Source organism: Ovis aries, chromosome 2 (assembly GCF_016772045.2).
Source record: "Ovis aries strain OAR_USU_Benz2616 breed Rambouillet chromosome 2, ARS-UI_Ramb_v3.0, whole genome shotgun sequence".
Taxonomy (NCBI): domain Eukaryota; kingdom Metazoa; phylum Chordata; class Mammalia; order Artiodactyla; family Bovidae; genus Ovis; species Ovis aries.
The window spans coordinates 243,887,818-243,955,928 of NC_056055.1; the positions used below are offsets into that span (position 1 = coordinate 243,887,818).

Sequence of the window (68,111 nt, forward strand, 5' to 3'; positions counted from 1 at the left end):
AGGAAACCTGTGCCTATGGGGAGGGCTGCCCAGAGAGATGTGAACTCAGGAACCAGAGCCTGAAGCCCGCCCCGTGGGGCAGCCCACACGCCTGCTGCAAACCCAGGCTGGGGGCAGGTACAGAAGTTTGTCCTAAGATGGGCTCAGGACTCGTCTGTGTGCAAAGCTTGTCTGCTTCTTGCAGCTTCTCCGAACCCCACAACAGCCAATAATCTCATTTTTCAGATGAGGATGCTCATAGTTGTTGTGGGTCTACTGTGTATCAGGTGTGGCAAGCGGTTCTTGATAAAAACCACTCTTTTTAAAAAAGATTTTTTTTTTCTTGTGTGGCAGAAGTCTTATTACAGTGAAAAGGGGCAGAGAAAGCTTCTGACAAAAATATCAGAAGGGGGATGGAGAGTGCCTCCCTCTTTTTTCAAAAGATTTTTTTATGTTGACTCTTTTTAAAGGCTTTATTGAATTTGTTACAAGATTGCCTCTGTTTTATGTTTTGGCTTTTTGGCCAGGAGGTGTGTGGGATCTTCCCGACCGGGGAATGAACCAGCACCCCTTGCTGCGTTGGAAGATGGAGTTTTAACCACTGGACTGCCAAGGAATTTCCCCCAAGTCACTCTTGATGGTGTGCGTACCACACACCAGGTGGGCATTTTACAGGCACTAGCTCATCTAGCATTCACACCAATACTAGCTGATACAGCTCCATCTTGCCGCCGAGGAAACAAAAGCTCAGGGTCGAGCTGACTTCCTCGCCCCAAGGTCACCCAGCCAGAATGTGGCAAAGCTGGACCGGGACAAAGTGGGGCTCTTGTGAGAAGCCAATGAGGGAAGGCTCGTAAAGCATCGGGCACGGTGCCTGATGCCCGGTAGGCGCTCTCTAAACTGTGCCTCTCCTGCCCTCTTTCACCGTCAGCTTGTCTGCATTCTCCCTGCTCCCCCAGATGCTGTGAGAGCTTGTAGGGACAAATACATGGCAAGATGGCACAGGTGAGGAGAATCTGCAAAAAACATTGGGAAAGTGGGGTGGGGAGGCAAGAAGATCTGGAATGGAAGCGAGGACAGAGGCTCCCAAGAAAACATGTTCCATCGGATGTGCCCACTCGCTGCCGGGAGCCACTAGGGGCTCAGCTCTCTTTGCGTCATTGAGGAATAAGCCCCAGTCTCATTACCTCTGAGTGAGGGTGATAAGCCCACATTGGGGCTGGCGAGGGGGGTAGCTCATTAAATGGGCCAGTGTCTGTGTGACATTCATGATCTCAGCTAAGTTTCTCCCACCTTCCTGTCTGTTTCCCTTGGACATGCCAGGTCTTCCCAAGGAAACAGTCCCATGGGCTTAGGAAACATGATCGCATTGCCTTTCATTCTCGGCAGGACCTGATTCTGACATTGTTCCTACCTTGCCTTTCTCCCTTCCCTTCAACAGCTATTTACTGGCCTAGTATTATTGGCATCTGTCTCAAACCCTGTACTCTCTGGAGTAAGAAAGATTTACTGATTAATTTGTTAACAAACACACATTTGGTTTCATTCATTCATCTGATAAGCATGAGTCTTCCAGGCTCTCTGACCTGTGACATGTCTGTTTCTAGCCTCCTTTGTTCACTTAGGGCCCTGGCTACTGTCTGTACAGGTGAGGATACTGGATAAGTGAGGTGTGATGGGGGATTTGCGCACTTGCGTTCTTCCTGATCAGTGACCTGGTAATAAATTTTCTTTCTTTCCCTATGGGGAGCACAAGCCCTCCTAGGTTCCTGATCAGTACACTTGGGGAGGGCCTGAGAATCTCTGTCGCAAGGCAAGGCTAATGTGGCTGATCTATTGCAAATCTTTCCTTCTGTGGGGAAGTCTGAGGCTCAGAGAGGTGTAGTGCTTTGTCTGAGGTCAAACAGTGAGTCGGATTCTGAGGCCGGCATGGAGCTAGGAGCTCTTGACTTCTCATCCAGGGTGCTTTCTGCTCGGCCAGGTCCCCTCGCTGTGGGTGTCCCTGCTTGGGTGGGCCCTGCTGGATTTCTTGAACAAACACCCTTTTCTCTTGCATCTGGCCAACAGGATTGTCTATGAGAATCCCTCCTGGCTACATGCAAAAATAAACGCAGCTCTCAGCCTGCTCTGAGAGGAGGGCGTGTATTTGTGTGTGTGTGTTGGGTCGTGAGGGCGGGGGGTAAAGGAAGGGCACCTGGTGCCCGTTGTCAGCAGGAAACCAGAAAGGCGGGCATGTAGAGGAGAGATGGGAGCTGGGCCCGCAGTGCTCAGACCCAAGGGGTGCTCGGCGTCGGGGAGATGGACCCTCCGCCCTTTGCCCTTGCCTGTGTCTGCCCGTGAACTCGCTCAGCATCACTGTCAGAACATCATCACATCACCATGACGGCAACAATAACAACAAGAGATTCGTCACCGAGCGCTTGCCAGCTCCCAGCTCCTGTACTAACTGCCACCAGTGGTCAAGAGAATTCCAGTTGACAGCGGATCAACAGGCTGAACCAGGGCCCCTAACCCTGCCACTTAAAGGGTGGTCCCTAGTCCAGCAGCATCAGCTTCCCAGGGATCTTGTTAGAAAAACAGACTCTCAGGTGCCACCCCAGGCCTGCTGCGCTTGAAGACACATTTTATCAAGACTTTGGATGGGTTTTGAGCGCGTGAGAGTTTGAGCGGTCTTGCAGTATCACAGTACCCCAGTTCCAATGACAACTCACCAGCAGTAACTATAGCCAATACCTGTGGAGAACTCTCTGTGTCGGGGGCTCTGCCCATAGAATCCCATTTAGCCCTCATTAGCTTTCGAGGGTGTCTACGATCATCACCCTCAGGGTACAGATTGAGGAAACAGGAACAGGTACAGACAGAGAAGCGGTAACAGTAGCAGTAAATGAAGTGATCAGCCTGTGCGTGGCGAGGTGGGATCTGAATGCAGCTGCTCGGTCCTTCCGATTGCTGAGCCCCCAGCCTTTCCTCCCTCACTGTGTTTCTCATCTTGTGTAGGTCCCAGCAGACAAGAAGCTTGTCTTCCCTTCTTCCCTCAACCCCATCGGGCTCATGGATCCTCATGGGAGGAGGCTGGGCTACTACTGGTCACGGCTTTCGTGTCCACCAGCTCAGCCTTCTCACTGGAGGCAGAGGGCACCCTGCATGGGAATCACCTGGGGTGTTTAGGAAAGTGTGGATTCCTGGGCCTCCAGGTCCTACAGAATCAGAAGTCCTAGGAGAGGGAGCTAGATACCAGCAGATTTCCGGGGGATTTCATCACCCATGGCAGTTAGAGACCCGGTGCCTTTGGTCACTCAGGGTAGGAACCGCAATGTCCATTTTACAGTCCAAGACAATGAGGCCCAGAGAGTTTTCCTGTCAACGTCCCCAGGTTGGAACCTAGCAGGAACCTAACCTAATGGAATGTGGACTGGCTTGGGAATCAGGCAGTTCTGCATCCAAGTTCCTGCTCTTCTCTTTCCAGGCCTAGAACCACAGTTGGGTCTAAAGCAGAATGGCAAGTCCAGCCCAGAGATGGTGTGGCTTGCTAGCTAAGAATGGTTTTATATTTCTAAATGGCTGAAAACAACAATCAGGAGAAAAATATTTTGTGACATGAATATTAGGTAAAATTCTAATCCCAGCGTCCTTAATGACTGATTGGAACAGAGTCACGCTCACTTGTTTTTATCTTGTCTGTGGGCTGTTTTCACGCTACAGAGCAGAGTTGAGAAGTATAGCAGAGATTGTATAGCCCCCAAGCCTAAAGTAATTCCTATTGGGTTCTTTACAGAAAAGGTTTGGCAGCCCCTAGTACATAGAAGTGGTTCTCAGACTTCAGCCACATCGTAATCACCTGGAAGGCTTGTTTGAAAACACAGAATGCAGGGCCCTATCCCCAGACTTCCTGATTCACTCAGTCTGGGATGGGGACTGAGAATCTGTATTTCTAACAAGCTCCCAGCTGATGCTGATGCTGGAACCGCGCTTTAAGGACCCTGGTTTAGAGGAACTTGGGTCTTCAAAGCTGACCCTCAGCCCCCCTCCAGAAGCTCACAGCCTTCCCAGGGAGCAGGATGCACTTGGGGAGAAGGGAGGGAGGAGGCAGGAGCTTCAGGTCCCATCTCAGCCGCCTGCCAGCTCCTCTTCTAAGCCGTCCTTCTCCTGGTATCTGCTCCCCCCTGGTGGCAGCAAGCCTAGAGCTGGCCTGGCTTGTTCAGCCTCGACAGCCCATCCTTCCATTTGGAAACACATCTCAGAGATTTCAAAGTTTACATATCCTTTCCCCAGGGAGTCCACCTCTAGGAATTTAATTCAAGAGAAGAATCACGGCTGCATAACAGCATGCAAATTGCATCATTTGTCTGTAAGGGGATGACACAGGAGAACAGGGAAGTCACTTGACATGCTCGCATAGTTGGTACAAGTGTTCAGGCAGGATTTGATCTGAAGTCTGTCTGACTCAAGAACCAGTGGCCCCAGCTGCCACCCCACACAGCCCCACCAGGGTCTCTTGCCTGCTCCGGGGAGCAGTGACTCTGCAGCCAAACTGCCCTGTGTTGAATCCTTGTTGTGTCACTTACTAGTGTGTTATGTCAGGCAAGCCATGCCAGTGCTCCGCGCCGCCGAGACCCCCTCTGTAAAAGGGGGACACGATTGTAAAATTCACCAAGTGTCAGGCACTCTGAGAGCTGTTATTATTACTTATCAAGCCCTTGCCTTCCTTCTTTGCTTTTACCCTCCTTTCCCTTCCTTAAGTGGCTCAAAGCTTTTTGGTCCTTGGGAGGGACTGGGCTGGACGCGGAGAAGCAAGGATAGGGTACCAAGGTGCCTGCCAGGTGGCAGACCTGATAGGGCTGCCCACGCCACGCTGGGAACTGCCCTGCCCACCCTGCAGTCTAGGCAGGAGGGCACAGAGTGTAACACATGGTTCCCTGGGTTCCATGGAACACGTGGTTCCCTGGATCCACGTCCTAAATTTTCTGTGTGGCATGGGCAAGTAACACCCCCCCGTGAGCCTCAACATTCTTATCTACAGAATGGGAACAATTAAATTAGGAGAGTGGTTCTTTAAGTGTGGTCCTCAGGCAGTAGCAGCAGCAGCATGTGAGAACTCTCAGGAAATGCCAGTTCTAAGAAGCCCTCCTGGTGATTGTGATGCCTGCTGACGTTTGAGAACCACAGAATTAGAAGATTTGCTCCTTAGGCTTGTTGTAACTAGTGCAGGGGAGAATATTTGCTGGGCATTTAGGTCAATAATCATGAACTATTATTATTTCTGAAAAATATTTACTTGCCTGTGCCAGCTCTTAGTTGAGACATGTAGGACCTAATGTCCTGACCAGGGATTGAACCCGGGCCCCCTGAATTGGGAACGTGGAGTCTTAGCCATTGGACGCCCAGGGATGTCCCCTGAACCGCTATTATAGGCCTGCTCCTTCTTGGCCTCAGCTGATTGGGCAAGGAGTGTCCTTGTTCCAAGCTGGGTCAATCAGATTATCCCCTCTCCTGGAACTGGGGATTGGGGGTGTTAGTCTCTGTATTACTTCCTCCAGGGGTACGGGCTGACTTGGCAGTCAAGGCTGTCATTGGGGGCATGCATTTCTCTCCATTTGCCTAACAGTTAAGAGGACCAGTCTGCAGAGTGAGGCTCAGATCCAAGAGCTCTCAGAGGAAACCCCAGTCAGGCTCGCATGTCACCGAGACTGGGCTGTCCCACCTGCTCCTGGCTCCTGTAGGCGAACTCTGGTCTCTCCTGATAAGCCTGTTGTTTCGTACTTTATGTTTCTAGGAGGTTTCTCGGAAGCCTGGAAACTAAAAGGACTCTGGCATGTTGAGGGTTATGAGTCAGGGTCAAAGTGGCTACATGAAGGTCAAGGCGCACAGGTCCAAGGAGATCACTCCCCTTCCTTCCCCTGTCCAACCGTTAGCCCATCCAGGAGATCTGAGTTTCAACCCCATCCCCTCTGAGAAGGGGCGCAGGGGAAAAGGCAGGTCCGGACAGTGAGGGAATAGGCGAAGTCCCGAGACCCATCTAGGGTCACCTCTAGAATTCCCCATTATTCTTGGTTTTGGTTCCTGTTTGATGAAACCTCAGCTGTTCCCCTGGAGAGCTGAAGAAGTGAACCCTCCCCAGGGGGTGGGAGAGAGCAATAACAAAGGTGAGGGGTTTAGATATATCCATGCTCGTGTAAAGCAAGGTATGTTTGACTGCAGTGGGCATGACTGAACACACAGTGAGAGTCCCGGGTTTCTGGCGGATCTGGAATCTGAGTGGGGAGGCCCAGAGGGGCACTGTTCAGAGTGCTGTTGTTGGGGGGATGCTGGTGGAGGATATGCGGCAGGGTCAGGGTTTATGGGTCAGAAGTCAGAGGAGTGCGGGTCTTGCAGGAGAGGCAGCCGGCCTGAGGCAGCACCAGAGACAAGCTCTGCTGTTACCTTGGCCGTGGCTGACTTTGCCTGGATCCTTGTGGCCGGTTGGGAGGCCCTAAACATGTGTGACCGGCAGCCAGATCGGCCCTTGGGGTGAAGGGTGGCCACGTGCAGACAGACCCAATGGTAGAAGCTCGAGAACATGGACCCTGGGGTCCGATGTGCTCAGATGAGAGGCTGGGAGACTGCAGAAGGGAATTCCAACAGGAGAGGGTATCGAGACCTTCTAGAACTAACAACACCCAAGAAAGATGTCCCTTTCCCTTCTTCCCTCAACCCCATCGGGCTCATGGATCCTTGCGGGAGGAGGCTGGGCTACTACTGGTCACGGCTTTCATGTCCACCAGCTCAGCCTTCTCACTGGAGGCAGAGGGCACCCTGCATGGGAATCACCTGGGGTGCTTGAGGAAAGTGTGGATTCCTGGGCCTCCAGGTCATACGGAATCAGAGCCCTAGGAGGGGGAAGCTAGACACAGGCACATTTCCAGGGGATTTCGTCACCCATGGCAGTTAGAGACCCGGTGCCTTTGGTCACTCAGGGTAGGAACCGCAATGTCCATTTTACAGCCCAAGACAATGAGGCCCAGAGAGTTTTCCTGTCAACGTCCCCAGGTTGGAACCTAGCAGGAACCTAACCTAATGGAATGTGGACTGGCTTGGGAATCAGGCAATTCTGCATCCAAGTTCCTGCTCTTCTCTTTCCAGGCCTAGAACCACAGTTGGGTCTAAAGCAGAATGGCAAGTCCAGCCCAGAGATGGTGTGGCTTGCTAGCTAAGAATGGTTTTATATTTCTAAATGGCTGAAAACAACAATCAGGAGAAAAATATTTTGTGACATGAATATTAGGTAAAATTCTAATCCCAGCGTCCTTAATGACTGATTGGAACAGAGTCACGCTCACTTGTTTTTATCTTGTCTGTAGGCTGTTTTCACACTACAGGGCAGAGTTGAGAAGTACAGTAGAGATTGTATAGCCCTCAAACCTAAAGTAATTCCTATTGGGTTCTTTACAGAAAAGGAATGCAGAAGAATGAAGCCAAGAAACACCTGGAATAACAGGCAAATTTGGCCTGGGAGTACAGAATGAAGCAGAGCAAAGGCTAATAGAGTTTTACCAAGAGAATGCACTGGTCATACCAAACACCCTTTTCCAACAACACAAGAGAAGACTCTACACATGGACATCACCAGATGATCAACACCGAAATCAGACTGATTATATCCTTTGCTGCCAAAGATGGGGAAGCTCCATACAGTCAGCAAAAATAAGACTGGGAGCTGACTGTGGCTCAGATCATGAACTCCTTTTTGCCAAATTCATACTTAAATTGAAGAAAGTAGGGAAAACCACTAGACCATTCAGCTATGACCTAAATCAAATCCCTTACAATTATACAGTGGAAGTGACAGATAAATTCAAGGGATTAGATCTGATAGACATAGTGCCTGATGAGCTATGGACAGAGGTTCATGACATTGTATGGGAGACAGGGATCAAGACCATCCCCAAGAAAAAGAAATGCAAAAAAGCAAAATGGCTATCTGAGGAGGCCTTATAAATAGCTCTGAAAAGAAGAGAAGCAAAAAGCAAAGGAGAAAAGAAAAGATATACCCATCTGAATGCAGAGTTCCAAAGAGTAGCATGGAGAGATAAGAAAGCCTTCTGCAGTGATCAGTGCAAAGAAATAGAGGAAAACCATAGAATGGGAAAGACTAGATATCTCTTCAAGAAAATTAGAGATACCAAGGGAACATTTCATGTAAAGATGGGCTCAATAAAGGACAGAAATGGTATGGATCTAACAGAAGCAGAAGCTATTAAGAAGCAGCAAGAATACACAGAAAAACTGTACAAAAAACTTCACGACCCAGATAATCATAATGGTATGATTACTAACATAGAGCCAGACATTCTGGAATGTGAAGTCAAGTGGGCCTTAGGAAGCATCTCTACAAATGAAACTAGTGGAGGTGATGGAATTCCAGTTGAGCTATTTCAAATCCTAAAAGATGATGCTGTGAAAGTGCTGCACTCAATATGCCAGCAAATTTGTAAAAGTCAGCAGTGGTCACAGGACTGGAAGTGGTCAGTTTTCATTCCAATCCCAAAGGCAATGCCAAAGAATGCTCAAACTACCGCACAATTGCATTCATCTCACACGCTACTAAAGTAATGCTTAAAATTCTCCATGCCAGGCTTCAACAGTATGTGAACTGTGAACCTCCAGGTGTTCAAGCTGGCTTTAGAAAAGGCAGAGGAACCAGAGATCAAATTGCCAACATCTGTTGGATTATCAAAAAAGCAAGAGAGTTCCAGAAAATCATCTATTTCTGCTTTATTGACTATGCCAACGCCTTTGACTGTGTGGATCACAATAAACTGTGGAAAATTCTTCAAGAGATGGGAATACCAGACCACTTGACCTGCCTCTTGAGAAATCTGTATGCAGGTCAGGAAGCAACAATTAGAACTGGACATGGAACAACAGACTGGTTCCAAATAGGAAAAGGAGTCCGTCAAGGCTGTATATTGTCACCCTGCTTATTTAACTTATACACAGAGTACATCATGAGAAACGCTGGGCTGGAGGAAGCACAAGCTGGAATCAAGATTGCCGGGAGAAATATCAATAACCTCAGATATGCAGATGACACTACCTTTATGGCAGAAAGTGAAGAAGAACTAAAGAGCCTCTTGATGAAAGTGAAAGAGGAGAATGAAAACGTTGGCTTAAAGCTCAACGTTCAGAAAACTAAGATCATGACATCCAGTTTCATCACTTCATGGGAAATAGATGGGGAAACAGTGGAAACAGTGACAGACTTTATTTTTGGGGGCTCCAAAATCACTGCAGATGGTGACTGCAGCCATGAAATTAAAAGACAGTTGCTCTTTGGAAGAAAAGCTCTGACCAACCTAGACAGCATATTCAAAAGCAGAGACATTACTTTGCCAACAAAGGTCCGTCTAGTCAAAGCTATGGTTTTTCCAGTAGTCATGTATGGATGTGAGAAAGTCATGTATGAAAGAAAGCTGAGCACTGAAGAATTGATGCTTTTGAACTGTGATGTTGGAGAAGACTCTTGAGAGTCCCTTGGACTGCAAGGAGATGCAACTAGTCCATCCTAAAGGAAATCAGTCCTGAATATTCATTGGAAGGACTGATGCTGAAGCTGAAACTCCAATACTTTGGCCACCTGATGCAAAGAGCTAACTCATTGGAAAAGACCCTGATGCTGGGAAAGATTGAGGGCGGGAGGAGAAGGGGACGACAGAGGATGAGATTGTTGGATGGCATCACCAACTCAATGGACACAAGTCTGAGCAAGCTCCGGGAGCTGGTGATGGACAGGGAGGCCTAGAGTGCTGCAGTCCATGGAGCTGTTAAGAGTCAGACAGGACTGAGTGACTGAACTGAACTGAACTGAACTGAACCTAACTGAGCTGAAGTGCCTTAAATCCCTCCTACCTCTGGACAGGATAGGTTGAGAGTCTTGGTGGGTGGGGCTAGTATGAGGGGTTGCAGAGAGCAGGCGCAGGGCTGGGAGGGGTTCAGCGATGAGCAGGGTAAGGGGCTCACAGCTTAGCCCAGGAGATGGGGTGAGCATGAGTAAAGGCTAGATGAAGGCAGTGTGTGCTCAGACCTGAAAAACTGAGGACTGGGATTAGAGAGGTCCGACGAGTAGGGGCTGTGAGAGCTGAAATGGTCCACTCTTAGGGAGAAGGTGTGACTTGAATGAGGTTTAAAAGGATGGTTAGATAGGTGGAGTGAAAGGGGAACGTAAGATCATTGAGGCAGGAGAGCTTGCATCTTGCCTAGAGGTTAGGAAGGGCCCAGCTGGTCTGGAGTGAAGATATTCTTTATCCAGGAGAGGCGAGATTGGGACTAGAGGGTCAATTCATAGAGAGGCTTGAATGCCAGGCCCATGGGCAGGCATTATGTCCAGTTGGCCGTGGGGAGCCATCGAATGTTACTGAGCAGAGGAGCCATTGAATGTTACGTGTTCTAACTGGATGGCTGAGCCTGAGTCAGGCTGGGAAGATAGTGGGAGGGAGAGCATGTGAGGAGAATCAGAAGGGGAAGGATTGTGACCCAAGGTCAGGTAAGACTACGGAACGGCTCTTTGGCTCTTTGGGTGGAGGCATGTAGCGTTACATGCAGAAAGCCCCTCTAGGGGCCTAGATGTCTTGTCTCGAAAGAGCTCTCAGGTCATCAGTGGACAGACCTGCCTCCCAGCTCATCTGTGGGATTGAGAGCAATCCCTTCACCCCTGCAAGTCCTCAGTTTTCTCCTCTGTGAATTGGGCATGATTTAGCCTGTTTTCAAGGATGAGTGTGGGGATTAATGAGAGAAGGAAGAAAGGGTCTAGTCCAGTGTTTGGAGCACATAGGTGCTCCGCAGATGGTGTTCCCTCCCCATCTCCCATTGTGTGGCTGGCACAGAGCTGGACACAAAGCCTGGCCCTCCAGTCACCACCAATTAGATAGAGCTTCTGCTCTCAGAAAGGGAAGTTCGGACTTCCCTGATAGCTCAGTTGGTAAAGAATCTGCCTGCAATGCCAAAGACCCTGGTTCGATCCCTGGGTCGGGAAGATCCGCTGGAGAAGGGAAAGGCTACCCACTCCAGTATTCTGGCCTAGAGAACTCCATGGACTGTATGGTCCATGGGGTCGCAAAGAGTTGGACACGACTGAGCAACTTCCACTCACTCTGCTTTCAGAGGCCATTTATTATTCAATCATTCAGAGTCATTTCAGAGGTCATTTATTGTTCCATCATTCAACCAGCATTCAAGCAACATTTCCAAGCACCTACTATGTACTACTTGTGGGGACACAGAGTTGAATTAGACCACTGTCCCTTGGGCTGGGAAACTTTATTAACTCATCCATTCAGCATGCCCGTGGAGCCCTCCTGTGTGCTTTGGCCGGGATATGGGGGGTGGTGTTGGGGAGAAAGAGAGCTTGGCTGGTGGAGGCGGGGGTGAATCGGCTCCACAGGTCACACCTCTGCATCAGGGAAGAGCAGGAACCCGGAGAAGATGCTGTTGGCGCCTTCAATGCCCACCAGGGCATTCTTTTCGGTGGCCTGCAGGAAAACGGTCTCCTCCTTCTCTAGCTTGAGCACAATGCTGCCCGTAGTGACCTGGAAGGTGTTCTGGACATAGTCGCAGAAGGTGACCACTTTCTGGGGCTCTGCCTGGCCCCGCATGAGGTCCACACACAGCTGCCCTCGGGAGCTGGCATGGTAGGTGAAGAAGTAGAGCCCGGGCACCTTGCACGTGAACTTGCCGCTCCGAGCCTGGTAGTTATCGTTGGTGTTGGTGATAATGTGGTCGAAGCGGATGGGCTGGCCAGGTCTCAGGTGGTGGTTGATGGTGCGTGAGGCCGAGAAGGCAATTTTCTGGGTGGCCCTGTAGTCTCCCGATTCACCCTTGGGGCCGCGGGCTCCGGGAGGCCCTGGGACACCCTTGGGCCCAATGGGGCCCTTGGGGCCGACTTTTCCTGGCATCCCAGGAAACCCTGGGTCCCCCTTCTCGCCATTCTCGTTGAGGTGGCTAACTCGCCCTGGAAGCCCTGGAAAAGCAGAGATGAGATAAATGAGGGGGGCAGAGATGAATGGGGACTGGAAGGAGCTGGGCTGGGAGGCAGGGAGCCTGACTGGGTAGCCTCAGACAGGCCCCTGCTTCCCTCTGGGCCTCTGCGTCCCGTCTGTGAACACGAGGATGGGCAGGCCTGCAAGCCTCCTTCCAGAAAGCCCCGCTTTCCACATTTGGGATGTGCTTGGTGATAATGGGGGCCAAGGGCCGTCGGGGTGGGGAGTGGTGTCTTGCTGAACCTAGAAGTGGGCATTCGAACCTTTCTCACTCCACCACTCCAAACCCCTCCTTGGTTTGGCACAAGATATAAAGCCTTCTCTTCCAGGAGAGCGGCAGAGTCTGGTTGCTGTGAATGCGGGCTCAGGGCCAGGCAGGCGAGTTTCCCACATCCCCTCTGCCATTCTCAGTCGTGTCCCCTTGACTGACTCACATTGCCCAAGGCTCAGCTTTATCATCTGGAAAATGGGGATGATGTATTTTGCGGGCTCTTGAGGATTTGCTGAAATTGTGTGATGAGAGCAGCTGGCTGTGGTTAAATGGATGTGTGAATTACATACATCTCACGGGGGGTTGGAGGGGCAGGCAGCTTCATTAAACCCACTGACAACTCTGCAAAGGAGCACCATCCTCATCTTACAGGTGAGGAAAGAGCAGTGCCGAGGGCTGAAGCCGCCTACCCTGGAGGCACCCAGGACTCTGTGGCCACCGTGGATTTAGTGGTAAGACAGCCAAGGTTTGGCCTCAGCCTCAACATTGACTGGGCCTCCCCAGTGGCTCAGACAGTGAAAAAAACCTGCCTGCAATGTGGGAGACCAGGGTTCAGTCCCTGGGTGGGGAAGATCCCCTGGAGAAGGAGATGGTAACCCACTCTGGTATTCTTGCCTGGAAAATTCCATGGACAGAGGAGCCTGGTGGGCTACAGTCCATAGGATCGCAGAGTCGGGACACGACTGAGACTAACGCTTCACTTTCAACATTTACTGGGCTCCCCTGGGCAAGTCAGTAGCCTTTCTGGACATCAGTTTTCCCACCTGTAAAGTGGGAATCAGAATCCCTTCCTTGCAAGGTTACTGTGAAGGGCTCAGCAAGCTGATGGCTTTGCAAGTGTTTTGTGCTCTCTAAGGAGGGCCATTGACTTGGGAGGTGGCTGATGGGGCCTTGGGGAGTGACTCTCGTGCATTCCCAGCGTCCACAGTACCTTTCTCTCCCTTCGTCCCTGGAGTCCCAGGCTTGCCATCGGGGCCTGGTTTCCCGGGAATGCCCGGGATGCCAGGGATGGACGGCCCGATGCAGTTGCTCTGGGCCCAAGAGACACGGAGCAGATTCAGGAGCAGCAGCACCAGCACGCTGCCCCGAGGGGTCTTCATCGCGGCCCTGTCTCAGCTGCTCCCTGTTGGGGGACAAGACGATGTGATTGGTCTTGGCCATTCATTCCTTCACTTGCTCCTGTTCCCTGAGTGTCTCATCCACCAGACCCTGTTCTGGGTGCTGGGGATGCCGTGATGAGCAAGACAGATATGGTCCCGGCCTTCATGGAGTTAGACACAGGTCAACACGCAAGTCAATGGAACTGGTCATACGCTGTGGGGAGCGCTCTGGCTGAAATGAAATGAAAGGGGGCCCCGAGGGCTGGTTTTGTGAGGGGCGTTCTCCTGCCAGAAACTTTTTCTAGACAAGGGAGGCATCTCTGAGAAGTGATGTTTAGGCTGAGACCCAAAGGATCAGACAGGGCTGGGGCAGGAATGTTCCAGGAGGAAAAGACAGAAGGCAAAGGCCCAGAGGCCGCACAGTGTCTGGAGTGTTGAGAACCGACAGGGAGGTCAGGGTCTTGATTGCTGTGGTTTGATATTTTGGTCCAAGGGTTCTCAGTCATTAGAGTTTCTGAATTCGGGCAGCCTGTGCTTCTTCCAGTTATATCCTCAGAGCACCCCTGCACGGAAGAACCAATGTTTCTACACTGAAGAGGAAACTGAGGTTCAGAGAGGTCAAGTCATTTGCTCAGGGTCACACAGGAAAGACTGCAGCCAGGACTGAACCCAGGCTTGTGTGGCGCTGAAGCCAGTGACCTTGCCAGCATAGCAGGCCACCTCTTCCGGCAGAATATTCTCAGGTCCCTCCAAAGGCTCTGGGCCCTGGTGAGAATCCTGGGGAATGAGACAGAAACCCCGGGGCATCTTGAGCTTGTCAGCGTGGCCAATGCCCATGGCATCACTTCTCAGGACAGAAGGGACCTTAAAACTCATCTCGTCCAACCTTTAGCTTCTTCCTTCTTAAAAATGGAGTTGATATTCTTGTAACAAAAATTTAACCTTTTAAAGTGAGCATTTCAGCACATCCACAGCATTGTATAACCCTCTCCTCTGTCTATTTCCAAAGTATTTCCATCAATTCAATAACCCTCAAATAACATTCTGTACTCGCTAGTCAGTTACCTCCAAATCCCCCTCCCCGCTTCAGTCCCTGGCAACCCACTCCTCTGCTTTCTGACTCTATGGATTTACCTGTTCTGGATATTTCATAGAAGTAGAATTGTATATGCTATGTAGCATTTTGTGTCTGACATTTCATTTAGCATAATGTTTCTGAGGTTCATCTACATTGTAGCACGGATCAGTATCTCATTCCTTCTTAATGGCTGAATAATATTCCACTGTATGGACATATTACATCTTGTTAATCCACTTATTATCGATGGGCATTTGGGAAGTTTCCACCTTTTGCTCATTGTGAATAGCACTGCCGTGAGCATTCACATACAAGAATTTGTCTGAATACTTATTTTTAATTCTTGGGTATATCCTTAGTGGAATTACTAGGTCTTATGGTAATCCTGTGTTTAACTTCTTGAGGAACCCTCAGCTTATTGTTAAGTCTCCTCAACAGCATCTCTGCCCAGGCCTTTTCCCATCCAGCGCTTGTACCATCTCAGTGATGGGAAGCTCATTACCTTCGGAGGCAGCCCATTCCACCTTTGCCCATATCCAATTTCTCCCCATCTTTCAAGGCTCCTGTCAAAGCCTTTCTCTTCCAGGAAGCCTTCCCTCATTACCCCTCAGCCCACAAAAGCTGGCCACTCTCCTGCTCTTAGACAGGCGAGCAGAGTGGTCCCAGCCCATCTCCCAGGATAACCATGAGGACCCAGGCAAGGCCATGGCTGGGAAAGAGTCACGGGGTTTGGGGGCTCTAGTTCAGACCCATAGCTGCTGTTGTCTGATCCTCACAGCACTCTGGAGAAGTGGGTTGTGATTATTTTCCCATCTTGCAGATGAGGACACTGAGATGTAAACATTAGGAAACAACCCTTTCTAAATTGCCCAGTGAGTTGGTTAATGGCAGGGCTGTGGTCAGGCTGTGGTCTTCTTTGCCTAACAGTGCCTGTGCCAACACAGAATTTGGCACTTGGAGGCCTTCCTGAGACCAGAAAAACCTGCTGATTTGGGCTTGTGTGCTCAGAAAATCAGCCCCAGCCCCCTTGGTCTGGTCCTGAGCAGTTCATGGCTCAGACTCCTGAGTGAGGCTGGAAGCTGTGCTGGGTACCAGGCAAAGAGGGACTGCAAAGATGGATGTGACCAGGGCCACGAGTGACCAGCTTGGGCTCTGTCATGCTCCCGAGAGAGGCTGACATTCTATTTATCTTGCCAGAGGTTTTACAAACGACATTTTGACAACCTTAATAATCAATGCACTGGGCACTTAGCAGGTGCCAGGCTCTGTGCCAAATGCTTTACAGGTCATTCTTTCATTTAATTTGCTCCTTACAGCAGCCCCCTGAGAAAGCACCCCTGCTTTTTGATTTCACAGATGAAGAAACTGGGCAGTGGAGAGACTGGGAACCTTGATCAAGGTCACACAGCCATACGTGGCTGGGATTCAAACCCGCTTCCACTGGGTTTAAACCCCATGGGGTGTTTCATTAAGAGGCCTTTCTGCACGCCCGCTCAGTTGCTTAGTCCTGTCTGACTCTTTGTGTCCCCGTGGACCGTAGCCCGCCAGGCTCCTCTGTCCATGGGATTCTCCAGGCAGGAATACTGGAGTGGGCTGCCATGCCCTCCTCCAGGGGATCCTCCCGACCAAGGGATCGAACCCGCATTTCTTGTGGCTCTTGCATTATAGGCAGATTCTTTGCTGCTCAGCCACTGAGAAAGCCCAGAGGCCTCTCTACCTGGGGGTTAAAACACAGGCTTTGGAGCCAAACGGCCTGAAACAAGGAGCTACAGCATGGCCTGTGCTCAGCGCAGTGCTGGAGGCGGGGCCAGTGTTCCATGATGGCTGTTATTATCATTATCATTATTGCTGCTGTTGTTGGGGGTGTCACCAAAGGTGAGAGGCCTGGAGGGTCACAAGGAGAGGAACACTGCTCCCAAGAGGGTCCAAACCAGGCTTCTGCTCCTTCTTAGCTATGGGCCTTAGGCAAGTGGCTTCTCTCTGGACCCAGTTTCTCCTTCTGTAAAATGGGGATAATCCTGACCTCTGCCTAATCTCTGCTGAGCTTTCTCATCAGACTGCAAGGAAATAAGAGAAGGCAGGCGTCAGAGAAATTGCTGGGTGGACGGAGGGGGTCCGGGGTCCTGATTTCACCTCTGCCTCTGACATGCCCTGAACCAGGCAGCATGCTAAGCAGTGACTGACGGGGTCGGTGGGAGGACAGATGAGTTAGGGCTCACAATAGCCTGGCGTATTGGAGATGCTTAATGAATATTAGCTATTTTAAAGTTATCAGCATCATCTGGGAATCCCCAAGTTTCAAGACACCATAGAAGATGCTTGGAAAACTAAAGAAAGAATTTGGTCCCTTTGGGAGGCTGGGCTCAGGGAGGGGGTCTGTCAGATGCAGGCGGCCCAGGAGTAGGGGGAGATCTGGTTGGCTGCTAGGGTGGTGGGGTAGGGGTAGCGGTTGATGATGAGACTCAGGTCTCTTGGGGAAGCTGGAGGTGGGATGGGGAAATGGGGCGATCTGGGTTCTGGCCTATTTCAGGGGCCACTGAATCTTAAACTTGGGCCAAGACTTAACCCTCAGCAGGTCTGACCACCCTCTGCCTTCAGCATCCATCACCACCATCAGCCTCACCCCTCACATCTTTCCTGGCATCATCCATCTTCCTCCAGCTCCAACAGCCCCTTTCCCCCTGACTTGGAGTCAGGCCAGTTGGACCTTGAACTCCCCTTCTGCTGCTACCTTGCCACATGACTTCAGGAAAGTACCTTAACCTCCCTGAGCCTTTGGCAAAGTTTATTTCCACCTGACAGGGCTGCCAGAGGATTACATGAGATGGAGCCTAGAAGGATCTCGGTCTCTAGCACGGTGCCTGACTGACCGCACACCCTCCTGCACAAGCAGAGTTGAGTTGTGTCAATGCTAACTAATAACTCATCGCAACTCCACCTGCCATCATCCCACCTCCTCCTTGAAAGAGGCTAGCGGAGCTCTCTCACCAGACTGCGAGGAAATAGGAGAAGGCAGGTATCAGAGAAAGGCTGGGTGGGCAGAGGGGATTCTGGGTTCTGGTTTCACCTCTGCCTCTGACATACCCTGAGCCAGGCAGTGTGCTAAGCAGAGGCTGAGCTGATCTCCTTTAGGGCTCACAGTACCCCTGAAGAGTTCTGTTATTCCCCGAGAGGATCCAGGGTGAGAGGGGTTATGTCACTTGGGCCAGATCACCAGCTCCTGAGACGCAGAAGCGGGGCTCAGCTCCAGTCTCGGTGACCCCAGAGCCTTTACTCTGATGCCTCCCCATTACCCGGGGCCCCAGATAGCAGCAGACTCTTGAGCTGACCTCCCAGAGGAATTGATTCCTGAGGTCTGGGATGGGGTGCAGGAACCCTCAGAGTCCAACCCTCCAAGTGGCTCAGAGACAGAGGATGTGGGGCCCTGTATGCAGGAAGCACCACCCTCTGGCATACTGGTCCTGCCAGCCTGTCCCCCTATTGCTAGGCCCCGTCCTCACCTGGGAGCCTGTGTCCTCTGAGGCTGCTGGGCTGGGCAGAGTGGGACCGGGTGCCGGGAGCCTCCTGCTCTCCGTCCAAAGCGGAAGTCCCATTCCTCAGAGATGAGAGGGGCCTCTCCCTGACGGCACTCTCCGCGGGCCCGGCAGGCCAGCCTCCTTCCTTGTTGACCCCACTCTCATGCTTTCTGCTGTCGTCAGGCAGTTTCAGGTCCCATTTCTGCAATCGGGAGGGGTTTACTGTAAATAGGATGGGTGGGTGGCCAGTTTGGTTTCGCCAGCTCAGCAGCTGTTGGGGGGACTAGGGTGTTCCAGGGGAATGTCCACAGTGGTTGGGGGGAGCACCTGCCACGGCCCCTGACCTCATGAACTCCTGCAGGAACTGTGGTGTTCCTCCAAGAAATGGAGATGTGGCCAGCCTGCTGCCCGAGGGCTGCGTTTGCAGTCAGAAACCCTGATTCAGATTCTGGCTCTGCCACTTAGCAGCTAAACATCTGTTGCTGTTTAGTTGCTTCAGTCCTGTCTGACTCTTTGCAACCCCATGGACTGTAGCCCACCAGGCTCCTCTGTTCATGCGATTCTCCAGGCAAGAATACTGGAGTGGGTTGCCATTTCCTTCTCCAGGAGATCTTCCCGACCCAGGGGTTGAACCCTCATCTCCTGCATTGCAGGAGGATTTTAGTGGCTGTATTTACAGAATTAGGATTCCAAAGAAAATGAGTTTTTTGTTGTTGTTGTTGTTGTTTAGTTGCTAAGTCGTGTCTGACTCTTTGTGACCCCATGGACTCTAGCCCACCAGGATCCTCTGTCCATGGAATTTCCCAGGCAAGGCCCAAGGATCCAACCTGCATCTCCTGCATTGGCAGGCAGGTTCTTTACCCCCGAGCCACCAGCGAACCCTAGGGAGCCCCAGTTTCCTCTGCTGTGCGATGGGACCACAATCGCACTTGCTTTCCAGGTTGCACAGGGTGCTGCGGAGCTCAGACGGGACAGTAGAGGAGAAAGAGGTGGGTCAGCTGTAAAGCGCAGTGCAGGGTTAATTGTTAGTATCAAGCTGTGTCCCAGGCGCCCCCTTTCTGGGCTCATCTCTTCTGCTTTGCTTCTCTTCTACAGCCCTGTTCTTTTTTTGTTCTCAGAAAGTAATCTAATAATGAAAAGTGAATTGTAAGTGTGGTAATTATTTATTTATATCCCTTCCTCTTCTTCCAGTGGACCTGATCCTGTTGCTTGTTGATCCTGGCATCATAGGATTCCAGGAGAGCAGGACTTGGAGGTCATCCCAGCCATTGCTGTTCATGTTGTATATGAGGAAACTGAGGCCCAGAGGGGAGAAAGTTATCATTCAACAAATATTTATCATGAGCCTCTATGTATACTGGAGATGGAGCCACAAGCAAATCAGCCCTGGGTCCGGCCCCCAAGGAATGTCTCTTCTACCAGGGGAGACTAGTATTAAACATCAGTTCAGTTCAATCACTTGGTCATGTCCGACTCTTTGTGATCCCATGGACTGCAGCATGACAGGTCTCCCTGTCCATTACCAACTCCTGGAGTTTATTCAAACTCATGTCCATTGAGTTGGTGATGCCATCCAACCATCTCATTCTCTGTCATCCCCTTCTGCTCCCGCCTTCAATCTTTCCCAGCATCAATCTTTCCCAGCATCAGTCTTTTCAAATGAGTCAGCTCTTTGCATCAGGTGGCCAAAGTATTGGAGTTTCAGCTTCAGCATCAGTCCTTCCAATGAATATTCAGGACTGATTTCCTTTAGGATGAAATGGTTGGATCTCCTTGCAGTCCAAGGGACTCTCCAACTTTTTGAAACCCCATGGCCTAGAGAGTCCATGGAATTCTCCAGGCCAGAATACTGGAGTGGGTAGCCTTTCCCTTCTGCAGGGGATCTTCCCAACCCAGGAATCAAACCCAGGTCTCCTGCATTGCAGGTGGATTCTTTACCAGCTGAGCCACAAGAGAAGCCCAAGAATACTAGAGTGGGAAGCTTATTCTTTCTCCAGTGGATCTTCCTGACCCAGGAATCGAACTGGGATCTCTTGCATTGCAGGCAGATTCTTTACCAACTGAGCTATCAGGGAAGCCCTGGTATTAAACGTTAAGGGGCACAATGGTTTCACTGCTTCTGTGAAGAATGTCACAAGCAGTGGCTACTGGAACCCGTGCCTCATCCTCGTGGCGGATCAGGACTCAGAGCCAGGCATCCCTGGTGCTGAGATGCAAGCCCTCTCACTGAGGCTGCATCCAAGGTAACATGAGGCCCCTCTCAGGGATGCTTGCCCAGCAAGTTCCAGGAGCTGCCATAGGTTGGGAGGGCTCTCTCGACATCGGTGCTTGGAGGTAGAAAATCATTTCGCTTGTGGATGCTGCTTGATGGAAACGAAGTGTTTGCTGTAGTGGGTGAGAGACTCATTTGATAAAACCCAAGGGCCTCTGGGCCCAACCAAATATAGACCCTCCAGTAATTTGGTGGCTGGTGACAATGGGAAAAGTGAACTTGAACTTGAGGTAGACACAGAAGGAGCCTAGAATAGGAAGCAGCATGGTTTGGGGCCAGGAGGGTTGGAATCGGCCCCCTGCAAGTTTGAATCCCAGGCCTACCTCTTTCTAGCTATGTGGCCTCAGGCAGCTTCCCCCCATATGAACCAAGGACCTGGGCATCTACCTCCTGGAGTGGTTGTGGGGGGCCAGTGAGGTAGCCCTGCATGTCCAAGGCTTAGCTGAGCACCCAGCCCTTGGTAGGCACCAATGCAAAGTTGAGAGTAGTATCATTTCTCTGAAGAGAAGACAGAAATCTTGGAGCCTGTATGCACAAGAGCCATGCCTGGATTGGAAGTCAGGAGCTAGGGAGACCCTTGGCCCCTGAGTGAGAGCCAGCTGGTCTCATGTATGCGTACCTGCTAAGTTGCTTCAATTGTGTCAGACTCTTTGCGACCCCATGGACTGCAGCTTGCCAGGCTCCTCTGTCCATGGGGATTCTCCAGGCAAGAATACTGGAGTGGGTTGCCATGGCCTCCTCCAGGGGATCTTCCCAACCCAGAGCTTGAACCCAGGTCTCCCGCATTGCAGACAGATTCTTCACTGTCTAAGCCACCAGGGAAGCCCAAGAATACTGGAGTGGGTTGCCTTGCCCTGCTCCAGGGGATCGTTCTGATCCAGGGATGGAACCTGCGTCTTATGCCTCCTGCATTGGCAGGCAGATTCTTTACCACCAGTACCACCTGGGAAGCCCAGCTGGTCTTTGACTTCGGGCCTTCCCTGATGGTGCAGTGGTTAAGAACCTGCCTTCTGATGCAGGGGACGTGGGTTCAGCCTCTGCTCTGGGAACTAAGGTCCCATGTGCTGCAGGGTAACTAAACCCATGTGTCAGAACTACTGAAGCCCACTGCCCTGGAGCCCAAGAGAAGCTGTTGCAATGCCCCCTCGCTGCAACTAGAGAGCTGCCCCCTCGCTGTAACTAGAGAAAACTGCACACAGCAAAGAGGACCTGGCACAGCCAATAGATAAATCAATCTTTAGACAAAAGTCACTCACTTTCCTCCCTGGTAGAGAGGGATTGATGGAAAAGAAGCCTAAGAGCCCCCCACACCCCGTGGTCTTAAAAGAGGCCCCCTGCCCCCTGGGATGCCTCATTCCAGCTCCTCTCCCACCCTTGCCTGTGCCCTTGAAAGCCCTCACCAGCTCCCCTAAGCCCAGCAGACAAGCTGGTGTTTTTCAAAGGCCGGTCCCTCCTGACAAAGAGAGAGCAACAAGAAAACAATTATGGAAAATAGAAACGGCACCAAAATGGTCGCTTCCAAAGTACAGGTCTCTGATCTGACACCGTGGCCTACATGAACGGTGTATTGATTTTTTAAACAAAAGAGAAACGAGAAGAAAGATGTATCACTTGAGGCACTGCCGGGCAGACCGCTGAGTGGCTGCTGGGGGCTCACTGTGAGTGGACTGGCCCCATGACCTCTGCCTTGTCCCTGCCAGAGGCTCTCAGACCCTGTGGAGCAGCCTGGGTTCCTGGGCTCTGGCCTCTGTTATCTCTGTGTGTGTTTTCTTCTCTCTTTCTTTCTCATCTGGCCCGTCTCCCATGCCCTCCTATGCATGAGCCAGGTGTGTATCAAATGCACCTGCCCTCTAGGACGCTCATGGTCCAGCAGGGAGGCAGACTTATAGGGAAATAAGTGCATAAAAGCCAACTGGAGGACGATATCTGTTGAATTCGCCTGGCAAACCGCCTGCCCACCCACATCTCTGTCCTCCCCAAACCTGTCTTTTGGTATGACCATATTTATTTGTGAAATCCAAAAAAAGAAAAAGATTAAACTCAGGAAAAAAAAAATCATGTTTGTGGTTCCCAAGGGCAGAGAACCGGTGGAAGGAAATACAGAATAAAGGTTGTCGAAAGGTACAAGCTTCCAGTTATAAGATAAACACAAACCATGTAATGTATAACAAAAACTCATACACCACAACAGCAAATACCAAATTGTGGTATGGACCAAGGAACTGAATAGACATTTATCCAAAAAATATGTACAAATGACCAATAAGTTCATGACATGTTATTCAACATTTTTAAAGCTATAATGAACAAGGGGACCAAAATTAGCACAGCTGTAGGATATTACAAAAGTTGTTAAGGGAGTAAGCCCTAAGAATATTCATCATCACAAGAAAAAAAATTTTTGGTAATCATTTCATAATATATGTAAATCATATCATTACACTGCACAGTTCAAATTTTGATATCCTAAAACAGGAAGAAATTTAAAAGGTAAAAATGCAAAACGTTCAAAGAGGACAAGCCACTACTGTTTTACTTTTAGAATTATTTTATTAAATCTTAAATGTACAACAGCTTCTTAACTCTACACATGAAATACGTTTCTTAAGAAGAATGATATTAGTCTTAGTCTCCCTTGATTCTGGCTAACAGTTTTTCAAAACTTCGAGAAAAATCTTGAAAAAGGTTTCCCGTGTCAACCGAATCTTGGAAATGGGACATTATCAAAGAAGGGATGATTCTGCACTCTTCCAGAGACCGCTGGAAAGGCAGAACATTTCAAAAGCTAAAAAACCAGCTCAGAAGCATTTTCTTTAAGTCTTTCCTCCACAGGAAGATAGCGCTCGTACATGGCTGAGCCCACTCACAAAGTGGCTTCGGTACTAGCTCGGGGGTCTTCTGCCGTGGTGCTGCGCATCTGTGCGTGGCTGAGGTGAGCGCTCCCTTAGCACTGTTACCTTGATCATCCGCAGCACCTCCCTTCCCTCCGGGCGGTAATTCCCTCCTCTGTACACAGTCAAGCCCACGGCCACTGAGAAGGCCCCCAGCGCCTTGTCTCTCCACAGCCCCCACGTCCACTACTGCCTCCTGGACCATGGTTTCCTCCAGTATACGACCCGCCCGTGTTCCTGCTCTCTCTCAGCTTTCCACTCTTCAGTAAATCGTACCTAGAAGGTTTCTGCTTCTGATTGCCTGAATCGCTGACATTGCGACTTGTGTGACTTCCTCCTCCATAGCCGTCACAACGGGCTCTGAAGCCCTCATCCTGGTAGCCGTCTGCAGACCCTCCACCACCGCATCCTCCCCGTCCTCCCCCGTAACCAGGCCTGAGCCCCCAGCTGCCACCTCCAGCTCTTCCTCCGTACCCGTGAGAGCCATCCCCAAGCTGACACCCTCTTCCATACCCACTGGCTCCTCCTCTGAAGTTCCTTCCTCGTCCTGCTCCCACATTTCCACCAACACCATGAAAATACCCCAAACCAACATCGCCTCCTCCTCGACTTCTGAAATGTTGGCCTTCTTGCCTCTCTTGTCTAGACAAGGCCTTTCTTACTTCTGCACGATGACCATCGATGATATGATTTTTCTGCAACACGATCTTATCCACGGGATCATGGTCCTCAAAAGTAATAAATCCGAAGCCTCTTTTCTTGCCAGACTGTCCATCAGTAACTATCTCAATGGCGCTGATTTTTCCGTACTTCTCAAAGTAATCTCTAAGATGACGTTCCTCTGTGTCTTCTGTGATTCCGCCGACAAACAGCTTCTTCACAGTGATGAGAGCCCCCCGCTTTCCATGGTCTTCTCTTGGGACAGCGCGTTTGGGCGTAACCATCTTCCCATCAATGAAATGAGGTCTGGCCGCCATGGCGGCATCCAGCTCAGCCATGGAAGAGAATGTGATGAAACCAAATCTTCTTGATTTTTGGCTGGCAGGGTCCCTTATTAACACACAGTCTGTAAGATATCCCCACTGCCGGTAATAGTTCCACAGACTTTCTTCTGTGGTCTCAGAGCTCAAGTCACCGATAAAGAGTTTACGGAATTGTTCTTTTTCTCTCTTACTCCTCTCCGAAGGAACAGATTGTGAAGCTTTCTTCATCACTGGCTTACTAGCTTCAGCCATTTTTCCGATGCAGAGGAGGGTGAGAGAGATCTCAGGGGGCCAGCAGGGGCTGAACTGGGTCCCCACGCTATGATGAGAACCTGCACCTAGCCCTTCCTGACCCTGGGGTGCAAGCCTCCACTGCCCTCCACGGGAACTCAACACTGCTGCTACTGCCTCTGGAGTCTCTGTGGCCCTTGAATCAACCTTGAGTAGCTTTCAGGTTTTCAGAATAGGTTGATTGGTGAAACAGGTTGATGCAGGTTCGCCTGGTTCCAAGAGCTCTTCTGTGACTCACTCCTGAGATGTAAGACAGCCTGGAGCTTGCTGGAAATAGTAGTCTTCTCAGACTTCTATAACAGGTCTGAGTCCAGAGATCTGCTTTTTGTTTTGTAAATAAATCCGCAAGTAATTTTGCTGCACATGCAGATTCGGAAACCTGGGCTCTAACAAGTCATGCGTCTGTGGTCCAAGTCGGTGGAGGATGCTGTGGGGACACGAAGGGAAGAATCAGAGAAGGCTTCATGGAGGAGGTGATCCTTGTGTTGATTCCTGACAGCTGAGTGTGTATTATCTAAGTGGATTGTGTGAGTGGGGCAGGAGCTCTCCAGAATGAAGGAACACCATGGGTAAAGCTCTGGAGGTATGAGACAGCAGCTTTCAGGAGCAAAGAGGCAAAGTGGATGGAGGTGGGTGGAAAGCTGGGCTCTAGCCTCCGCTCTTAAGGCTCAACTTGAACCTCTGTGAGCCCCACAGGGCCTTGCAGAACCAAGCTGAGACCCCAGCAGGGCTGTGGCGGCTCTCCCTGGCCTGGGTGAGTCTCATGTCTCATTGGGCTCTGAGGCCAGAGCCACAATCTGGGCAGGAAAGTTACACTTTTTATCTCTTTGAACCTGAGCTGTCAACCCCTTGCGGTCGGCACAGTGAAAGTGCGGTAGTTCACACCCAGCTTCCTGGTTCTCCAACAAGATGACCCAGCTGGGCCCACCCTTAGGAATCTCACAGTGAAGCCCAGATGGCTTATGGGAAGCCATGGTTTTGGATAATCTCCTGGGGGCCCCCAGAGTCTCAGTTATTTGGGGGGAAATCAGACTCCAAGAGTCAGATCCTCCCTCACCCATCCATGCCCACCCAGAGCATAGTTATGAATGTTAAATGATTTAATAGGCGGGTTAGCATCACACCTGGTGCACAGTAAGTGTTCAATAAATGTTAGCTGTTACGATTTTCTTGACTCATTCACTCGCCCTGCTTTCAGTCACTCATTTACCCACTATTCATTCATGCATTCACCCCAACGCATTCATTAATTCAGCACAAATTCATAGCACATCGTGTCTGCGTCTGCGCTGCGCCCACCTGAGCCCCAAACCCCTCTTGTGATGGGTGCTCCAGAAATTCAACAGGGATCAACATAGGATGGGAATTCAAACACATTCCCGTTCACCTGTGAGCATGGATATCTTTAAGACAGCAGTGCCTCTCACATGAACAAGTGACAGCAGACACCCCCTTGGGGACCCCTTGAGGCCTTTCGGTCACATTTCAGCAGCTCTCTCCCAAATGGCCGAATGGTGCCAAGCATCTGAACCTTGGCACCAAGCTTTACTGATGCCTGAATCTGGAGGCCACAGATGGCTGTGACAGGTGCGAAGTGGGAGATGAAGGGAATCGCTTTTTAGGGAATCGGCAGTGAGGATTCAGAGCCGTGCATAGCTGTTGATTTAGTTATTTATTTATGTGCTTCCTGCCTCTTCCCAGACTTGGAGAGCACTAACCAGAGGAGGAGGGAGAGAACTCAGGACAGGAGGGTAGGGTGGGCTTCCTGGAGGAGGCGGCGTCCATCGGTGGCAAGAGGGGCCTGAGCGTCGATGCTGCACAGCGGGGAAGCTGCGGGAGACGGGGCGGCCCCCGGGGGCCCAGCGCAGACCTGCCCACCCTAGTCAGGGAAGAGCAGGAAGCCGGAGAAGATGCTGTCAGAGCCTTCTGTGCCCACCATGCCGTTGTAGTCGTTGACCGCCAGCCACACCTGCTGGCCTTCCTGCAGCCGCAGCAGCACGCCACCCGAGCTGACCTGCTTGCTGCTGGTCATGTGGTCGCAGAAGGTGGCCACCTTGAAGCCGTTGCGGTAGAGCAGCACGCACAGGTTGGACGTGTGCGACGTGTGGAAGACGAAGTAGTAGAAGCCCGGGACTTGGCAGGTGAATTTGCCCGTGTCCTTGTCAAAGTGCCCCTGCGGGTTGGTGATGACCTCGTTGAACTTGACCAGGCTGTTGGCCTCCGGGAACTGGCCAGTCTGCCGTGTGACCGAGAACACCGACTGGTGCTTCTGCTTGTACCTTCCCTCCACACCCGGCTCCCCGGGGGGGCCCACGGTGCCGGGAGCCCCCGGAATCCCTGGGGTCCCCATGGGACCGTTTTTCCCAGGATAGCCAGGTGTGCCGGGGTCTCCCTTCTGGCCCTTGGGTCCTCGGGTCCCAGGGGTAGCTGGGATTCCTGGGGAGAGAGCAGGTGGGAAGGTAGTGAAGGGGCAGGGGATGGGAAGAGGGACCCGACAGTCCTCCAGGGGCCACCCACCAGGGTTTTGTCCCTGGACTCTCCTTCCCTGAGATGGCGGCCTATCCACCTGGGAGCACTGTGCAGAGAGTAGGAGGGGAGGGAGACCTTGGTTCAAATCCTGCCTCCCCTTGGTCTTGCCCTCTAACCTTGGCTAAGGCTTGGTCCTAACTCTCAGCCTCGGTCCCCACATTTGTGATGGAGAGGGTAGGACCAGGAGGCTCAGGAGGTGTCAGAGCCGGGCTGGATCTCAGAGACTGTGCCAGAGGCCATGACTGTTAGCCCACAGACACCACTTAGCCTCAGATACCTCCTCACCGAGAAGTCTACGAAGATGGGTCAGAGGCAGATTTTCTGGAAAGCTCCTAAAACTTAAACTTTAGGCCCCATTAACTTGCACTGACCCCGTCATGGTCCTTTGGGTAATTTTATATAAGTTTTTCAACTTTTTATGTTGAAATAATGACAAATTCACAAGAAGTTGCCAAAAAAAAAAAAAAAAGGATGAGGAAGTCTTATGCATTCTTTACCCAGTTTTCCCCAGTCTTGCAGAACTGAAGAATGAAATCAAAATTGAGGCACTGACCACAGCTCCTCTTTTACACGCACTGTTTGTGTGTGCGGTTCTAACAGTTTGTAGTGTATGGAGGTTTGTGTAAACACCCTCCTCCCTGCATCAAATGTATCCGTAATTTTGTACTATTTTTCTTAAAGAGGGTCCTCAGTATTTGATAAGATTCAGAGCTCCACAAAACTGCTTTCTATGTCTGAGCTGGAACCACTCAGGCCAGCTTAGCACATGGGGTCCACCAGAGGGAGAATTCCAGGCCGCCTCTCTCCAACCCCTCGACCCCCTCTCAGCCCAATTCAGCCCCTCTGACAGCTGGCTCAGCTCAATTTCCTTCAAGTTACGGATGGGGAAACTGAGGCCAGAGACCTGCCCAAGGCCATGCCACTGGTAGGAGGTGGGGTCAGGACTCAAAAAATCAAGTCTGGCTGAGTCCCAGTCCAAGTGTCTGATGCTTGTTGCCGCCCTGGTTATCAGAGCTTCTGTGAGCTTCTTCTCCCCTTGTCCAAACCATACTCATCTTTCAGGGCCTGACTCCAGTCTCCTCTTCCAGGAAGCCCTCTCTGACCACCCCTGCTGGCCGTCGTGGCTGTTTCCCCTTCTGACTGCCTTTATGGTGGGTGTTGGTGGAAACACACTGTAACAGAATTCTCTGCAACTGGTGAGCCACTTGGATCCCAGGTTAGAAGAGAATCAGAACCCAGCAGACCTGGGCTTCAGGCTGTGCGATCCTGGGCAGGTGACCTCCCCTCCCAGAGCCTCCATTCGCCCAGGTGAGATAAAGGCATAATGGAAGGGATCCCCCCGGGGTGGCTAGCAGAGCGGGGTGGGAGCACGGGTGTGCTGGGCACCTCATGGGTAGTGCTCTGAAATGTCAGGTCTCGGGGGTGGCCATCAGCAACGCTGAGCAAGGCTGTGCCTCTTTCTTCAGGCAGTTGGGGTGGACACGCCCGTGGGGAGGGCAGCCTGGGAGGCAGTGGATGGTAGTGGCGGGAGGCTGTGGCCTCGGGAGTCCAACAGGATCCCAGTGTGTGACTTCGGGCCAGTGGCTCAATCTCCCAGAACCTCAGCTTCGGCATTTGTAAAAAGGGGGTAAACCACATCTTCAAAGGATTTTGGTCTCAGCTTTCTCATTTGTAAAATAGAGTTAGTTTTTTCTACCCCTAAAGATGAATCTGTGGAGAGCACTTGGAACCTGTGTCTGGCACAAATTAGGAGCTTGGTGCCCATCAACCACCCTGGGCAGTGAGATAGCCAAAGGCAGTGGTGAAGTTCAGGGTCCTGGAAAAATGGCAGATCTGGGGGCTTCCTTTGACTCAGGCTGAATTGGAGGATTTCTTCTGGAATGTTGGTATAATTCCACTCTCTTTCTAGGAGGGCAAGTGACAGTGGGAAATTCCTGAGGACATCCTCCTCCACTGGTCTCCCTCACCCAACGCCTCTGCCACCTCCGTCACCTCTGCCCAGCCCCGCCCCAGCCTCCTTCACACCCACTCTGGACACACTCCCCCCCAAGATGTGTGCCCACCACCATACTAGGTGCCCCCAGACTCCAGCTCTCACCCAGTACCCAGCGCCCATTCAGGTCCTCAGCCCTCTTCACTCATGCTGGGGCTTGCCTGCGAATCTCTGGCAGATGGTTCTGTGACTGCGACCCTGACTCCTCACTCCCCACCCCTCCAACTACCCAGAGCCCTAGGGAGGGAGGGGAGCACACGCCCCTGATAAAGACAGGGATGACAAGAGCAGCAATGACTGGAGTCTGCACTTATGGATACCTACCACATGCTGTTTTCTATTTAATCTCATTAATCGTCACAGCACCCCTGTGCAACAACTGCTGCCATCTCCCCATTTTACAGATGAGGAAACTGAGGCACTGGGAGGCTACATAAGTTGGGCAAGTACACACAGCAGGTAGGGGGTGGGGAAGCAGTGGGGCTGGGACTTGAACCCTGGCCATCTGGGCTATAGTCACTGGGGACCACGTTAGAGGGCAAGTTGCGGAAGTGTTGGAATAGAACAATAGCGAAGTGTTTTAGAAGCTTGCCAAAGATTTCGCCTGGATTATCTCCTGGGACCCTCCCCACCACCTTCTCAGACAGGCACTCTAGGTCTCTCCTTGATATCAGATGGGAAATCTGAGGGGCCAAGAGGTGAATTAGGGAGACTTGAGGCCTGGGCTCTGAGGGGAGAGGGGGCAGACCTGCCACAAGGGTTAAAACTCGGCCATGGGAGCGGGTGTGGGCAAAGGGACCACCCTCCTCACCACCAAGCCGCTGTCCACCTTCCTTGAGTTGGTCCCGGATGGACAGTCCAAGCCCTGCCCTCAGGCCCCAGGTGGCCTCTCCCTGCCAGGCCAGCAGACTCACCTGGTTCACCCTTGGGCCCTGGCAGTCCGTCATACCCATCCTTCCCGGGGGCCCCGGGCAGGCCCGGCATCCCAGGGATCCCATAGCAGTGTGTGCCCGTCTGGCCCCCGAGTGTCCGTGCCAGCAGCAGCAGCAGGTTTAATACCAGGAGGGGCCAGGCGCCGGGCCCCATGTCCACCTGGGGAAGGAGCTGGATGGGGAGAAAGCTGAGCTGGCCTCTGGCCCACCCTCCTCACCCTCTCTCTCCCCAGGGGGCCATACTTCTCAGCCCTCGGGGGCCGACTCCCCTTCCCTGGCCCCTCTCCTCTGGGGGCCACCCGATGGATGGGGAGTGGGGCCCCTGCTTCAAGCTCAGGCCCCTGGCTCAGCAGAAACAGGGATCTTCCTTCCCGTTCCAAGTCAGGCTGTCCCTGAGGGCACGTGTCAGGAGGTGGCAGCGGGGAAATGCTGCCATCTGCCCTCACCTGGACAGGTGGGAGGTGTCCGGTCTGGTCACGGAGAGGTCCTCGGACTGGCTTCCCCTCTCCAAGGCTGGAGGATGCCGTGTCAGAGTGGACCCAGCCAGGAGGACCCGGAGCAGACTGGGCAGCTCCCTCCCCGCCTCCCCCCAAAACCACATCCCCTTTCCCATAATTTTTCCTGACTTAGCACTTTATCCTGGGTGCTGAGCTAGGCTGACCACAGTGATACCCCTGTGTGCCCCCTGGGTCTTGAGTGTCTGAAATGAGGAAATGATCACTTCCTTGGATCTGGTGAAGGGTGTGTGTGTGTGTGTGTGTGTGTGTGTGTGTGTGTGTATCAGTGTGTGTATGAACCTCAGCTGCCTGGGCAGGCTTCTAGAGTCAAGTTCAGCCCAGCGAATGCCCATCCCTGTTCGCTGCCATTTACTGTGCCTGAGACAGCTACTTCACAAGATTCACAGGAGGAAGCTATAACCCTCCTCTTTACAGATGAGGAAACTGAGGCTGAGGAAAGTGAAACCCTTGTCCAAAGCTGCACAAGTGAGTGGTTTCTTGGGTCCAAACCCTTGCCCTGACCGCTTCATAGCTGTCCCCAGAAACAAGTCTTGTATGCACTTGTCAAATGGCAGGTTTTATCTTAGAAATGTCCACACTGAGCATGTTAAGTCACTTCAGTTGTGTCCGACTCTGCGACCCCATGACTCTAGCCCACCAGGCTCCTCTAGCCACAAGGATTCTCCAGGCAAGAATACTGGAGTGGGTTGCCGTGCCTTCCCGACCCAGGGATTGAACCCACGTCCCTTATGTTTCTTGCATTGGCGGGTAGGTTCTTTACCACAAGTGCCTCCTGGGAAGCCCGACTTTCCATATGCTCCCTCCCATTTGCCCTACTTGGGGGTGCACTCAGAGGGGGCGAGCTTTGATAGAAGGCAGCCTGCTGTGGCAGACAGACTCCTCTGGGGTCTCCTTTCAGCCCTGCTGCTCCCTTGCCTGGAGGCCTTCAGCAAAGCACTGGTGGCTCTAGGCCTCAGTCTTCCCATCTGTATATTGGGGTGAGGTGGGGGAGGGGAGGCCCAGGCTTTGTGTGTTGGCATTTCTTCCTCTGCTGGGGCCCCAGGTGAACCTACCTTCCCTGCCAGCTCCACCTTCCTCACCTCCATCCCCAGCACCCCACCTCTGCTCTCAGAGCCTATCATGGCTGGCTAGGGGTTGCCAGTCGGGGCCAGGCTGGCAGAGCTGAGAGAGGTCCATTATCCCCTTCTCATGAGAAATTTCGGGGAAGGAGGAGGTAATGGGCAGTAGAGTGTTCCAGCCCTGACCCTGTGCCTGCCATTCATTTAAGTGAGTGGTTTGACTTCCCCAAGTGTCGATTTCTGCTCTGTAAGTGGGGTTTCCAGGAGCTTCCATGCAGGGCAGGGCTAATGCACACGCCGTGCCTAGCCCTGTGCGAGTAATGAGCTGAGTTCGGAAGGCCACCCCTGCCTCATTCAGGGCCTGTCTCCCCAGCTGGCCCTCCACCCTGTGGCTCTGGGCTGCAGAGTGTGCAGCAAGAGCGAGAATGTGAGGGCACTTGGCCCTGGAATTCTCAGGAGGGTGGAGGGCTGGGGAGAGCAGAAAGGAAGGCCGCAGCATCGTGAGGGCTTGGGGGACCTGCCAGAGGGCATCCAGGGCCCCTGCCTGTCTTCGGCCCTCACCTCCTCTGCGCCTGGTCCGGCTTGTCCAGCAGGTGGCAGCCTCTGCCCGTGCGCGGCCCTCCCTCGCCCTGCCCGCCTGGCCAGCTGGACTCTGCTGGGTCCCCTCCTCTTGGAGGGGCCATGATCTGCCTCAGCAAAGAGGAGTGGCTGTGGATGGAATTTAGGGTACAAGGCATTGGTGTACCCCCCTGCACCCACCATTTTTACAACCAAGTCTCCAGCTTCTTATGGGACTTCCACCCCGATGGTGTCTGTGAACCCCGTTGCGATGAGAGAAGCCCTCCTGTCTGGGGTGAGGCAGAGTTCAAATCCAGGCCCTGCCACTTTCTGCCACTGGGCCTTGGGTAGATGCCTCTGTCCTCTGAGCCTCAGGTTCCTCATTTGTTTTGTTAGGATTAAATGCATTGATGGTTATGAGATGTCCAGCACACAGTAGGGGCTCACAGATCTGTTTTGCTTCCCAGTCAATGCGTGTGTGTGTCCCAGGCTCGGGGGGAAACCAGGGCAGAGTGGAGGCCAGAGGGGAGCTGAAGAGTCTCTGCAGCCCCACTCTCTTCTTCATGATCCCCCAAGACTGTTGATGGGGCCAGACAGCCCCCCAGAGAGTCCCAAGTGTGTGGGGAAGGCGGTGGGGGCGGTGGGCTGTGGGCACGTGAGGACTCCAAGGTCAACGCTCGAGAGAACGAGGGCGTTTCCAAGGTGCGCGCACGTGGGAGGGTGAGGCGTGAGTGTGCACCTGTGTGTCAGGGCTGTGTCTGGGACACGTGTGAGTGAGAGCACTACTGATGGTCGATGGGGGTGCCCGGAGGGTGTGCGGGTATGGCCCTGTGTATCCCTTAGTGTGTCTGCGGGTTTGAAGGCATAAGTAGTGTGTCCAGGAGTGTGCCCTGCAAGTCTCAGGGAGTGGGTGTGTGGGTGAGGAGTGAATGAGTCTCGGTCCAGGAATGTGGGTCCACGTGCGTCTCAGGAAGTGTGTGTGAGTGTGTGATGTGTTTACACGTGAGTATGAGCAGCACAGAGGTAAAGTTGGCTTCCTTTGGAGAAAAGCGCAGGGCATGTCCAGGACTGAACTTCTGGTCTGGTCTCCTTATCCTTCTCACGCACAGAGGACACAGTGGGGCTTTTGCTTCTTAGCAGCACCCAGACAGGCCAAGTGGGGCTCTGGGAATGGGCCAAGAACATTCCAGACCCTCCAAGGCCCCAGTGCAAACAGGATGCATGCCCAGCCTCCACGCCTGCTGGGGTAGAAGTCCAGAGCTGGACTCAGGACACCTGGCAGAGAGGACTTTTGGATGCCCTTGGCTCAAGTGCTCCCTGTCTCTGAGCCCCTGCCTTTCTGGTTCAGCCTTGGAAGCCATGTGTCAGGCATGTGCCTGTGGAGGCTGGCGAGGGGAGTAGGTAAACGCGCATGTTTGGGCATCAGCAGGACCTGGGGTCAACCCACCCTCTCCCCTTACATGCTGCTAAGCTGCTTCAGTTGTGTCTGACTGTGTGACCTCACAGATGGCAGCCCACCAGGCTTCTCCATCCCTGGGATTCTCCAGGCAAGAACACTGGAGTGGGTTGCCATTTCCTTCTCCAATTCATGCATGCAAGCTAAGTCACTTCAGTTGTGTCTGACGCTGTGTGACCCCATGGACAGCAGCCCACCAGGCTCCTCTGTCCACAGGATTCTCCAGGCAAGAATACTGGAGCAGGTTGCCATGTCCTTCCCCGCCTTACATGCTAACCTTGGGCTTTAAATTTTCATTAACACTTACTCAGTTTCATTATCTGTAAAATGGGGCCAATCATAATACCCACTCAGAGTTCAACTGTAAAGACTAAACAAAATACAATTAAGGCTAAAATGTATGTGTGTGGGCTCAGTCGCTCAGTCATGTCTGACTCTTTGCGACCCCATGGACTGTAGCCCACCAGGCTCCTCTGTCCATGAGATGCTCCAGGCAAGAATACTGGAGTGGGCTGCCATGCCCTCCTCCAGGGGATCTTCCCAACCCAGGGATTGAACCCAGGTCTCCCACATTGCAGGCACATTCTTTACAGTCTGAGCCACCTGGGAAGCCCCTTATTAATGCACCAAGAACTCCTCTGCAGTTTTCATGTATCAAGTCATTTAATCTTCCCAACAACACTTCCCTGGTGGCTTAGACGGTAAAGCGTCTGCCCGCAATGCTGGAGACCTGGGTTCGATCTCAGGGTTGGAAAGATCCCCTGGAGAAGGAGATGGCACCCCACTCCAGTACTCTTGCCTGGAAAATCCCATGGATGGAGGAGTCTGGTAGGCTGCAGTCCGTGGGGTCGCAGAGTCGGACATGACTGAGCGACTTCACTTCACTTCACTTCAACAATGCATTGAGGTGTGTGCCATCAGTATTCCCACTTTGCAGATCAGGAAATAGATTCACCAAAGTAACGTAAAATGAACATAACTGGATTTAAGCAAATGGTGGCCCAGGATTTGAGCCCAGGCTGATGAGGCTCCCAGGACCTCCTAAATACACGCTGTAAAATGCTAAATATGGGCCTGCCTTGTAAGCACTTAAATAACTGTTGTCATTCTTCAGCCTCCCTCCCAATGCCCGAGGTAACCAGTGAACTTCAGGCTCAGCAGATATGGATTCAGATATTTATTCCAGGAAGAGTTCCAAGACATGATCTCCGTTCAGGCAGCTAAAGCAACAGAACCCCCGCTTGATGGGGCAGCGCAGAGATGGCCAGAGAGGTGGAGTGAGTGGGCCAGGATGCAGAGGCCACGGTGGGGACTGGGGGGCGGGGGAGTCTTCCCTGCTCAAGCAGATGGGAAGATGAGGAAGCCGCTGAAGATGCTATCGGCCTCTTGGCCGTGGTAAATGCGGCCCTTACTGACATCTTTTTCAATCCAGACCTGGTCTCCCCGCTGGAGATGCAGTACCGTGCTCCCAGACACCACCTGCAAGAGTCCCTTGCTGTTGAAGTCACAGAAGCCCAAGGGCTGGATCTGGTCCCTCCGAGAGGACCTGATGGACAGGCAGATGTCCCACTGGGACACCACCTGGAAGGTGAAATAGTAGTAGCCTGGGACAGAGCAGCGGAACCTGCCCGTGTTGCTCTGGTACACGTTCTCCTGGTTGGTGATGACCTCTCCGAAGACGACCACGTTGTCTCTCGTCAGAGGGTTCGGTCTCACGGCCGAGAAGGCTGGCCGCGGCTGGTCCTTGATGTTTCCGGGGGTGCCTTTGGTGCCCTTCAGCCCCGGGAGGCCAGGGGGCCCCATGGGACCAGAGGGTCCTGGGTAGCCCATTCTGCCTGGACTTCCAGGGGGTCCAGGGTCGCCCTGGTCTCCTTTAAGGCCGCGGATGCCTGTCTGGATGGCAGGGGCCCCTGTGAGGAGAAAGGTCAGGTTGGGAGTGAGAGTCTGGTAGCCTCCAGACCTCAGGGAGGTGGCTGGGGACCCGAATAGCTGTGGGATAAGAAGGTAGGGGAGTGTCTGGGCCTGATTGATTCTGACTGGTTCTGTGTGACCTTGGACAAGTGTCTCGACCTCTCTGAGCCCCAGCTTGTTTGTCTACAAAATGAAGAGAAATTGAACAGACACTTGGGGAAGGATCAGGTTCTGGGAAAAGGCAGTCCCCTGGCTTCACTGCACTCCTGCCCACAGCTGGGCACTCCCAGTCCCCCGCCAGGCCATTGACCCCGACTTCTTCCGATCCAGGGACTGCCTGTAGGATGCCCGGGTGCAGATCTGCAAATGCCTGGGCAGATCTTTCCGGTGGTCTATGGACTGGGAGCCTCGGGGTGATTACATGAGACCATCTTTTCCAGCTCTGGTCTTGCCCTCCTCGCTTTTCCTTCACCCTTGGCCTTTTTTCTAGAATATGAGAGTTTCTGAAGCTTGAGGGGGCTGGGAAGGGGGAAGCAGGGAGAGACGTGCAGGGAAGCTGGAGGCAAAAAGGACAGTTGTTATGGATTGATCCCTCTCCACATGCTAGGTGGGGTCTTTCTCCCTTTTACAGATGAGGCAACTGAGGCTCAGAGAGGGTGAGTAACTCACTCGAGGTCACACAGCAAGACAAGGGCTCTCAAATTTAGAGACTAGGGCATTCGTCTTTCTGGTGATTGAACAAAGACCGAGGCTGGGCACAGCTTTAGGACCTGTCGTAGGCCTTGCTTGAAGTGGCCTACTCTCCAGAGGGGGACAGCAAGGCCAAAGAAAGAGGATGTGGCAGTTAAGGGGGATTCAGAGAGGCCCTGGAGGCCTGTGTACATGACCTTGGGAGAAGGCTAGGCCCTGGGACCAAGCACAGACTGGAGGGGCTTCATGTGGGGGCCCAGGGGGACTCCTCTGTTTCTCACCGCCACCCTGAGCCACCACCTCCAGAAGGCCAGCCCCGGCCCAGGAATGCGGGACTGGGGTCCTGCGGGAGGGCTTACCCGGCTCCCCTTGCTCCCCCTTGAGGCCCGGCCGTCCGGGTCGGCCAGGTATTCCTGCGCTCCCGTTAATCCCGTCCGGGGCTCGGCACACGTCCTGGGTCACAGAGGAGGCCAGGGAGATGGCCAGCACGCTGATCACCAGCCAGCCCCAGGGGGCTTCCATGGTCCCACTGTGGAGACAAGGGCAGGGCCTGGGAGGGCTGGACGTCACACACTCGTGCACACCCAACTCACACCTTGAACCGCGCCCCGCCCCCCCACCGTGACATCTGTATATGTCCCTGACCGTTGCACTCATACCCCACCCAGGGCCTTTGAAGTCCACCCTCCACCCAGCTCCAAGGACCCCCCAGCATATACACAGAACCACAGACTCACACAGATTGAAACACACACAACCAAACATACCCATAGGGTTACACAGACACACGAGCACAGCTTTCAGCCTTCACACACCTACACAACACAATAAGCAAACGTAAAAGCCCACCACACACCCCTGGACAGGCCGACGGACACACTCCCTCCCTCACTTACCTGGACACAGTCGTATACTCCCTACAGGGGATCGGTTCCTTTGAATAAATATCTGTTTAGCGCCCGCTCCCTGTTTAATGAACACTCTCTTGCCCAGATGGCAGAGGTGTACATCCACACCGGAATTCACCAACACCTGAGGCACCCCTCTGCTCCCTCCCCCACACACGTGGTCCTCTTAGCACCCACTGGAGGACAGACAGCTGACTGTCCCCTGCTGGCCCCCTCTGAGGGACCCCTCTGTTAGGCTCTGACAACCCAGCCTTTTCCCAGCCTCTTGTGTTTTGGTGGGGGGCCAGGATCCAGGAATTCTGGTTAGAGCTGGTGGCTCTGTGGCTACCTCCCCCACTCCCTCCAAGCCTCTGGAGTTAAGGTCCCCCCATTTACTTGTTCTGGGTCCTAGATCACTGCCCTCCAGCCCTGTCCTGGCACAGAACCAGCTAGCAGCACTTTCCCTCCCTCCCTGCCCGGTCCAGTCTCCTGGGCCACCTCCCCTGGCTCATTAAATGTCACAGACGCCTTCCCCACCCAGTGGTGGCCTCACCTGCGTCCAATCTTCAACACACTGGATACTCTGGTCCTTCACGCAGGGACCCCGTGGGACACCCAGCAGGGCGGTGCTGGCCTGGGGCCAAGTTTCACATCCCTTCCCACTTCTTCTCCTTCCCTGGAACCACCCTGGGGGCCAGAGGCCAGCAAGGGACATTTTGAGCAGACCTCAGCAAAACTGGAACATGGGACATCCTACCCCAGCCACAGCTGGCGCAAGCGCAGGGACAGCGAGGCGGGAGGCTGCCGGGATGGGGGCGGAGGAGGGGTTCCTGGGCGGGGCAGTGGACTCCTGGAGGCACAGAGCAGCAGGGTAGAAGGAACCTTCTCTCAAATCAGTGACTTGTAAGACTTTTTCACGATCACGGAAGCAGCCCGTGTTTGTTGCCAAAAGCTTGGAAATACAGAAAAGCACAGAGAAACAAGGAGAGTGACGCAGTGGTGAGAGGCTGGGTCATCAGCTTTCTAGACTCCCACTTCCTCGCTGCATGTCCCTGGAACTGTACTTAGCTTCCTGGGGCCTCAGTCATTTTTTTGGTTGTCGTTCACAAGTCCGAAGCAACAGATTCTACTTTGCTGAACAGTATAAAGGTTTAGTGATGTAATACACATACAAAACGCGGGACACTTAATAATCAGCTTCCATCAACATTTAAAAATCAAAAAATAAAAATCAGTAATAAACGCCCATCCAGAGAACTGCTGTCACCATCTGGAGGAATCGCCCAGGCTCGCTCGCGGTCACCGACGGGGGGCTCGCTGCCTGTCAGCCCAGCTCCCTTTGTCGCTGCGGACCCAAGAGCGCCTTTCTTTAGGTCAAGTACTTCTGTCTCCCCCAGAGCGGAGGCCAGCGTGTTCAGGCCTGGGCTGGCCGCCGCATCTTTCTGCTTCTTCCCACAGCCGTGCTTTGTCATTGTCCGTTGCTTTCTTTCCTTTTCCAGAGGGAGGGGGAGAGGGCGAGGAGGAGGAGGAGGGGGAGGGTTGTTGCACCTGGGCAGGTGAAGACAGTCTAGGACCAGGGTTTCCAAGCCTTTGGGACTCCCTTTTCCTTGCAATCTTGTGTGAGAGATGATGTCACTCAACAAGTACAGGTGGGGATGCTCTGGCTTAAGGGTGGGGGCCCAGAGCTCCTACCGCCAGCCCCTTTCGGGCTCCTCAGGATTCAGGGGTTCAGGGGAGCTAGTGCCTCTCTCTGAGCTTGCGTAAGCCGCATCACTTCTCTGGACTTCAAGTTTCTTTACCTGTAAAATAGGGATGATATAGTCCCTTTGGGGGGTTGCCAAGGGATTATATGAATACATAAGGAAGTTGGGGTTTCCCAGGTGGTGCTAGTGGTAAAGAACCCACCAACCAACGTAGGAGACACAAGAGGTGAGGGTTTGATCCCTGGATCAGGAAGATCCCCTTGAGTTGGGCATGGCAACCCACTCCAGTATTCTTGCCTGAAGAATCCCAAGGACAGTGGAGACTGGCAGGCTGCAGTCCATAGGATCGCAATGAGTTGGACATGACCGAGGTGACTTAGCATGCATGCACACACACAAGGAAGTTTATACTGTCAAATACCACATTAAAATAAGTCATCATTATAAATAATATCTGTGTGACCTTGGGCAAGTTGCCTAACCTCTCTGAGCCTCCCTTTCTCAAGAAGAGGGAGAAGATGAGGGAGAAAGCAGGGAGGCTGGTCTGTAACATCCCTTCCAGCATCGTCTTCTTTGATTGCATTGTGTCAATCTTGCTTCCCTGCAAGAGGCGTTAGAAATACTGCGTCAGAGCCAGAACGGTCGGCCGGATTGCTCCCATTTTACAGATGAAGAAACTGAAGATCAGAACTAGAAAGACTTTCCCAAGATCATATAGCAAATGACAGAGTTGGCATGAGGGAAAAACAAATACTATGAAAGGCTTCTCAGAGTACAACTTTCAAAGTATTAAATGCACAATTCACGTAGAAATATACAGTGAGGGGCTCCCCTGGTAGTGCAGTGGCTGAGACCCTGCGCTCCCCATGCAGGGGGCCTGGGTTCCATGGCGGTCAGGGAACTAGATTCCACCTGCTGCAACTGAGATCAAAGATCCCAAGGGCTGCAACTAAGGCCCAATGCAGCCAAATAAATACATAAATATTTTTTAAAAAGAAATACATAGGGAGCACGTGTTTTCTTTTGCAGTTTATAAATGAAGGAACAAAGCTTGTTCAATGAAGGATGTGAGAAAAAAAAATTATATATACCTCATTAGGGTGAGAGAGATTCAGTGAAAATAACAATAACAAACCCCCCCCCCCCAAGAATTCTGGAATATTCATAGGTTGCTAAGGTAGTTACAAAACTGGTTAATGCTCTTTAGGGCAATAAAATCATCATGTTGGTGTTACCTACTCTACTGGAAAGAAATCATTTGCATCTCTACCAGACAAAAATAATTGGCAACTTATCAGTTTTCTACCAGCTACCAGCTATCTTTACAGAGCCTGGGCCCTAATCAATAGTAAATAATAAGTCAAGCAAAGTGACATTCCCCTGGAGTGTCAGGTGACCCTTAGGAGGGCTTGTTAGACACGACTCTAATTTGACTTTGAAAGGACACCAGTTATCTGTTCGCCTTATTTCCTAGCGTTGGAGGATTTCACTTATCAGACTGTTGCAAGAGTATAAACACTTCCCAAGAAATGAAAGACATCGATAGTAATGCACATATCATTAGTGTGAAAAGTAATGGGTCAGCAGTAGCCCTATGAATGTCACAGCCGGGACACCTTCAATCAGAAGAGGAGGGTGTCTTTTTCATTTTCTCCAGAGCTCAGGGTCCTGGAGGGGAAGCGGGAGTGGAGGGATGAGAGGAAATCCCTTGTCATGCTTGTGAGGTCGGGATCCAGGAGCCCCATCCCAGAGGGCGGTCGAGGGTCTGGGGGTAATCAGAGAAATAATTTTTAAATTACTCAGATTCTTCCTGGTGGAGTCGTCACCTCCCACTCAAGGGCTGCATTCCAAAATCAGCATATGAAGCAATAATTGTCAGTGGCCAATATCACCTTGGGAAAAAATTCTTAGGAAAGCACCGTGTTGAAGACCATTATTACTGTTTCAGGATAGTTCTATGTGGTCACTTTTAGCATTGACATTAGAACAGATTTCTAGTCCTTCAGTGGAGTATAAGTTGGCTAATGTATACCCCCTTTTAAAAAAAATTAAATCTTTAAAGATTGGAGCTGTACTTAGTGGTGAGGTGTTTAGACCACAAGAGGCTCTGGATCTGAGGCAGATGGTGGTGGGAGGTTGGGGGAGGTGTGGGGGATTAGGGGTGGGGGCGTTGGAGGTAGGGGGTCGGGGCCCGCAGGTACACGCTACAGAATAGTCTCCTTGAGGGTCTGAAGCAGCAAGGATGGACAGCAACCCCTGCTGTATTTTAATGGGTATCTTTAGTTTTTTCTTGGAGAAGGAAATGGCAACTCACTCCAGTACTCTTGCCCGGAGAATCCCATGGGCGGAGGAGCCTGGTGGGCTACAGTCCACGGGGTTGCAAAGAGTCGGACACGACTGGGCGAGTTCACTTTCACTTTAGTTCTTTCTCTCTGAATTTTATTAGGCAAAATGCAGATAGCCAAATGTGTATATAATTTAACTCTAAAGTTCTTGTATTGCATTAAAAAAACACAGAGGTGTTATTTACACACAGTAAAATGCACAAACCTTAAATGCCCCTGTTCAATGGCTTTTTATGTAAATGAAGACACCCTTTACCACACCCAGGTCAAAACACAGAACATTTCCATCACCCCAGCAACTTGCCTCGTGCCTCTTTTTGTACCATTGGCCCTCAGTGTCTGCATCCACAGAGCCCACCAACCATGGATCAAAAATATTTGAAAAAGAATTCCAGCGAGTCCCCCCAAAAGCAAAACCTGAGTTTGCCACACGCAGGCAGCTATTCACTACCATTTGCATTGTATTTACAATTATTTACATAGCATTTACATTGTATTAGGTATTATAAGTAATCTAGAAAGGATTAAAAGTATACAGGAGGATGTGTGTAGGTTATATGCAAATGCTACGCCATTTTATAGAAGAGACTTGAGCATCCTTGGATTTGGGTCTCCAAGGGGATACAGGGGTGTCCTGGAACCAACCCCCTGCAGATACCAAGGGACGACTGTATTCCCTTCTACCTGCAAAGAGCCCAGGGATTCGACCTCTCTCACTGCGGGTTGCTTCTACCTGTTCTTGAACTTCACGTAAATAGAATCGCTCGGTGTCTTTTGTGTCTGGCTTCTCTCATTTCACGTGCTTGTGAGATTCAGCCTCGCTTTTGCTGCATGCCAGCTCGGTTTTATCGCTGAGTAGTACTCCGTGGTATGCGTGCAGCCCATTTCGTGTAGCCCCGCTCCTTTTCATGGAAATTTTTGGTTATGATGAAAAAAACCAAGAACATTCTCGTACAATCCTCCTCCCTGTGCTATCCTGTGAACGGATATGTTCAAATCCCCACGTTACTGTCTGAACCCCAAGACGGGGACATGCGTTGACACGGACACCCCTTCACTCTCATCTGCTACCCCTCACCTCCCTCTATCAAAAACACAAACCTCCAGACTCGCTACCCGATCCACTTTTTCTCCTTCTCCTGGCCGGCTCTTTATTATGGAGATTGTCTTAATCTTGTCTTTCTTGCGAATCCTTCCCCTCCTCTGGGGGCCTTCAGAATCTCTCCTTCCATTCTCCTTCCCTCCACCCGTAAGATCAGGGTTTCTTTCTTCAGTGCGGGGAGTGTTTGGGAATTGGGGAGGGAACTGTCAGAAACCGCCTGGACTTTATTCTTTGCCTTTCTCTGCAGATAAAAGAGCTTCGGGGGACTGTTTTATGAAAAACGGAGGGGATCGCAAAACGACAAATAATTTGTTGTGGAGATGGAGGCAGCGCAGATTCAAATTCAGCATCTTACCCCTTTCTGCTGCGTGTGCTCTTGCAGGAAAGAATGCCCGTGTTTGGGGATGACATTGACCCCTCGGACTGGGATGAGGCTTCTGGTCAGTGTTGTTTGAATCTGGTGCATGGCAGGCACTTAGCAAAATTCCCACCTGCTACTCAGGGCTGCCCATGCAGGGAGACCAGCTGAGAAGTTTGGTGGGGGGAAGTAAAAAGAAGACCAAACACAGCAAAAATAATTTTGTGGGGAAGAGTAAGAAAAATACGGGAAAAAAAGCGAAAAAGCAGACAAGCTCCCCTAACTGCTGGCTGCAGCTGGAGACCAGCATCCTGGCTGCCCAGGAGGGAGAAGCCAAGCCTGCCGGGAGCCAGGAGGAGCTGCTCTTGGAGACGTTCCCAACGCGGAGATTGCAGATCCGGCTGGAAAGGCGCTAATGGAAGCCACCAGGCATGCAGGCAGGTGGGACGTAAAAAGATTAGGAGGATTAGGGGCGAGTTTGGAAAACAGATAGTGCCAGCCAGGAGGACACGCCTCTGCCTGGTGGAGGCCGCGTCTGGGTCCTGAGGGATGTCTCGATCCCACATCCAGGGAATGTGGTACCCAGAAGGCCTGGTTAATGCGACCTTCCAAGAAGTTCACACAGATGCAAGCAGAGGGGCCCGGGCAAAGCCTCCTCCCCACCCCACCTTTAGATCCTCACCCCTAGTCACCATGCGGAAACGATCTCCCTCACTTTCCTATCACTGGGCCTGCAGTTCCACCTTTACTCATTCTTTCCCTGGGGATAAAGGATGTTCTGTTAAACGATAAAATTAAAGGTGTGTCTTAGGGCATTTGCAAGGTGTTAATGGGCTCTAATTAGTGAGCCCTGCTGCTAGACTTAATACTAGTGTTTTATATACTAATTTCATCATTGCAACCCTAAGGAGGTAATACTATGATAAGACCCTTTAACAGATGAAGCTCAGAGAGGGTAAGCAACTCCCCCAAGGTCACACAGCCAGAAGGTGGTAATTTCCACCGCATCAGGTAGCTTTCTGAAGATGTTCACTGGAATCCTGCAGATCCAAAACAGGAACTCTGGAAGGGAGAGAGGAATGGTGGAGATGAAAATGTTGGGTATGGGGACTCTGAAGGCAAGATTTGCCAGCTTCACAAATTTGCCTTCCCTGTGCCAAGTATTTTTCATATATCATCTTGCTTAACTTACACAGTATCCTTACAGGGTAGTGTATTGGCTCATTTTTCAAGATGAAGAAACTAAGGCTCAGAGAGGCAGTGACTCGTGGGTCTAGGGTTGCCAGATTTTGTTTGTTGTTCAATCGCTCAGTTGTGTCTGACTCTTTGCGACCCCAGGGACTGCAGCTTGCCAGGCTTCCCTATCCTTCACTATCTCCTGCAGTTTGCTCAAACTCATGTCCATTGAGTCAATGATGCCATCCAACCATCTCATCCTCTGTCACCCCCTTCTCCTCTTGCCCTCAATTTTCCCCCGCATCAGGGTCTTTTCCAAGGAGTCAGCTCTTCGCATCAGGTGGCCAAAGTATTGCCAGATTTAACAAATAAAAATACAGGATGGCCTGTTCAGTTGGAATTTCAGATAAGCAACACTATGCATAGGGTATACTCTTATTAAATATATATATATTCATCCTGTACTTCATCTGGCAGCCTCCAGGGGCCACGCAGCCTCTGAGTGGCTGTTCTCCCTCCACTCCCTGGCTCACGGGAAGCCTGTCTTGGTAGGAAGGGGTGGGCTGAAGGTGTGCACCTCTCTGCCTCCCAGGGCAAAGGGGAAGAGGAGCCTTCATCTCCATCTAGGGTCTCCAAGACCCCTGCTCCTGTGGGCGAGCCAAGAACCCCAGTCAGGTTCCCTCACTCTGACCCCCCCCTCCCCACTTCATTACCACATCTCTTCCTGCCTTAGATTTTCATCAGGAGAGGTCACTATGGGCTGGAGGCAGGGGACTCCCAGCTCTGTGGGTGTCCATGGACAGATGACCCCTCTGGGCCTCAGTTTCCCTATTTGTAAAAAAAAAAAAAAAAAAAAGAGGGCGGAGTTGAACCAAAATAGTAGTTCCCTGGGTCAGAGTCCCATTGAGGAGCTGGTTAAGGAGACCATTACTCAAGTTGCACTCCTACGTCCTGAACAGAATTTCTGGGGTGGGGCCCGGAGATTCAGCGGTTTTCATAGGTGCCTCGGATGAGCTGAGGCAAGCAGTCCAGCACCTTTCTGGAGCTCTGACAGCAACTGGGCATCTGTCCAGTCTTGACACGTGGGCTGCGCCTGTCTTCTGCTTCCAACACGTGGGGATCAGGTGCTGAAGGGTCTCTAGACACCTTGATCAGAGTAGGACAAAGGAGGAAAGTCCAGGTTTGTTGGGTTGGGCCAGGGTGAGAGGGAGGGAAGATCACTAAATCTCCCCTGAGCTGAGATCATTTCCAACCTGGGAATTTCAGGAGTATCTCTTACCTCTGAGTAGAGATGGGTGTTTTTCACAGCCCCTGCCTGGCTCATGTGACTGCCCACCAGGGCACCAGCGAGGCTACTGTTGTCAGCGCCAGTGAACCAATGGGCGGACGGCGGCTCGGAGGGGGCAGTCAGTTTCCGGTGTCACCCAGCAGAGCTTCCCTCTGGCTCAGCTGGTAAAGAATCTGCCTGCAATGCGGGAGATCTGAGTTTGATCCCTGGGTTGGGAAAATCCCCTGAGAAGGGAATGGCTACCCACTCCAGTATTCTGGACTGGAGAATCCCATGGACTGTATAGTCCATGGGGTCGCAAAGAGTCAGACACACGAATGAGCAACTTTCACTTTCCCAGCAGAGCTGCTTCAGTCTCCAGTCTCTGGGGGTGGGATTCTGTGCCCCAGCCTCACCCTAAGGCAGTCCTGGAAGGTGTCTGGGGTAGACAATGCCCTGCTCCTGTGGTCCAGGCGCTGCTTTCTTCATGGCGATGTTCTGAGCTTTTGCCTCTGCCCTACCAGCCGCTCACAGGAGCTCACAGCTGTCCACTCCCGCACCTCAGGTCCAAGCTCCCGTCTCCTTTCCCTGAACAGGGGGGTCAAGCCTGTGGGCTGAGCCAGGATCTGAGCGCGGGTCTGCTGTGAGGGGCGCCTCCTCATTTTTGCCCCCGCGGGGCAGCTTCAGAATCTGGGCAAATGACAGCTGCTTCAGCCGGTTCCCTCCCTCTCTCTCCAGCCCTCTGCTGATTACAAATAAACACCCGGGCTACGGGGGAGAGTAATTAACTCTCCAACATGGGGAGAAAGTAATCAGCCTGGAGTTTGCTGCAGGTGGGAAAAGAGCAGGCTTTTCCTAAGGAGTATGCAAATACATCGGTAGTTTGCAAACCACCCCTTGGGCTCCAGGGAAAGGCTGTCAGAGCTGGGGGCGCCCAGCTGATAAGCAGGGACAGACACCAGGTGATGCTGCCCCCAGCTGCTGGGGGGCCTGGCCTCTCAAGTTTACGGAGATCGGAGGGGTCAACATAGGAGTGGGGGCCTTGCCTTTGGGGCTCCCCTGCACGCCTGAGTCCTTGCGTCTGGAGCTCTGTGAGGAGGCAGAGGGAGAAACAGGCTCTGGCCTAACCCTAACCCTAACCCACTGGTCCTCGCTCATGTGACCCTGGGCAAGTCACTTCCACCTTTCTGAACCCCAGTTTTCTCACTGAAAGGTGGGGATACAAAGACACACTTTTCAGTCTCGTACGGAGAGCTGGATAGACATAAAGCCTCTACCTGGGCCTGGCACTTGGGTGTTCAGCAAGTGGGAACTCTTATTAGAAAGCATCACAATCCATGTGGGCCATGTGCTCCCGAGTCAAGGCCACGACCCCTCGGGGAGCTCCTGGGTGCCTGGTCTACCTTTCAGGGGGTGCAGTCAGCCTTGTGACATGTAGCTTGAAAGGCTTCAAGAATGGCCCTTCCCTTCTGTTTCCAGCTATCTTATTTGGTTGGCCAAAAAGTTCGTTTGGGTTTTTCAAAACTATCTTGATAACTTTTTGGCCAGCGTAATATTGCCCCTGCCTTGCTTGAAAATCTGGACCTGGACTAGGGTAAGGACAGTGAGGGCCCCGTGGGATTAAATTTAAGGAGGCATTCACTCAAGACCCGTGTGAGCAGAACTGCTCCTGAGGGTGAGCACCACCTTAAACACGCCCCAGGCACTCGACCCAACTCATCCTCATCCAGGCTCTGGTGAGACCCCACCTTTGTTAAGCCCTCTCTCAGAATTAAGCCTCGTCCTTCAAAGAGATTCTGCAGGGGAGAAGGGAGGGACCAAGAGGAAATTTTCTGAGTGATGGAAATGTTTTATGTCTACACTTGGGTGTCGGGGCACAGGTGTACATGTTTGTCAAAACTCACCAAATAGCACATTTAAATTATGTGTATTTCACTGTATATAAATTTTATTTCCGTAAAACATAATTTTAAATTAAATAAAATGTTGGTATCTTCTGGAAGACATCTCACATTAATGTGCAATTATGGTGATGATCAAGGTGGTCATTCAGCTTCTGCTTGTATACCTCATGTGATAGGGAGCTCACCACCTGTGGAGCCAGGACATCACTTGTTTGGCAGTAGAACTAGGATCTGAACTCAGATCTTACTCCAGAGTCCAAGGCCTTGGGTTCGGCTCTACTGACTGTCCCAGGGTTGTGTGTGCTCGGGAATCATCGTAGGGTTATATGAGGTGTGACATGTGAAATGCTTGTCACATATCGCTGAGATACTTAAGAGCTTCTGTACATGTGGAATTGCACTTCCCCAAGATTGCCGGGAGAAATATCAGTAACCTCAGATATGCGGATGACACCACCCTTATGGCAAAAAGTGAAGAACTAAAGAGCCTCTTGATGAAAGTGAAAGAGGAGAGTGAAAAAGTTGGCTTAAAGCTCAACATCCAGAAAACGAAGATCATGGCATCTGGTCCCATCATTTCAAGGCAAATAGATGGGGAAACAGTGGAAACAGTGTTAGACTTTATTTTTTTGGGCTCCAAAATCACTGCAGATGGTGACTGCAGCCAGAAATTAAAAGACGCTTACTCCTTGGAAGAAAAGCTATGACCAACCTAGACAGCATATTAAAATACAGAGACATTACTTTGCCAACAAAGGTCCGTCTAGTCAAGGCTGTGGTGTTTCCAGTAGTCATATGGATGTGAGAGTTGGACTATGAAGAAAGCTGAGCGCCGAAGAATTGATGCTTTTGCACTGTGGTGTTGGAGAAGACTCTTGAGAGGCCCTTGGACTGCAAAGAGATCCAACCAGTCCATCCTAAAGGAGATCAGTCCTGAATATTCATTGGAAGGACTGATGTTGAAGCTGAAACTCCAATACTTTGGCCATCTGATGCGAAGAACTGACTCACTGGAAAAGACCCTGATGCTGGGAATGATTGAAGGTGGGAGGAGAAGGGGACAACAGAGGATGAGATGGCTGGATGGCATCACCAACTCAATGGGCATGAGTTTGGGTAACCTCCGGGAGTCGGTGATGGACAGGGAGCACTGGCGTGCTGCAGTCCATGGGGTTGCAAAGTCTCGGACACGACTGAACGACTGAGCTGAACGGACCTCATGCAAGCAGTTGGTGGGATCTGGGACCAGTTTGGTGCAATGACACGTGAGCAGAAGGGACGTTGCTGGTGCAAGTCCTCTAACACGCTCTCGTCCCACTGCCGCTGTTGTGGAGTCCTCGCGCTGCGATGCTTGGAGCCACCGAGTCCAAGTGGCCTGGCTCACTGAGGGTCTGCACGGAGGACACCTGTCCTGGAGAGTCAACTGGACCAGGACAAGCTTTGCAGGAGCAATGGGCAAACCTCGGTGCTGTCGAGATGCTGCAGTGTGGGTTGTTCCTCTAGCATACCTGCCTTGTCCTGGCCCATACCGCACAGGGGTGGGTCTGCCACAGAGTGATATGATGTTAATATTGTGGCTGGCCTCGTGGTCTGAATCACCTTCCTCCTCTTCATTTTCAGGCTGTCATTAGTGACAGCACCCTCAAAGAACCCTTCAGGCCACACCGCTGTCCGCTTAGCCCCACTGAGCTGTCCAGGGTCCTGTCCTCCGTCTGAACGCTCCAGCACTGCTCAGACTTTCATCAGCTCTGTGTAGTCTAGGCTGGGCTGCAGGGTTTCTAAAATGAGAATTAACCAGATTCACCTTTGGAGAGCTTGAATTCTGTTGTGGGGAGGCAGGCGTGGAAATAACTCCCAAAGTAGGAGGTTTACCAGGTGCCAGGAAGTATAGAAACCGGAGGTGGGAGCTCCCAAAGGGTAAAACGAGTCACACCAGCGCAGGAATCTTGGGACACTTCCTTGGAGGAGGAGAGGAAAGGAGGAATGGGAGGGGGAGGGGAGGAAATGCACGGGGTGGGGGGTAGGGGTGGGAAAGGGGGCAGGCCTCTGTAGCTCCCTCTGGATACTCTGGGCTCTCATCACAACTCCAGTCTGAGTCCCAGTTCTACTTCCATCTGCTGTGTAAGGTGAATCAGGCATTCTGGTTTTCTCATCTGTAAAATGGGGACAATAAAAACATACCTTTACAGGGTTGTTATGAGAACTCAACAAGTTAATACATGTAAAGTGCTTACTCAGCGCCTGGCATGCAGTAATTGCTCAGTGAAGAGCTGTTATTATGACCGTGTTTGGCCCTTGCAACAACCCTGCCAGAGGACAGAAATAACTAGCGTTGTCTGTGTCTCGCAAATAAGAAAAAGGAGGCTCAGAACACACAGCTAAGAAGCGGCTGAGCGTGGCCTGGCAGCTCTGCCTGCCTTTCGCCACAGCCCGTTTCGGGTCTCACTGCTTCCTCTGTCTTGACCACTTTCCCCAACTCTTTCCACTTTTGAGACTCCACTCTTCTTTTTCTTCAATATTTATTTAATTTTTAAAATTGATGGATAATTGCCTTACAGAGTTTTGCTGTTTTCTGTCAAACCTCAACATGAATCAGCCATAGGTATGCATGTATCCCCTCCCTTTTGACCCTCCCTCCCATCTCCCTCTCCACCCCACCCCTCTAGGTTGATACAGAGCCCCTGTTTGAGTTTCCTGAGCCACGCAGCAAATTCCCATTGGCTGTCTATTTTATATACGGTATTAAGTCTCCCTGCTGCTCATTCCATACATCCCACCCTCTCCTCCCCCCTCCCCATGTCCATAAGGCTATTCTCTATGTCTGTTTCTCCACTGCTGCCCTGTAAATAAATTCTTTAGTGCCATTTTTCTAGATTCTGGATATATGGGTTAGAATACAATATTTATCTTTCTCTTTCTGAGTTACTTCACTCTGTATAATAGGTTCTGGGTTCATCAACCTCATTAGAACTGACTCAAACGCATTCTCCACTCTTCTTTTTTAAATTATGGCAACATATACATAACAAAAATTCTTTAACCATTGTGACCATTTTAAACTGCGCGATTCAGTGACATTAAATACAGTTACATTGTTGTGCAGCCATTGCCGCCGTCTGTGTCCAGAACTCTGAAAGCCTGTGCCCATTAAACAGTTACTCTCTGCCCCCCTCCCTCCAGCCCTTGGCAACCATACTGTATGTCCTGTCTCTGTGAATCTGACTATGTTAAGTGCCTCATGTAAACGGCATCATACAGTATTTATTCTTTCGTGACTGGCTGATTTCACTTAGCACGAAACATCCTCCAAATTCCTCCGTGTTTTCACATGTGTCAGGATTTCCTTCCTTGATAAATCTGAATGCTATTTCATTGTGTGTATAATGCACATTTTATTTATCCGCTCGTCTGTTGATGGAACTTCTACCTTCTGGCTATTTAGTGTGATAAATGTTGTCATGAGCATAGGTGTACAAATACACTTCAGGGTCCCTGCTTTCATGAGACCCTACCGCTGCCACCACCTTGGGAGCCTCTCCGAGATCTTTGCCAGGGCCCCCAGTTCCCAGTGATCCAGGAGCCAGGCCCCCAGCCAGCTCGCAACCCTCGGGCCATTCTGCTGCCCACTCGGCTCCTTGCCTTTGCTGCTGCGGCTCCTCTGCCCGGCAGCCCTTCTGCACCGTCTCCTTAGCACAGATCCATGCGTTCCCCAAGGCTCACCTTGAATGCCTCCCACTCCAGAAAAACCGTCTCTGCCCTCCAGTGTTCTCTTCTGCCCAACCCTCCATCTTTCCCTTGCTTAAGTCTCTGATTATTTTTTAAAATATGGACTTGAGTTTGAGCAAGCTCCGGGAGTTGGTAATGGACAGGGAAGCCTGGCGTGCTGCAGTCCATGGGGTTGCAGAGTTGGACATGACTGAGCAACTGAACTGATTTTTCAGAATTGTATTTATATATTTATTTATTGTTGTTGTTTAGTCACGAAGTTGTGTCCGACTCTTTGCAACCCCATGCACTGCAGCATATCAGGTTCCTCTGTCCTCCACTAACTCCTGGACTTTGCTCAAATTCATGCCCATTGAGTTGGTGACACTATCTAAGCATCTCATCCCCTGTCACCCCCTTTTCCTCCTGCTCTCAATCTTTCCCAGGATCAGGGTCTTGTCCAGTAAGTTGGCTGTTCGCATCAGGTGGCCAGAGTATTGGAGCTTCAGCTTCAGCATCAGTCCTTCCAGTGAATGTTCAGGGTTGATTTCCTTTAGGATTGACTGGTTTGATCTCCTTGTCGTCCAACGGACTCTCAAGAGTCTTCTCTAAGCACTACGATTTGAAAGCACTGATTCTTCGACGCTCAGCCTTCTTTATGGTGCAACTCTCACATCCGGGCATCGCCTGTTCAGTGTTTCTTTGTGGCTGCATTGAGCGCTGCTGCGCGCAGGCTGTCTCTGCTGCAGCGAGTGGGGCTGCTCCGTAGCTGCGGTGCTCGGGCTTCTCGTTGCATTGGCTTCTCTTGCCGCAGAGCATGGACTCTATGGCAGTCGTCCTCAGCCTTTTCAGGACCGGTTTCATGGGAGAAAACTGCTCATCTTCTGCTGGGCAGCCCAGCTCCTAACAGACCATGGGCCGGGTGGGGACCCCTGCTCCAGGACAAGCGGACTTCAGCAGCTGTGACCCACGGGCCTAGTTGCCTCACGGCATGTGGGATCTTCCTGGACCAGGGGTCGAACCTATGTTGCAGTCAAATTCTTACCCATTGGACCACCAGGGAAGTCCGTCTCTGATTACTTTACATCTTACATTACTACTGTCTGTGCCTGCCTGATCTCACCAACCGCCTTCCTTCCAGAATAGGGAGTTTCTTTCAGCATGTTGTTGAGATAATCTCCCCTTGGAGGGAAGCAAAAATGGCAAAAAGGAGAGTCTCCCCCCCCCAGCCTCCCCCACCCCCCGAGAATGTGTCCGGATAGAGTGCCCAAACACTCCGGCTGCACGCACCAGCGGGATGAGCTGGATGCGTTAAAGGTAACGTGGCCTCTTCTGTCTCGTCTCACTCTGACTTTTCAATCTAGAAAAGTAGTGGCCTGCTCACCCGCCAGGCCCCTCTGTCTCCCGAGGGGTTGGGGCCGTGTGACTTCGGAGAGCTTTCGCTCGTCTGGAATGCTCCTGCCTTCCACTAAGCTTCTGGATTCCTGAAAGCCCTCTGCCTGGTTTCATTCGCTCTGCTGCCTGGCTTTACTCAGAACCTAAACGTCAAGGGGGTTGGTTCTGGTTCCCCTATCTCCAGGCTGGGTTTCTCAGAGCCCAGGTGGGTGCTGGGTCTTCTGTAGCAACGAGGTGGTTGTGACTTCCTAGGGCTTTCAACCTCTGCGGAGGGCTAACTGGGGGTGCCACTCCAGAGCACCCCTCTTGGCTTCTCAGCAGGCAAGGGTGGCCAGGTTATTTTTGTGATAAAAGTTTAATAAATTGAAAGGCACGGTTTTCATTCTGTGGGTAATTAGCTGCCGCCGCTGTGCTCCCTCCTAATTGTCTCCCTCACTCCAGACGGGCGTAGATCAATAGGAAGCGGCCGCTGCATGGTGAAAGTCACAATTAATTAATTGTCGGGCGTGTGTGTGTCTCCATCTCTGTCACATCAAAGGCTCAGGGGCGGCAGCTGCCCATATCTCTGGCCCTGCTGGGCCAGCCCAGCCCAGAGCCCCAGATGCGCGTGACTACACGCCACTGGGCACGCTTCCTGCCTCTCCCCTGGGCAGTGAGGCTCCTGGACGAGGGGTCCCCTGAGACCTCTGGCTCAAGGGCTTTCTCCGACAGCCAGCATTTTCTTGGTACCCCATCCCAAACGCAGGCTCCACTAGATCTTTGCCCAGGTACGTGTCCCCTGGTCCCCTCCCTCGCACTCCAATTCATTCTCCTCCCTGCAGTCTAAATCCTCAGCTTCTGGAGCTCTGTGATGAGCTAGAGGGGTGGGATCAGGGATAGATGGGAGAGAGGTTCAAGAGAGAGGGGATACATGTATACATAAGGCTGATTCACTTTGTTGTTCCGCAGAAACTGACACAGCATTGTAAAGCAATCATACTCCAATTGAAAGAGAAAAGAAAAACAAAGTAAATGAAACATCAGAGAAAAAAAATCTGTAGCTTTTCTAGGTTAAAACTTCAGCTGTATTTAGAATAGTGGTTGATTGTTTCTGGTGGTGGGGGTAGGTATTGACTAGAAGAGAGGACATTCAGGGATGCTGGGAATGACCTACGTTTTTATTTGAGTGGTCGTTTCATGGGCTGTGGGCTTCCCTGGTGGCTCAGATGGTAAAGAATTGCCTGCAACTCAGGAGACCCAGGTTTGATCCCTGGATTGGGATGGGAAGATCCCCTGGAGAAAGGAATGGTTCCCCACTCCAGTATTCTTGCCTGGAGAATTCCATGGACAGAGGAACCTGGAGGGGTACAGTCCATGGGGTTGCAAAGAGTTGGGCATGACTAACACTTTCATTGGTGTATACCTATATGCTGCTGCTGCTGCTAAGTCGCTTCAGTCGCTATTTGCTACACACTTCAGTTTAGTGCCAACTGTTAAACATGGAAGACTAATGCCTCTCCCCTATTCACTACGAACAACTTTATGTGCCAGGCGTTGAAACAGGATGGTGAGGAACATGGCCCCGGGATGATGAAACCACAGGCCCTGCTTAAACATGCCATCAGCCTTGGAGAAAGACAGCGTGATCCCCATTTTACATTTGGAGAAGCAGAGGCGTGAAGAGACTGTGGGTTGGAGGGGAAGGGCCTGTGTGTGTTGAGGGGCTTATGTGCACCCTGAACAAGCTCAGCGCTTCACACATCTCCACCACTCCATGAAGGTGGAGCAATGTGTCCCATTTTACAGACAGCAAAACTGAGGCTCAGGCAAGCAGGGTCCCTTATCTGAGGTCACGCACCCTGGGGCTGCTGAACTGGGTCTGGAACCAGGGTTGTCTCATTTTCAACATCTCCCTGAAGGGCAGATGTGGAGGAGGGGGTGACAAGGACAAGTGAGGGGGGAGGTGGTTAGGGGCCTGAGGGGGGATGACCCACAGGGGAGTACGCCCAGCAAGGTGTGAGTGTGAAAGAGGTGGTGCTGAGGACAGGCTTCTGGCTGCGCCCACACACATGCACACACGTCCACCGCTTCTGTTCCATCCCACCCTTTCTAGGAGGGCTCCCTGCTGCTTCTCTGGGACAGGGAGGCCACCCTGCCCTCCCCCGTAGAGCAGGAGAGGAGCCGAGTGGTCTCACCTGCTCGGCACCCAGAGGGGGCTGGGTGAGGGGGCTGGGCTCTTCCTCCTCCATCTCAGCTGGGCTCCCAGCCCCACCCCCACCCTCCCCAGCTGGCAGGTGACCCTTGGCCCTGGGAGGGCTCAGCCCCCACCCCCGTCCTGGACCCCAGGGCCAGAGCTCCATGCTGTCGCCCACCCCATCCCCCCTCCCCAAGCAGGATGATCCTCCCCGACCTGGAGCCCGCCGGGTTGACAAATATTGTAAGAACTTCGTTGCCAGTGGGGTGAGGAGGTGCCTGTCCTTCTGTTGGCTGCTTCTCGGTGAGAACACAGCAGCGGGTCCAGCCTCCCCTGCCTGGCTGGGCGTCAGGGGAGGCCACCTCCATGCTCCCACTGCCGGGCCGCCTGTCATTGAGCCTTTGAAGTGGCGCCTGATTTTCCAGTCTGTCTGAAGTCGCTGGCTGTTTATGCAGCAGCTGGTCCGGCAAGTCCCCCCGCCGGGCCTTTTTCCATGACGGTGCCAGCCACCAGGGACTCGGGGAGACAGCCACCGGGTCTCTGGGATGGGGGGAGCGGGGAACAGGAGGAAGCTGAGATGCCATCTCTGTCTTCAGGGTCTTTTCTAGACTGAGGTTTGCTTATTTTTTGTTTAAAAGGACAAAAAAAAAAAAAAAAAGTTTCCAAGAACCCTAATGTGCTATTCTCTTCAAAGAAAAAGGAATAAAGATTTTTTAAAAACAAAACAAAACAAAAAAAAATTAAGGGCCAAAGGTAAAGCTTTTAAATGTCTTTGAACATTTTTACCGTGGTGGCAGCCGCACTGGGGAAGGTGCCGGGCTGGGAATCCTTTCATGGATGCTAATGTGCCGTGTGACCTTGGGCGAGCCACTTCTCCCTGCTAGTCAGATCGCTGGTGAAGGTTGGACCGGTTCTGCCACCTTCCCCACTTTGGGGTCTTCTTACAAGCTATGCTGTTTGTTTTCCCCGAGACTCACTCCCCCAGGCCACCTCTTTCTTCTCAGTATGAAAAGTCTTCTTTAGCCCAGGAAATCAGAGAGCCAAGTGGAAGGGCCCTCCAGGGATCAGACAGGCAGCACGATCCCTCTCAGACACGGGTGCAGAAAAATCTCCATTTAGGGGACTTCCCTGGTGGTTCAATGGCTAACACTCCCCACTCCCAACACAGGAGGCCTGGGATCAATCCCTGATCAGGGAACTAGATCCCATGTGCGGCAACTAAGACTGGGCATGGCCAAATAGATTAAAAAAAAAAAATTTACAAAAATCTCCACTTTGAGGATGTCACAGCTAGGGATCAGAGAGGGTAAGTGACTTGCCCAAGGTCACACAGCGAGGGAGTCTGTGGCAGCAGGGTTGAATCTGTGTGTTCTAGCTTCCCAGCTGGTGGGACTGGCTTTTTCTCCTGCCTCATTTAACAATAGAAGGAAGTTCCCAGACAGCAGTGGCCATGTTCACGTGATCTACATTTTTCAACTGAGGCCCTTGAGAGTGGAGTTTAAGTGTGAGGACTCTGGGGTAGAACAGAATTTGGGGTCTTGCATTCACCGCCCCATTTATGTGGATCTCAGGCAAACGGTTTCCCATCTCTGAGACTCAGTTTCCCTAACTGTAAAATGGGCCTATTCCATGGGTTTCTTTGTGCACAGCTATAAGGATTAAGGATAATGTGTGGTTCCTGGCATGCATGGGCCTTCCCTAAATCCAGCAGCTGCTCCTGCAGGTCCTTAGCCTGGGTCTGGAGCCACGTCTGTTTTCTCCGTCAAGCACACGGAAAAGGAGGGCACCCAGGGCCCATCTCCCAGGTCCAGCTGTCATGTCTGCTTTGCATGCCACACCCCTCCCTCCAGAGCCCCTTCCTGGGAGGGACAGGCGGCCCATGGTGGGCTGTGCGGGAAATGTCAACCTCCTCTCACTGAGGGGACTCTGCTGACACTGCTGAGACCCCTGGCGAGCAGAGTGGGCAGGGAGCAGCCCAGGGCCCAGCCTCGCTCTGCGGGGCTGCCCAGACTTTCTTGGTCTCCCCGTCACAACCTGGCTTCCACCGCTGGGAGATAGCCTTGAAGCTTCCCTGGGGTTGGGGCACCCTCGGTCAAGGGGCCTTAAATGGAGCCTTAAGTGGTGGGTAGTTGGGTGGGCTCAACCTCAAGCAAGAGTTGCACAGGGCAGGTGCCCAAGAGGTTTGGGCTCGGGACTCGGAGACGGAATGAACTGGGCTGGAATCCCGACGCTGACTCCACCGCTCACGAACTGTGTGCGCTGGTGTGCGCCTGCTTAGTGGGCTGCTCAGTCGTGTCCGACTTTTTGCAACCCCGTGGACTGTAGACCGCCAGGCTCCTCTGGCCATAGCGTTCTCCAGGCAAGAATACTAGAATGGGTAGCCATTCCCTTCTCCAAGGGATCTTACCAACCAGGGATCGGACCTGGGACTTCCACCTTGTAGGTGGATACTTTACCGCCTGAGCCACCAGGGAAGCCGGTATGACCTGGGTCAGGTCTCTAAACTCAGGTTCCTGAACTGAGAGTAGGAACAGGGTTAATGCCCTCCCCACAGGGCTGATGGGGACACTGCGACAATCTTCCAGAGCCAGTGCCTGACACGTACAGTAGGAACCTCATAGGAGGAAGATGCTATGAATATCGTCAAGCTCTTACCCTCACGGCTGAGCATGGGGTTCTCTCATCCATCCGTTCATTCACTCCCTATTCAGTTAGGCCTCCTTGTGCATTTGATATAATTTGCCAGCCCGGTTCCAGGCACTGGGGAAGCATTACTGAACATAGAAAAGATCTCTGCCCCCCTGGAATTGGTATTCTAGTGGGAGAGCCCAGAGGGGACAAAGAATGGGGCTGGGCAGCAGTAAGAAGTAAAGAAAAGGACACAGAAAGCCTGTGCTCAAACCCTGGCTCAGCCACTAACTTGCTGTGTGACTTTGGACAGAGTGCTTCACCTCCCTGGGCTTCAGTTTCCACATTCGTAAAACAGGAGTAACTGCCCAGCCCGGCATCATCAAGAGATGAGTCTCCAATGAGGCACTAGGGGAAGGGGCTCCCCCTCGCTGCTCAGCTTTCTTCCTGAGACTCAGGGCTGGGAAGCTAGCAGAGGATGGGGGTGGGGGTCCCACCTACAGCACTTCTACTCAATCACGGTGCCCAGCCCAGCATATCCCAAAGCTACAAACCTGGAAATGCCTGCCCTACCTATTCAAGTCAGGCCCTAAGGTGGGGCCAACAGCTCTGCATGTCTTCTCCAGCCCTAGACCCTCCAAACTAGGACTTTGAGATCCTGTTTCTTCCAGTCACCCTCAGAGTGGGATCTGGGGATCTAGGCAGCCTTGTTGTTGGAGAAGACCATCTTCATCCACTCATCCATTTTCTGTTTGTAAGCAATCAGCCAGGCAACAAATGCTCATCCGGCATTGACTGTGTGGCAAGCCCATGTTAGGTCCAGGAGCTCAGGGGTGTGTCAATTTCTTTACCAAACATTAAACATCCTCTGTTCTAGGCTCTGTGCCTGGCCCTGGGGACAAAGCGATTCATTGATTTGTTCACGGTTTAGAACGCCTGCCATATTCCCTATGCTGAGTGTCAAACAAATATCGAGGCCCTATTCTGTGCCAAGCACTACGGCAGGTGCAGGGAACAGAGACCCAGGGGCTCCCTGAGCACCAGCACAGAGCCAGGTATGCCGCACGGACGGGAGAACGGCCGCCAGCATTTTGTATTCGGACCTGAAACCCAGAGTTTCTCCCTGTGGCTAATGAATCATCGGGCTTCACAAGAGGAGTGCGAACAGACCCCCTTGTCCATGAATTTGCTAATTGAGCTCTTCGAACTCAGACATTAACCTGCATTACCATACACACTGCAGAGAACAGCCCTCCACAATTGATGCTCAATGCTAATGGAGAAAATCGGTCGAGGAATAAAACTGAAATGGAATCATAAAACCTTATTTTCACCATTAATTTGAACCTAGTCTTCCCTAAATACCTTCGGCTAAATCTTTCTATAACGTTCCAGGGCTGGGAGAGGGTGTGGGAACCAAAAGTAGGGAGCGGCTGTGCTGCGGAGGCTGGGGGTGGGGCCCCTGGAGCTGGAGGGCTGGGGTGGAGGGGCCCTGGGCTGGCTGGCCTGTCTGCTCTGCTTCACCGGGGGCCAGCCAGCCCTGGTCCACGGCAGACGGAGGTGGGTTTTGGTGATGAGTGACGCCGTCTCCGCACGTGGAGAGAAGTGAGGGGTGGGAAGAACAAGGCTGACGGAAGGGCAGGCAGAGAGGAAGGCAGGAGTGACCCCTTGGCAGGTGGACAGGGGGCAAGCACAGGCGCTGAAAGACAGATGGGCTGCGGGCCCGACCACAAAGACCGTTAAGGAACAGACAGACCAACAGGGGGAGGAGAGAGATGGGAGGCCGGTCTGACCACTGGGACGACGGACAGACAGACTTGGTGGCGAAACAGAGAGGAAGACCGACAGACAGACGGACAGCCAGCCTGACCCACGAGGAGCCTGATGACCGACAGGCAGGCAGATGGGCACAGTGACAGCCGAGACGCAGATAAGGGAGAGGCGGGTGGCCAGCTGGCCCATTGAGAAGGCAGATGGACAGACGGACTGAAGGGCCGTGGCAAGTGGAGGCTGGGTTTGTGGCAGAGGCTGGTTGCTAACCCTCCCTGGATGCACTTAGGGGGAAGGGAAAGGGGGGAGGCCTGGTGGATGTCTTCCTTTTGCGTGTCAAACCCAAACCCCTTGCGTGAGGGAGTCTGGCGTGCAGGGTGCTCCCCTGGGCCCCAGGCTTCCCGGCCTCTTCCCCTCCCTCTCCTCCTCCCAGCCACGTGCAGCATCTGGCACGCAAGGCAAGAGGCTCAGAGTTACTGACTTGGTGCGCTCCAAGGTTGGAAGGTGGGGGCAGTGCCGGGACCCCTCCCTGGGTCACCAGGGATCAGATCCAGCGAAGGGTCCTAGCCCTGGTCTGCCATCCCTTTGCCTCACATGTAACCTCTAACCCTCACCACCACTCTCTGTGGAAGGTTCCACTATTACCTCTGTTTAACAAAGCGTCAAACTGGGCTCAGAGAAGGGAAGTGCCCAGGCCAAGGACTCAGCAGGAGGTGGTGGGAGCCAGGCTGTGCGTAGGAAGCCCAGGTGGGCACCGATCCTCGGCAGTCAATGGGGCTGGCAGGTCCAGTTTCCTTGTGGCTGGGCAGTGTGTCTACCAACCCCTGGAGTTCGCCATAGGAAACCTCCCAGCTCCCAGCTTAGACAGAGGACGCCTCCTTCCTCCAGGATCAGCTTTTCCAGTGACCAAGATGCCTTTGGCCTCCATCTGAGGGACTGCCATCTGCCTCTCAGCTGGATGCAGAGTTAGGTGGGCAAACCCCCAATAAGCAGAGCCCTGGTCATGCTGCCTGTTGCTTGTTCTTTGCTCTGTGAACATGGCTGGTTGGGAAAAATTTGTGACTCCCCTAAGGAGTGCCCCACTTTTCCATGAATGGAACCTCAATTCCCACCCCCTTAATTTTTATCCATTTCTCTTTTGGGTCATCAAGTGCTCAGGACAAGAAATGCTCCCATTCATCAATATAATGATAGCAGTAGCAGCGCAGTAGCAGCAGTAACAGCCATCGACAGAGTGTTCAGTGAGAGAAGATAAACTATGTTCTGAGCTCCAGATACATTAACTCACACCTCACAGTGGGTCTGCGGGGCAGGCCTCTTCCTCATTTTACTGGAGGGTAAGCCAAATCTAGGTGGCTTCTCTACAATCTCATAGTAAGAGGCAGAGCCAGGATCTAGATTCTGCTTCAATCCTAAGCCTGGGCTAGTTCTGCTGCCCCAGGCAGGCTTGGAGATGCAGCCGGAGCCTGGTGGGGTTTCTGAGAGCCATGACTGGACCACGGGGAGTACGGGGGCAGGGGAAGGGGGTGGCAGATGGCGGGGCAGGGCGGGTCAGAGAACCCACAGCGCTGGGAGGCAGGTGGCCTTGGTGACTTAGAGACAGCTTCCTCCACCACCCTGGGCTGCTGTAGGTGAGAATTACCGTCCCATACCTCATGAAAGAAACATCAGTGTTAATCGGATCAGGCCCCATACCCTGTGCTGGGCATCTCATCCATTTTTAATTTATTTCTTCCTTAAAACTTAACCCATGGGGAGGAGGTGGGGAGGTAGCTGGGAGAAGGCTATGGAGGGATGTGGGTGAGAGGATAATTCCACACCTTCTGGATGCATTCAGGGAGGCTTTGTGGCACAGCAGTTTGGAATCACATACATGGGGGTAATTTCAGCTCATTACTTGCTGTCCACGTGACCTTGAAAAAGTCATTTCCTCTCTCTGCGCCTCAGTTTCCTCCTCTATAACATGAGGCTAATGATATCCATGCCCATAGGTCATGCCAGGCACATAATAATGTGGAAAAAAAAGTGAAAGTGAAGTTTCTCAGTCATGTCTGACTCTTTGTGACCCCATGGACTGTAGCCCACCAGGCTCCTCTGTCCATGGAGTTTTCCCAAGAGTACTGGTGTGGATTGCCATTTCCTTCTCAAATAATAGGCACATAATAGGTGTTCAGTAAATTGCAGCCATTGTGCCTAAGGGCTTTTCTGAAAAAATGGAGTGTTTCGTCATTCTCATTGCCTGGAAGCGCCTTTCTTCCTGAGGCAAAATGATCCTTCACTGAAGGGACTCTGACCCTAATAAGGCGTTCTTAAGTAGAGTTGAAATCTCTCTTTCTGAAACCTCAACCTTATGACTGTGGGAGGAAATATCCCAAGCCCGTTTCCCAGGACAGGCCCTCCAGGATCTGAAGACAATGATAGGAAATGTTCCCCTGTCCTTACTGGGGTCTTGCTACAGCTTCTAGTTGCCTTAGCTTCCAGAACCCCCTTCAACACAATATCCTCCCCTTGATACACCCAAGGGTTTGTTTTTCTCCTCCAGCACAGTCTAGCAAATATTACTGAGGCAGCAGGACATAAGCTGCCTCAGCCTCACTTAGTCTACAAGACGCTGCATCAAAAGTATTTGGACAAGAAGAGAGTCAAGTCTCTAGATGCGCCAGGCCAGCATGGAGCATGGCAGGAACTCAGTACTTGCAATAATTCAGCCTCAGTTCCTCCCAAAGTCCGGAGGTGGCCTTGGAGGCAGGCGCCTGCAGAAGCAACTTCAGCACCAAGGACAGCTCTACCGGGTTTGCTGGCAAGATTGTCCAGCTGGGTTTGAGGCTCAGCGCAGCTCAGGCAAGGTGATGGCTCCAGACCTCAGACAACTGGCTCGAGGCTGGCAGTTATCTGGTTGCAGGGTGGAAGTGCTGAGTAACTGTTGAACGAATGCTTGATTGAGTGCCTTGGTTTCAGGCAGGCCAAATTATGGAGCATAAATTCAGAAATTGGAGACCTTGAGGGGAAAGCAATTTAGACCTGAAGTTGGAGGCAAGAGTCTTATCTCGTCTGAGCCTCAGTTTCCCCAGCTGTGGAAGGATGGGGAGAAGGATGGAGATATAGAAAGGGCTTGGTATATAATCCTTTTGAGACTTGACCTTTCTTGAGGATAGAGCCAGGCGTGTCTGCCTGGCCTGTGAACGATTCTGGGAGGATCTCAGAGGAGGAAGCAAATGCATGTGTTAAACTGGATTTCTGGGGCTCTGCTGTGCGTCTGCAACTGGCATTCCACGTCTGGGATATCTCTGAGAGTATCCTTACTCTGAGGCCGAGTGATTCCTATTCTGAGCATCTCGACGGACATGCAGGTCTGTCATCGGGGGAGAGACTAGGGGAGGGAGGGAATCAGAGGTGACCGCCTGAGCTTGGCATGCGCACATACACACTCATACACACACACACATAAGTGCTCTTACCACCCTCTACATACTCTCATACTGTCACCCTCTACACCACTCATATACTCAGTCACACACTGATTCCTGTCACCGTCATGGAAACGCATGTATATCACACACACACACAATCACATATATAATAGTATTGAAAGTGAAGTCACTCAGTCATGTCCAACCTTTGCGACCCCATGGACTGTAACCTACCAGGTTCCTTTGTCCATATGATTTTCCAGGCAAGAGTACTGGAGTGGGTTGCCATTTCCTTCTCCAGGAGATCTTCCCAACCCAGGGATGGAACCCAGGTCTCCCACATTGCAGCCAGATGCTTTCCCATCTGAGCCACCAGGGAAGCCACATACCATTGTATGCCAACTCCAACCACACACATTTGTATGTTTCATGTATTTTGGTCACTGGGTTCTACATACAAAGACATCCATTAACTTCAGCCACCCTCACTCTCATGGCGTACACTTACTCCTCAGAGTCACACTCCAGAGACCCACACACACGCAATCCTAAATCAACAGCCATAGATCCTCATGGAGATAATGTCACACATGCCCTTTTGCATAGTCACATGCCACCACAGGCATGAAAATGCCTGTGCCATCTCTTGGAGTCACTGAAACACAAACCCATAGCAATAGCCTCCACCACCACCCCCAACCCCGGTCTGTCCCTCCTTCATTCTCCTTGTCCAGTGAGCCTGGGCTGCTTTCCCAGGTGTGAGCAGCTAACCGACTGGGTGACTCCTGATCTTAGGACAGGGTCCACATCCCTAACCACCCCCTCCAGTACACCTCACCAGTGCTCCTCCCCGCAGGAGTCAGAATGACTTACTTTGGATCCTGGTTCACCACTCACCAGCTCGGAGCAAACTTTCCTGTGCCTTGGTTTCTTTACTGGTATAAACGAGATACTGACAGCAACCTCATAAAGCTGCTGTAAGGACTGGAAAGCATGCCTGTGAAACGCTTGTCACCATGCCTGGCACATGGTAAAAGGGTGGTAAATAGTGACTCATAAGTATTAATAACAGTAAGCCACCCACATAGGTTCCCATTAGATGCCATACAGACACTCTTCTCTCCACAGCCCCTTTCACACAAGTGGGTGGAGGAGGGGGTAATTATTCTCAGCATCCAAAGATGATGTCAGCTTTGGGAGGGAGGGGGCTGCCCTGGGCTCCCTTCCCCGCACTGCCCTGGCCCCCACCCTTGGGTCACCTTGGCTATGCCCCCACTTGAACTTTCCCCTGATGGTTCCCAGCCTCCTTTGCCTGGATCTGCATCACCTCGGCCACTGCCAAGGCCTCCAGCCCGCTTCTTCTTCTCTTGGGTTCTTGCTATCTCAAAACCGGGAGGTGGCTTTCTGGTTTATTTTATTTGATGCTGGGCCCCTCACTTTTGGTATTCTGAGAGAAGCTCTTGCACTAATCTCCCCACTCTAAATGCTCATCACATTTCTCTTAAAGCCACAGGAGCTCCCCCCACCCCATTCCCATCTTTTATTCATTACCTTCCACCAGCCCTAACACAGGAGACTTGGAAATGCAAACCCTCCAAGGACTGCGAATTTCATGCCAGCAGCTGACCCTTTGCCAGCCGCCTAGGGTGGGAGAGATAAAGGTATCCTAATGAGGTGTCTAGGCATTGGGGATGGAGTTGGAGAGCTTGTTGTCCATGGGCCTGGGCCATCACCCCCTAGGCAAAATGAGAGCTAGGGGAACAAGGGTGAGGGGGCTTCCCTGGGGGCTAAGATGCTAGCCCACCCTTGCCTGCTTCCAAGGCCTCACCCACACTCACCAGCTGCCTCAGCCTTCCACCACCCCAGAGACACCCAGTCACCCTCCTCCAGTCATAGACACCATTCCCGTGTCTTACCCTCATATCATCTCCTGATCCTCATGACAAGCCTGTGTAGTGTGTATGGTATTGACCCCATGCGATGGGGTCACGTGGAAGGGAGGATGAAGAAACTGACCCTGAGACAGAGCAGATACCCAGGGCCCCAGGAAGGGTCATTCGCCTGCGCCTCTGTCATTCACTGAATTCTGACCAAGATCCGGCCCTGGGCTGGGTACTGGGGTTGTCTGGCTTCATAGGGACATTCTTGGCCTTAACCAGTGGTGATTAATCACAGTGCCATGTAAGTGCTCTCATAGGAAGCCTAAGGGTCTGCGGGCACTCAGAGAAAGGAGGCATCCAGCCCTAAGTCAGGGGAGGGGGCGGGTGCCAGAGTTTGAGAACTTCAGCATGGGGAGGAGTTAGCCAGAGAGGAAGGGAGAGGGAGGATACTCCTCTGATGGGAGACACACATGGCACAGCCACAGAAAAGGGCTGAGAGTGTTTACGGACCTGCAACTGTTTTCCCCACTGGAGAAGGGACTGGCCAGCCACTTCAGTGCTCTTGCCTTGAGAACCCCATGAACAGTGTGAAAAGGCAAAATGATAGGACACCAGAAGAGGAACTCCCCACATCATTAGGTGCCCAATATGCTACTGGAGATCAGTGGAGAAATAACTGCAGAATGAGATGGCTGGATGGCATCACGGACTCGATGGACGTGAGTCTGAGTGAACTCCGGGATGGTGATGGACAGGGAGGCCTGGCGTGCTGCGATTCATGGGGTCGCAAAGAGTCGGACACGACTGAGCCACTGAACTGAACTGAAGTGTTTTCTTGTAGCTGGGGGGTCCTCTGTGGGTTTCAAGGGATGAGACAAGATACATGGGTGGGGCCAGATAAGAAAGATACACAGAGTGGGGCCAGATAAGAAAGTTCTGCTCGATGCCTTGGAACACCTCTTCCCATGCCTCCTCTAAACCCCAGCTGCACCCTCTGTCTTCCTCTCCCCAGAAGTTCCCTCAGAGGATTAGGAGGGTTTGGCCAGCTTTGCCCACACTGAGGGCCCAGAGGGTCATTCTTCCTGGTGCTTCTGAGCTTCTTCAGAGGAGTCCAAGTAGAACAAGACTTTCTCCAAAGACAGGAGCTACTAACGGTGAAGGTTCAGACACTGTGTCTGATTAAAGGGTGAGGTCCTTGTCTATTTGAGAGTTTCCTTTTGCTCCTCAAATGGCTCCTCTAGGTAATTTGTTTTCCTTCTGCAGGTGGTTCCTAGAATAGTGATGTCAAGTACAGGAAGTAAAAGAGAGTCCAAAGCTGCTTGGGAGGCCTTCCTTTGACTCATGCTATGAGAAGTTGAGTGGCCTAGGTTCAGAACCAGGCTGTGTCTCTAATGCTATGCAAACTTGGGTGAGACCTCTCTGGGTAAGCCTAGGTTTCTCTATTTAAGAAACATGAAGGGGATGTCCCTGGTTATCCAGTAGCTAACCTCTGAATTTCCACTGCAGGGGTGGGGGTTCTATTCTTGGTTGGGGAACTAAGATCCCACATGCCGCATGGCCACAAAAAAAGAAAGAAAGAAGCATGGAGGGTGTGGAGAACAGACAAACTGGTCCCCTCAAAGCTGTCTGGCTTTATAATAAGAGCAAAAGAACTTATTCCAGTCCCCTATGATCCTATAATTTCGCTTCTCTATTTCCTTTAGCCTGTGAGCATCTTGAGGGCAAAAATTATCTCATTTATTCCAGAATTCACAGATTCAAGCAAGGACCTGTCACAGAAGAAATGCCTGGTGAATATACAATCATTCATTTACTCATTCAACAAACATCTGTTTACATACAAATGAAGGCCACCAGTGTGCTGTGTGCTAGTGTTAAAGCATTGGGTAAATTAGATACCATACCTGCTTTTTGGAGTCTGTTGAGTGATAAGGGCAGAAGATAAGTAAATAGACAACGTATAACTTCAACAGGTTTTAAGTGCTGTAAAAATGACCCTGTGTAGCATAGCAGAAAGTGACTCAGGGAAAGGCAGTCATTTGGGGGGTTGATTATTTTGAAGACATGGAGGAACACCCCAGGCAGGAGGGAGAGCTCATGCCAACACCTGGTGTGTTCAAGAAATCAAAAGAAGGGTGTGAATGAGGGGGAGGTTGGGTGGAGGGAGGTTGCTTTAAAGCTGGAGCAGGTTTTCTTTAGGCCAGGTGAGGATTTTAGATGTCATTACCAACTTGACAGAAAGCTTTTGGAGGGGTTGTAACCAGGGAAGTGGTTTGTGTTGTGAAGATCCTTCTGGCCAGAATCCCTTGTGCAGAATGGATTATGGGGGTGAGAGAGGAAGAAGGGACACCTGTGAAGAGGCTCCCACAGATGTCCAGAGGAGAGGGGGTTATCAGTGGCTCAGACTTGGTGGCAAGTGTGGAATAAATGGTTAGATAGAACCCACCCAGATTCTATGGCCTGCGGGTGCACCCAGTCACTGGGGCCTAGCACCCTGGACAGCGCACCCCACTCATTCCCAGAAGGGCTGATTCGGGTTTCTCCCAGACACGAGTTTCCTCAGAACACCCTCCATTGTGGTTTTAAACCATTTTAATTTCTAATTAGGAAATGTTCCAACATACAGGAAAATCAGAAAATACAGTAACAGACAGGTATGTGCCCACCCAGGTTAAATGGGTGTTAACATTTTGTCGTATTTGCTTCAAAGCCCTCTCTCTTTTTTAAAAAGGAAAATGGATGGAACACGATCAATGCAGCTCAATACCTCTTTCCTCCTTGCCTTTCTTCCACAGAAGTAACTGAGCTGAAGCTGATGTTTACTGTCCCGGGCATGTACTATCATCTTCTACTTATGCATGCAAAACCTATAAGTCTATTGTTACATATATTTCAAAAGTTTATATAAATGGTATAATACTGTACGCATTTCTTTGCCATTTATTTTTTCATTCCTTATGTTCTGGAGATTTACCCATATTGGGAACATGTTGATCTAGTTTGTTCTTTTTAACTGTGATAGATGATTTCATTGTGTTTATAAAGCAGCTTATTTTCTTGTTCTCTTGCTGAGAGGCAGTTAGACTGCTCCTCATTTTTCTATTACGTACTAAGCTGTGGTGAATATCCTTGACCACGTATCCTTTTGTACATGAATATGAGTTTCTCCAGGGCTTCCCAAGCGGCGCTAGTGGTAGAGAACCTGCCTGCCAACGGAGGAGTCATAGATGCAGGTTCAACCCCTGGGTCGGGAAGATCCCCTGGAGGAGGGCATGGCAACCCACTCCAGTGTTCTTGCCTGGAGGATCTCATGGACAGAGGAGCCTGGCTGGCTACAGTTCATAGGGTCGCAAAGAGTCAGACACGACTGAAGTGACTTGGCATGCACGCACACATGAGTTTCCCTAGGATGCATGGAAAACACTCTGGGTTCTCCACCCAGATTCTATGACCTGCAGGTGCAACTCATCCCCCAGCTGCTGTGAGTGCTGGCTGCTAGGGACTCACAGCTGCTCACAGCTTCTTGGGAACTCCTTCATCCAGGAAGTTATAAGCTACCCACCCCGCCCCCTCCACTGGGCAGCCCACAGTCAATGACTGATGGATACAGCCAATGACTGATGCAAAAGCCTGGCCTCTTTCCTCAAGGCAGATTCACTCTGCAATGTTATTAATGCTTCCGAGCTCCCCATGGGGTCAGATTGAAGATAATCTCCAGCTGAGAACCTACCATCACTTAACATTTCCTCCTACCTTATCTGCCTGACCCTCTCTCTCCACCTGGGAGTCCTCCCTCTAGAAAGCATCTGCACAAGAATCTCGGGCACTGCTTAGGGGACCTAACTTCAGACAGGCACACACCTAACCTAAGGCAGAGCCACTGTGTTTCCAAATTGTTCTCCAAAGTAGTTGTACCAATTTACATTCCCACCAGCAGTTTACAAACATTGCTGTCCCCCCCAACCCACCACACTCATCTATACTAGTGTTATAGACTAATTTTGCCAATCAGATTGTGTAATATGCTATCTAATTTTTGTTTTAATTTGCATTTCCAGGCTCACTAGTGATACTGAGAATCTTGTTACTATCTTTATTGGCATTCAAATTTCTTCCCCTGTTATTTGTCTGTTCACATCTTTGGTCCATTTTCCTACTGCTTTGGAATGTTTATGGTAAATTGATTCTTTGAAGCTTAAATTTTTTATTTTGGAAACTAATTCTCTCTTGGTTGGTGATCCAAGTTGCAAATATCTTCTGCCAGCTGTGGCTTTAACAAATTTGTTTATTTTTTGTCATGTAGAAGTTTTTTTATTTTAATGAAATAAGATTTATCATTTCCCTTTATCATTTGTGCTTGTGTCTTATTTAT

The 68,111-nt window shown here is 51.7% G+C and overlaps 4 protein-coding genes across 7 annotated transcripts; all 4 read right to left on the reverse strand.

The window, feature by feature from the left end:
• Nucleotides 1–11,104: 11,104 nt before the first annotated feature.
• C1QB (complement C1q B chain) lies at nucleotides 11,105–17,981 on the reverse strand. Its single transcript, XM_042244592.1, has 3 exons — nucleotides 17,940–17,981; nucleotides 13,193–13,384; nucleotides 11,105–11,971 (listed from the first exon to the last, which is right to left on the reverse strand). The coding sequence occupies exons 2-3, from the start codon at nucleotides 13,359–13,361 to the stop codon at nucleotides 11,397–11,399; spliced, it is 744 nt and encodes a 247-aa protein (XP_042100526.1). The 5' UTR covers nucleotides 13,362–13,384; nucleotides 17,940–17,981; the 3' UTR covers nucleotides 11,105–11,396.
• A 4,282-nt stretch (nucleotides 17,982–22,263) lies between these two features.
• LOC101123446 (heterogeneous nuclear ribonucleoproteins A2/B1-like) lies at nucleotides 22,264–24,495 on the reverse strand. The gene has a single exon (XM_042244593.2). The coding sequence runs from the start codon at nucleotides 24,350–24,352 to the stop codon at nucleotides 23,243–23,245; it is 1,110 nt and encodes a 369-aa protein (XP_042100527.1). The 5' UTR covers nucleotides 24,353–24,495; the 3' UTR covers nucleotides 22,264–23,242.
• A 1,549-nt stretch (nucleotides 24,496–26,044) lies between these two features.
• C1QC (complement C1q C chain) lies at nucleotides 26,045–30,410 on the reverse strand. Of its 2 annotated transcripts, XM_027964883.2 has the most exons (3): nucleotides 30,292–30,410; nucleotides 29,828–30,017; nucleotides 26,045–26,827 (listed from the first exon to the last, which is right to left on the reverse strand). In XM_027964883.2, the coding sequence occupies exons 2-3, from the start codon at nucleotides 29,997–29,999 to the stop codon at nucleotides 26,271–26,273; spliced, it is 729 nt and encodes a 242-aa protein (XP_027820684.2). In that variant the 5' UTR covers nucleotides 30,000–30,017; nucleotides 30,292–30,410; the 3' UTR covers nucleotides 26,045–26,270. The 2 variants fall into 2 exon arrangements, with proteins under 2 accessions (XP_027820684.2, XP_042100528.1); XM_042244594.1 differs by lacking the exon at nucleotides 29,828–30,017.
• A 4,187-nt stretch (nucleotides 30,411–34,597) lies between these two features.
• On the reverse strand, nucleotides 34,598–37,641 carry C1QA (complement C1q A chain). Of its 3 annotated transcripts, none has more exons than XM_004005142.5 (4): nucleotides 37,477–37,641; nucleotides 36,933–36,970; nucleotides 36,396–36,565; nucleotides 34,598–35,345 (listed from the first exon to the last, which is right to left on the reverse strand). In XM_004005142.5, the coding sequence occupies exons 1-4, from the start codon at nucleotides 37,636–37,638 to the stop codon at nucleotides 34,774–34,776; spliced, it is 942 nt and encodes a 313-aa protein (XP_004005191.2). In that variant the 5' UTR covers nucleotides 37,639–37,641; the 3' UTR covers nucleotides 34,598–34,773. The 3 variants fall into 3 exon arrangements, with proteins under 3 accessions (XP_004005191.2, XP_042100530.1, XP_012008019.1); XM_042244596.1 differs by having other exon boundaries at nucleotides 37,320–37,499; XM_012152629.3 differs by lacking the exon at nucleotides 36,933–36,970 and having other exon boundaries at nucleotides 37,477–37,508.
• Between the last annotated feature and the right edge of the window lie 30,470 nt (nucleotides 37,642–68,111).

Excerpts from the sequence above, each read along its gene's own strand:
- C1QB (XM_042244592.1), bottom strand. The coding sequence starts at position 13,361 with ATGAAGACCCCTCGGGGCAGCGTGCTGGTGCTGCTGCTCCTGAATCTG. Across the intron at positions 11,972-13,192 it reads AGGGACGAAGGGAGAGAAAG|GGCTTCCAGGGCGAGTTAGC; the intron begins GTACTGTGGACG and ends CTGCTTTTCCAG.
- C1QC (XM_027964883.2), bottom strand. The coding sequence starts at position 29,999 with ATGGGGCCCGGCGCCTGGCCCCTCCTGGTATTAAACCTGCTGCTGCTG. Across the intron at positions 26,828-29,827 it reads AGGGCCCAAGGGTGAACCAG|GAATCCCAGCTACCCCTGGG; the intron begins GTGAGTCTGCTG and ends CTCTCTCCCCAG.
- LOC101123446 (XM_042244593.2), bottom strand. The coding sequence starts at position 24,352 with ATGGCTGAAGCTAGTAAGCCAGTGATGAAGAAAGCTTCACAATCTGTT.
- C1QA (XM_004005142.5), bottom strand. The coding sequence starts at position 37,638 with ATGTCCCTTGCTGGCCTCTGGCCCCCAGGGTGGTTCCAGGGAAGGAGA. Across the intron at positions 36,566-36,932 it reads GAGTATACGACTGTGTCCAG|TGGGACCATGGAAGCCCCCT; the intron begins GTAAGTGAGGGA and ends TTGTCTCCACAG. Across the intron at positions 35,346-36,395 it reads GGGGGAGCAAGGGGAGCCGG|GGGCCCCTGCCATCCAGACA; the intron begins GTAAGCCCTCCC and ends TTCTCCTCACAG.